Source organism: Diospyros lotus, chromosome 10 (assembly GCF_014633365.1).
Source record: "Diospyros lotus cultivar Yz01 chromosome 10, ASM1463336v1, whole genome shotgun sequence".
In the NCBI taxonomy this organism is placed as follows: Eukaryota; Viridiplantae; Streptophyta; class Magnoliopsida; order Ericales; family Ebenaceae; genus Diospyros; species Diospyros lotus.
The window spans coordinates 12,965,696-13,037,784 of NC_068347.1; the positions used below are offsets into that span (position 1 = coordinate 12,965,696).

The following is a 72,089-nucleotide window of genomic DNA, read 5'->3' on the forward strand; positions in this document are numbered from 1 at the left end:
TGTTATAGGTTATGCCTAGGCTAGACCTAAATTTTCATGAGGGTTAAAGTATCATGGTAGTGCATTTATTTGTCATGGCAATTAAAAGGGTTGTGAATCGATTGGGTGGCATCTGTTAAGTTCTAACCTAGTCAAGAGGGGGGGGTGAATTGACACCTTTTAAAACTCTAATGCGAAACTTATGCACGTATATATATGAGAAAAAAAAATTTAATACATACCAAAATTGTAGTTGAGAGTACGGGAGCACTTAAATACTAGATGGATAATATGATATCCGCCAGCTATGCTAGTATGTGCTTTGGTCCAATATACTCTTCAAATTACAACTTGGTGAAAACAAGTGATTTGAATGCACGCAATAACAAGTCTTTAAATAAAGCAAATGGAATATTGAATGAGTACAAAGAATGATCAATTAAAGCAAATCAGAGTATAATCAAAATAACCACCAAGAATGTAGGCCTTAGGATTTGGCCACTTTAGATAGCACAAGACCAAAAACAAACAAGTATAATCAAGCAAGAATAAATAAGGAGTGAAGAGAAGAATAACACAGCGATGTATAGTGGTTCGGCCCTTATGGCTTACATCCACTACCTAAGGATTTCCTTCCTTAGGATTTTCAACCAAATCCACTATATGAAACTTTTGTTACAACCACCGAAGCCTTCACTTAGCTTCACCACCACCAAACTACTTCTGGAATCTCATACTCACTAGTTTGGATTTTGTACGCTCTTTACAAGATACAAGAATAGTAGTGATTGAGAAATAGGGTTCCCTCAAATAATACAATGAAGCGTAGAGAACTCTCTTAGTTTTCTCTCAAGAAGATAGAGGAAGAGAAAGATTAAAGAGAATGAAAATCTTGGCCAATAATGTAGAAAATAATAGGGTTTTCAAAGGTTGTTCCAAAGCCTTCAAGAGACCCTTTTATATAGTGTTAGAGAAGACTTTCCTTGATCAATCTCAGCCCTCCATGTGTCAAGTCTTCAAGCCAATCTCAACCCTTCGTATTGAATTCTTGATTTACCTTCCATAATCAACTAACTTGATTGATCTTCAAGACCTTTGACTTTTGTTGATCTCCAATTAGCTTTGAATGAGAAAATCAATTCCAGTAATGCATGGCTAATTTTAAGGATTAAAATATCATCACAATCCTTCATAATTCTTGCAAAATCGTCCATAAATCAGAAATGATCAATTATGACTTCTAGATGATCTTCAAACACCTTTGATTGAGCAATTGACCCCTTAGCTTCCATAACAAGAATAGCTTATTTGAAATTTGAATTTAAATCTCCATGAGGTGAAAAATGCAGCCAATATTCTCAAATAATGAAGCAAATTTGTCCAACAATGAATATATCAATTATAACTTCAAAAGCCCTTAATTGATCAAGTTTTCATACTAAAAATGTTGACAAGTAAAGAATCAATTTGTGTAGATGAATATATGCAAGATATCCTTAGAATATTCTCCCATAATGAAGATATTAATTAGCCATAATGAGTAGGATACTTGATTCCATGATTTCAGTCTCCATATCCTTCTAATGAGAGAGAATCAGCAATAAAGGAAAGTAATATCTATCAAGGTTTAATTTTCAAACCTTAATTTCCTCCATTAATGTTGAACAATAATGCTGAATCTTTAACTTCTCCATTTGAATTCATTTCAAAAAAATCTTCCATATTTAACCTAGTAGAGGAGCTTTTACGAACCTTTAAATTTACTCCATGATTTTCTTACCATATTTAGACCAAGGAGATGATGTAGCCTAGTGAGTGTGCTCTATGTGGCTACCATGTCATCAAAATGCCACATTAACAATGCCATGTCTCCAAGTTAGATATATGGCAACTCCATATAATGGACTACTCCAATCTCCTCAAAAACTTCCATATAGATCTTTTGAACTTCCCATATATGAACAATGATTCCATATATATATATATATATATCTTCTAGACTTTCCATTCCAAGAAGAACTTTCCATACATAGCTCAAATACTCAAATTTCTAGAAAGCTCTCTAAAAACTTGTTTCCATATATAATGAAATCTCTATATCAATATAAGAAGTTTCCATATATAACCTGTGTCATGAAATCACTAGAGAACAGCTTTGTAAGACTTATGAAGGCTTCATGCTTTGTTAATACATAAAATATAAATATACATGAATTCACACATGCCAATCATCAATCATCAAAATCCACACTCAACAATCTCCCCCTTTTTGATGATTGCAAAAGCGTGAAAGAAGCTATACTTAAATGATTTAACAAAAATATGATTTCCCCTTCAGCTTGCTCTTGCTCCCCCTTAATTTAGTCTCCCCCTTAACTTGCTACCCTTAATTTAGTCTCCCTCTTATCCTTTTAAAACACTATTTAGCTACATATTTTCTCTCCCCTTTTTTTGTAATCTATCAAAAAATACATGAAAAAAAAAAAAACACAATTAGGGAATAGGAATCATCCCAAGTGAGTTTCAAAGAAAAAGAAAATTTTTCATTTGAACGAGGTTTAGTAAAAATATCAGCAAATTGATTCTTAGTATCCACATATTTAATCACAATATCACCTTGTAACACATGCTCTCTAATAAAATGATGTCTAACTTCTATGTGCTTAGCTTTGCTATGATACACCGGATTCTTAGATAAATTGATAGCACTTGTGTTATCATAATAAATGGAAATATTCTTGAACTCTAAACCAAAATCCTCTAATTGTTGTTTAATCCAAAGCAATTGTGAAGTGTAACTACTTATGGCCATATACTCAACTTCAGTAGTGGAGAGTGCTACACTTGATTGTTTCTTAGAAAACCATGAAATGAGCTTATTTCCTAGAAATTGACAAGTGCCCATAGTACTTTTTCTATCCAATCTACAACCAGCATAATCCAAGTCACTATAAGCATACAAATCAAATACAGAACTCTTATCATACCAAAGACCAAGAGTAGAGGTATCTTTTAAGTATCTTAAAATCCGTTTTACCACAATTAAGTGTGATTGTCTAGGATTAGATTGAAATCTAGCACACAAACACACAACATGCATAATATCGGGTCTAGATGTAGTAAGATTTAACAGTGAGCCAATCATAGATCTATATAGCTTTTGGTCTACTTCATTACCATTTATATCACTATCAAGCTTTGTATTTGCAGTCATGGGGGTAATACAACGTTTAGCTAAATCCATGCCAAATCTAAATAGCAAATCTTTAGTATATTTAGCTTGACTAATGTGAATGCCATTCTCACTTTGTTTTATTTGCAAACCTAAAAAGAACGTTAGTTCACCCATCATGCTCATTTGGAATTCACCACTCATACAATCAGCAAAATCTTTACACAAAGAATCATTAGTTGATAAAAAAAATAATATCATCCACATACACTTGTACAATAAGCAAATCATCATTTTTATGCTTCACAAACAAAGTACTATCAATTTTCCCACGATTAAAATCATTTTAAAGCAAGAACTTTGATAAACAATCATACCACGCTCTAGGAGCTTGTTTTAAGCTATAAAGAGATTTAAAATGCTTGTAAACATGAATTGGGAACTTTCGATTTTCAAAACCAGGGGGTTGCTTCACATAAACATCTTCTTGAATAAAACCATTTAAAAATGCACTGTTAACATCCATTTGATACAATTTAAAACCTTTAAAGCATGCAAATTCCATTAACAACCTAATAGCTTTTATTCTAGCTACCGGTGCAAACGACTCATCATAATCTACTCTTTCTTCTTGACTATACCCTCATGCCACTAATCTAGCCTTATTCCTAACCACTTTTCCATTTTCATCCATTTTGTTTTTAAAAACCCATTTTGTACCAATAATAGAATGATTTTTAGGTTTAGGAACTAAACTCCACACTTTGTTTCTTTCAAACTCATTTAACTCTTATTGCATTGCTATTTCCCAATCGGGTGCTTTTAGAGTATCATTAATACATTTGGGCTCAATTTCACAAATAAAGAAAGAGAACTAAAAGGATGCACACCATGAGATGATCTAATTCTAACTCCATGAGAAATGTCACCTATTATTAATTCTTTAGGATGCTGGTGCTTATTTTTAATTTGATACCAATTTTGCTCATGCGAAGAACGTATCAATTCATTATTTTCTTACGATTCTAAGTGAGTCTCATTTTCCAATTTATTTGCTTCTATATATGAATCCATGCTATTAGGTGTAGATTCCTTTAAACTAGACTCTACTTGTGGTTCAAAAACTACATCTTCATCTTCTTCAATATTAGAACTCTTAGCTAGTGATTCATCAAATTTTACATGAATGGACTCTTCTATCATTTTTGTCCTAGAGTTATAAACTCTATATGCTCTACTAGTAGAAGAAAAACCAACCAAAGAACCTACATCAGATTTAGCATCAAACTTATCCAAATTATATTTAGTGTTTAAAATGTAACATTTACACCCAAATGGTCTAAGATAATCTACTTTAGGTATCTTACCATGCCAAAGTTCATATGGTGTCTTATTTAGCCCTTTTCTAATAGACAACCTATTTAACACATAACTTGCATGATTAATTGCTTCAGCCCAAAATGACTTAGGTAAACCACTTTCAATTAACATAGTTCTACCAATTTCTTGCAATGACCTATTTTTTCTTTCAACTACTCCATTTTGTTGTGAAGACCTAGGTGTAGAAAAATTATGAGAAATACCATATTTATTACATAACTCACCGAAACCAAAGTTATCAAACTCACCACCACGATCACTCCTAATCTTAATTACGTATGCATTTTGTTGATTTTGTAGTTTTCTAATTAGACTATCAAAAACATGCAATGCCTCACTTTTATGAGAAATAAACAAGCACCAGGTAAAACGAGAACAGTCATCCATAATCACAAATGCATATGATTTACCACCTAAACTTTTAACCCTACAAGGACCAAACAAATCTAAATGAAGTGTAATACCCGGCAAATTATTAAGAGTATAAATGATATTTAATGAAGGGTATAATCGGAATTATTGAAAGAATAAGGCTATATGACACACTAACGCAGTTTTAGATGAGTAAATCGGTCGGAGGGAGTAACCCGTGTTGAGTGTAGATTTTGATGATTGATAATTGGCATGTGTGAATGTGAATTTATATTTTATGTTCTAACAAAGCATGAAGCCTTCATAAGGCTTACAAAGCTATTCTTTAGTGATTTCATGACACAGGTTATATATAGAAACTCCTTATACTTATATAGAGATTTCATTATATATGGAAACAAGTTTTTAGAGAGCTTTCTAGAAATTTGAGTATTTGAGCTATGAATGGAAAGTTCTTCTTAGAATGGAAAGTCTAGAAGATATATTGAATCCTTGTTCATATATGGGAAGTTCAAAAGATATATATGGAAGTTTTTGAGGAGATTGGAGTAGTCCACTATATGGAGTTGCCATATATGTAACTTGGCGACATGGCATTGTTAATGTGGCATTTTGATGACATGGCAGCCACATGGAGCACACTCATCAAGGTTACATCTTCTCGTTGGTCTAAATATGGTAAGAGAATCATGGAGTAAATTTAAAGGTTCTTAGAAGCTTCTTTTCTTAGTTAAATATGGAAGAATTTTTGAATTGCATTCAAATGGAGAAGTTAAAGATTCAGCATTATTGTTCATCATTAATAGAGGAAATTAAGGTTTGAAAGTTAAACCTTGATTGATATTACTTTCCTTTATTGTTGATTCTATCTCATTAAAAGGATCCTCTACTCAAATCATGGAATCAATTATCCTACTCATTATGACTAATTGATATCTTCATTATGGGAGAATATTCTAAGGATATCTTGCATATATTCAGCTACACAAATTGATTCTCTTCTTGTTGTCAACATTTTTAGTATGGAAACTTGATCAATTAAGGGCTTTTGAAGTTATGATTGATATCTTCATTGTTGGACAAATTTGCTTCATTATTTGAGAATATTTGGATGGATTTTCCACCATTTGGAGGTTTAAATTCAAATTTCAAATTAGCTATACTTGTTATGGAAGCTAAGGGGCCAATTGCACAATCAAAGGTGATTGAAGATTCAACTAGAAGTCAGAATTGATTAGTTCTTATTTATGGTCGATTTTGCAAGAATTATGAAGGATTTTGTTGATATTTTAATCCTTAAAGTCAACCATGCATTATTGGAATTGATTTGCTCATTCAAGGCTGATTGGAGATCAACAAAAGTCAAAGATCTTGATGATCAATCAAGTTAGCTGATTATAGAAGGAAAATCAAGAATTCAAATGAAGGGCTGAGATTGGCTTGAAGACTTGACACATGGAGGGCTGAGATTGATCAAGGAAAGCCTTCTCTAGCACTATATAAAAGGGTCTCTTGAAGGCTTTGGAACAACTTTTGGAAGCCCTATCATTTTCTACATCATTAGCCAAGATTCTCATTCTCTCCAAGTCTTTCTTTTCCTCTATCTTCTTGAGAGAAAACTAAGAGAGTTCTCTACACTTCATTGTATTATTTTTGAGAGAACCCTATTTTTCAATCTCTACTATCTTGTAAAGAGCGTACAAAATCCAAACTAGTGAGTGTGAGACTCCAGAAATAGTTTGGTGGTGGTGAAGCCAAGTGAAGGCTTTGGTGGTTGTAAGAAAATTTTCATATAGTGGATTTGATTGAAAATCCTAAGGAAGGGAATCCTTAGGTAGTGGATGTAAGCCATAAGGGCCGAACCACTATAAATCGCTGTGTCCTTCTTCTCTTCACTCTTTACTTATTCTTGCTTGATTATACTTATTTGTTTTTGTTTTTGTGTGGCCAAATCCTAAGGCCTACATTCTTGTTGGCTATTATATTTTGATTTGCTTTAATTGATCATTCTTTGTACTCATTTAATATTCCATTTGGTTTATTTAAAGTCTTGTTATTGTGTGCATTCAAATCACATGTTTTTCACCAAGTTGTAATTTGAAGAGTATATTGGATCTAAGCACATACTAGCACAGCTGGCGGATATCATATTATCCATCTAGTATTTAAGTGCTCCCGTACTCTCAACTACAATTTTGGTTTATATTAAATTTGTTTTCTCATATATATACGTGCATAAGTTTTGCATTAAAGTTTTTAAAAGGTGTCAATTCACCCCCCCTCTTGACTAAGTTAGAACTCAACAACCCGGACCTTAGATAGCTAAAGAAAATTGTACAGTATCGACAAGTGATTCGAATTATGTTTTTTAGTGATGAAAGAAGTGGGATCGGGAACAGTTTTCGGTACAGCTGTCGACCGGGCTAAGAAAATCGAATCGACGTAGGAAACGTTCAGAAGGTCAATAGAGCATGTCAAGGACTAGTATTTAATGTGTAGAACAACCCTTAAGGGATTTCGGGTTAAATCAAATGGATTTAAGGTCAATTTGACCAATCGGGCCTAAGTGCAGTTTTCTAATTTTGCCCGAGAGAGGTCAAAATGGTAATTTTTCAGGAGTTTCGAGGGTCAAATGAGATGTACTAAACTTATGGGACTTAGTGGTATGTTTGGATAGTTTAGGGGCACAAGAAAAAGGGCTGAAATGACAAATGAAGAAGCAAGGGGGTTAAACTGCAATTTATCAAAAGTGGCATAGTGTAAACACAATTGGATTTCGGCCGCCGCACTGCCACCGAACGTGGAGGCCGTTTCCGGTGATGGGACGGCTGAGGCTTGCTTGGGGAAGGTTGTATACAACCGTGGGATTCTTGGGGAGCAAGGGTGGTCGGTGATTGGCCGGATTTTGGTCGGTTTTTGGGTATAAAAAAGAGGCCGAGGGTTTCGACTTTTTAGAGCTCAAATCGATCGTGTTAGAGGATGAATCGATGAGAATGGATAAGGGGCTTTCGATCCTTATGAAACGGAGAAGATTTTGTGAGTAGTTTGAGGGATTTTGGTGTTCGTTTAAGGCCGTTTGGGGTTTGGCCGATCGAAGGTGGCGGACCGCCTTCCGCCACCTGCAACTGGCCGTTTGGGCCCTTTTTCGGTGTCCTTTCGGCCTGAAAATGGTGCCATTTGGATTGACTTATCGAAGGTTTGAAGATGGTGTGGTCAGATCGGTCATCGGAGGGGTCGTCGCCGGCCGGTCTTGAGGAAGAAGACGATGCGCGTGGCTGCACGCGCCAGCTTTCACGCGCAGCGACGCACTAGGCGCGTGAGAGCGCGTGCAAAGGGATATTTTGGTAATTTTAATTCCAATATTTATCTTTAATTATTCTAGGAATTATTGTGTTGAAATATTTTGGAAAATAGTTGAAGAAATAATTATTTTGGAATTATTGAGGTGAAAACTGGGAGAAAATAGAGGAAATTATGGAAAAATTGAGGAAAATAGATTTTAATGCTTCCTTAATTAAATATGATGTTTAGGAAGTACCTTGGCTTGAGGTTGGGCACAAGTTCAAGTATTTGGGGTTTGGCACGCAAATCGAGGCCGTGCACGAGGATCGAGGCAATCCAAATTCGTTCGAAGTGAGTGGTCTGATCCTATCTTTACCTTATCTTGAAAACATGTTGGAAGGTGTGTAGTGGGTTCAGGAGGGCAGTGTTACCCTCCAGAACTTAGGTTACACGCAAATGGGACAAGTTCTAGTGAGCGATTTTACCCTCCGGAACTTGGGTTGTACTGCGAAAGCATTTCATTTATGAATTTATGTCATCATTTGCATATTGTACATGTGATATATTACATCAAATGTTTTTACTTACAAAAGAGTCGGTGCATGGCGTGTGATTTTCATATCATCGGGGTATTGATATTCGTGTCAATGTTGTTTTCTGTGTTGGACGGGTTGGGGTCTACTTGAGAAAGGGACAATGTTAATCCAGGTGAACGGGTGTCACACTAGGGCACTCGAGGGAACAATGTTAAACCAGATGAACGGGTGTCACGACGGTGCACTCGAGGGATTAACATTAGACCAGGTGAACGGGTGTTATAGTGGGGCATTCGAGGGATTAAGTATGTCAGGGGAGTTTCTCAGGTTATACGTGTTTTGCATGTTGCCGCTTGTCTGAATATGCCATGCTCGTGTGTTTCTCATGCATTGTATAATCTGTCTCAATACCGTCACTTAGATGTTTTATCATCTAACCTGGGCTATGCCCCTGGAACGTTTAATGTTCCAGCCAGGTATTGCTGCGAGGGCAAGGATGTGGCCGGTTAAGGGCCAATGGTGCTTAGTTTTTTAATTCGTTGTAACACTTGGAGGCTTTAATATGCATTTTAGGTTGTAAATGAACAGTTGTATAATAGCAATTTTACCATTTGATCTGTATTACGTATTTTGCTATGGAAATACAAAGTAAGAACTATGGTGTTTTGGTATTAATGTATCCGCTGCATTGTATTAAGACTCGTTTAGTTTAAGATTATTGATCTTGATAGTTAAACGGACAAGGCTGGGGTTCGCGGGGTTTTGCATCTGCATGTGAAGATTGTTCTTGATATACTGCGCGTGTTGAACTGGAAGAAAAAAAAAAAGAAATCCCGAGAATACCCTTATAGTGACACGCCTGGCGAGACGGGGTGTTACATGAAGTAATTCTAATGGCCTAGTTGTGGTAATGTCTTGTTTTGATTTAAATGACTCTCTAACTTGTTTCCCTCTAATGCATGCATCACACATATGTAGGTTATTCAAATTCAATTTAGGCACTCCTCTAATCAGATTTTTCTTTATTAGTTTAGAAAGAGTAGATGTGCTAATGTGACCTAATCTTCTATGCCATAGATCCATAGAGTTATCATTCACCATAAGACAAGTAGCATCATTAACACATAAAGAATTCAGATTTAGCACATAAATGTTTCCTTCTCTAATGCCTTTTAAAACAATCTTATTTAAAGAATCTTTAATCAAGCACTCATTACCTTTAAATGCAACCATGTAGCCTTTGTCAATTATTTGACTTATGCTAAGCAAGTTATAGGATAAGCCACTCACAAATAAGACATCTTCAAACATGAGTTTAGAAGGATTACCCACGTTTCCAATGCCTACAATTTTCCCTTTTGAGCCATCGCCAAAAGTGACATTACCTCCATGCTTTTTAGCTTTAAGAGATGAAAATAAGGTGGCATCTCCAGTCATATGCCTTGAACATCCACTGTCCAAGAACCATTGGCTTGAAGTGCCTTTGGCCTTCAAGCACACCTATTAAGCAAATTAAGGAACCTTAGGTACCCAAACTTTGGGTCCTTGGGGGTTAGAGAACATGAAATCATAGCCATATGTATCAAAGATATGTTCCTTAGCTTTTTGACCATTTAAACCCTTAGGAATCCAAAAACTCCTAGTTCTAACAACTTTATTATTCCTAGTTCTAGCTAGTTTTGCATATTTAGCTCTAGGAAGATATTTTGTTCCTTTAATGATTCTAGCATGATGCACACGCCTAGAATGAGTAAGATGAGTGGAGGAACCAGATTTTTGGATTTTATCTTTTAGTTTACTAGGGTCAAAACCAAGACCAGCCTTTCCAAAGTATGGTTTTTGAGATGCAAGCAAAGAATCCAATTTACTGGAACTCAAAGAAAATTTTAAAAATGATTTTTCTAAGTGCTCATTATTTTCTTTTAAACATGTTATTTCATTTAGTAACTCAAAATGATCACATACAATGCATTCATGCTCCCTAAGACTATCAATAGTGTCATGCAATTCATTTATAGTATCTCTTAATGCACACACTTCATTTGGTTTATTTTCTTCCATTTTCCTAATTTTAGAATTTAACTCATCTATTTCTTCCATGTACTCTTCCTCTTTCTTTTCTAATCTACCATTTTCTCTCTTAAGCTCCTTGATTTCTCTAATAGTCATTTTATGTTTTTTAAATAGAAAATCAAACTCTTCTAATAATGCATCCATTTTAGAAGTGTTTACCTCCTCATCTGTGGAAGATGAGTTCTTTTCTCCTTTGGCCATCAAACAAAAGTTTTCCTTTTCTTCTTCTTCACCGCTTGAAGATGATTTAGATTCACTAGAATCATCCCAAGTTGCTTTGAATGCTTTTCTATCTTTCTTCTCTTCCTTTCTCCTTCCTTTGGATCTACCCTTCTTTGATTTGGGACATTCGGACTTGTAGTGTCCAATCTTGCCACACTTGTAGCAAGTAACCTCCACTTTCTTTTCATTTGAGGCTTCTATGAGCTTAGTCTTGCTAGAACTCCTTTTATTCTTTTTCATAAAGTTTCGAAGCCTCCTAGCCAACATGGCAATCTCCTCTTCCAAATCCTCCTCTCCATTGGATTCATGTGCAACAGGTAAAGCAATTGATTTAGATTTTAAAGAATCTTCTTTGTTTTTATGCCTGTTTTTTGAGAGTAAGCTCATGTGTCATTAGTGAACCCATTAGTTCATCTACTGACAACTTCTTGGTATCCTTGGCCTCTTGAATGGCTGTCACCTTTGGATCCCATGCCTCCGGTAGAGATCTTAGAACCTTTTGCACCTTTTCAAAATCTGAAAATGATTTACCAAGAGACTCAAGAGAGTTAAGAATATCAGTCAAGCGAGTATACATTTCAGAAATAGAATTCATTAGGTTTCATAGAAAATAATTCAAAATCATGTATGTACATGTTTTTTTTTTTGTTTCTCTAACTTAACTAGTACCTTCATATTTTAACTCTAACTTCTTCCAAATTTCATAAGCAGATTTACAACACTGTACATGATTAAATTCAGATCTACTCAAAGCACAATGAAATGCACTCTTAGCCTTAGCGTTTAAAGCAATTAATCTCCTATCTTCATCTGTGTACTTATCTCTACTCTTTTCTACTATCTCTTCTACTTCTCCTCTCTTTACCTTTTCCTTAGGGACATATGGACCATCTCTAACTATTTCCCACAAATCAAGACTATATGCTGTTAAAAAGTCTTCCATTATTGTTTTCCAATATGCATAATCGGTGCCATCAAAGAATGGTGCCCTAGACAAAGAACAACCCTCATTTTCATAAAAACATGAACTCGATGCCATGGATACACCTAGTGATGGTTAATCACTCTCTTAGGAACCTCGCTCTGATACCACTTGTTGAGTTCTAACCTTGTCAAGAGGGGGTGTGAATTGGCACCTTTTAAAACTCTAATGCAAAACTTATGCACCTATATATATGAGAAAACAAAATTAATACATACCAAAATTGTAGTTGAGAGTACGGGAGCACTTAAATACTATATGGATAATATGATATCCGCTAGCTCTGCTAGTATGTGCTTTTGTCCAATATACTCTTCAAATTATAGCTTAGTGAAAACATGTGATTTGAATGCACACAATAACAAGTCTTTAAATAAACCAAATGAAATATTGAATGAGTACAAAGAATGATCAATTAAAGCAAATCAGAGTATAATCAAAATAACCACCAAGAATGTAAGTCTTAGGATTTGACCACTTTAGATAGCACAAGACAAAAAACAAACAAGTATAATCAAGCAAGAATAAGTAAGGAGTGAAGTGAAGAAGAACACAACGATGTATAGTGGTTCGGCCCTTATGGCTTACATCCACTACCTAAGGATTTCCTTCCTTAGGATTTTCAACCAAATCCACTATATGAAACTTTTGTTACAACCACCGAAGCCTTCACTTGGCTTTACCACCACCAAACTACTTCTGGAGTCTCACACTCACTAGTTTGGATTTTGTACGCTCTTTACAAGATACGAGAATAGTAGTGATTGAGAAATAGGGTTCCCTCAAAATAATACAATGAAGCGTATAGTTTTCTCTCAAGAAGATAGAAGAAGAGAAAGTGTAACACCCCAATTCTCGGGAGCGTTAACGTAACGTAAGATTCCGGGGATAAATTTTTTTTCAAACAAAAATCCAACACAAAAACCATTCCCCGAAGATCCCGTTACACCTTCTCAGTATATCAACTATGAACCATTAATAAACCAAGACAGGTTCACCAACACAAATGCGGAAGCTAGATCGAAACCTCAACAGGTCATAACCAAAACCACTTTATTTATATATAAAGTTGCACTAACGTTTACATGACGTTTTCAAAAGTAAATAACATAACTGAAAAGACATAATGTAAACTATCCGCTAATCGCCGTCACTCCTCGACGATTCCTTTCCCTTTTGCACCGCTGCCTTCACCTGGAACGTTTGAATATTCCAGGGACAAAGTCCAAATTAGATGATGAATCATCTAAGTGAGAGTTCAAAACACATTTTTCATGAATAATGCAAGACATGAAATAAACCAATATACCCGGTAAGCCCTAGCTCAAGAGAATTCCCATGCGCTTAACCCTACCATGGGGAAAGAGCAATCTCTCTAAAAGCTATGCCACCACACCGACACGACGACGCGACGCGATTCTAGCTCAAATGGGGCTGCCAACGCATCTCACCAGAATACGTTCCCACCTTAAGCATCCAGGAACCACCATACAATCCCAACTCCAAAATTTCACATGGACCACCTAGTCGTCCTAGTGCAACTTCCCTGGCCAAACGGCCTGGCACGGAAATCAAGGAGGCTATCCTGACATGCACACCCAGCATCAGATACCCCTATTATTCCGTCACGCCCTTGGAGAATTATGGCTACACTATCCAGACAACATCCGAGGCTGACATTCCATACGTACACATAAAACTCAAGACAATGCCACAATTCACAATTCAATGCATCGTATAAACAACATTTATAAAATGCAATGCACAGTTCAAAACGTTTAGGGACAAACCTCCCTCATAAATCCAACCGTCACCGGTTACCATTTTAATGTACAAAACCATTTTGCATGAAATCACCATATGTTCAGATAGAATAAGCACAATAAATCAAGTTTTGGAGGAGAACCATTTACAAGAAAGCCAAATTTTAGTAGCGAACAACTCACCTTGAACGAAACTCAGAACACCTCGAATCTTGTGCCCAACCTCAATTTTCGTGCAACTCCTCAAGTCTTTTAACCAAACCACCTCCTTACAGGTCCTCACGCGCTGCCTAAGTGCTCTACGCGTGTGATGCCTCGCGTATGCTTTAAAAACCCTCTATCCACTACACCCGAAGCACTCTCGTCTAGCACAAATGTATCACAACTTCGAATGAGAGAATCCTTAGCCTTGAGCCCCTATTTATATGTTTAGGAAACTTAGCCACCAAGAAATATATATTCTGCAATCATTTCAAATCTTTCAAAATCTTTTCCAATCATTCCAAATCTTCTAATATTTTCTATAATCATTCCAAATCTTTTGATATCTTTTGCAATCATTCCAAAATCTTCTAAGATTCTCTGCAATCATTGTAAATCTTCTATAATCATTCCAAATCTTCTAATATCTTTTCTAATCATTCCAAAATCTTCTAAGATTCTCTGCAATCATTGTAAATCTTCTATAATCATTCCAAATCTTCTAATATCTTTTGTAATCATTCCAAAATTTTCTAAGATTCTCTGCAATCATTGTAAATCTTCTATAATCATTCCAAATCTTCTAATATCTTTTGTAATCATTGTTATCTAAATCAAATCTTTTCTTATCCAATCAAATCTTATACAAATCTTATCCTTAAAGTCATCATGAGCCTTCATCTTATCTCTAACGTCATCATGAGACTTCATCCTTATCTCTAAAGTCATTTATGAAACTTTTTCCTGAATCTCCCAAATGCCCTTAGTAAAAAGATTTCAAGAATTACACTTTAGCCCGAACTTTTGGATAATTACACTTAGACCCTTTTCAACATGGTCCCCGGGCTAATTTTTAATTGCATTTTAGTCCCTGAAAAATGGACTAATTGCGCTAATGCCCCTAATTTTTCGGTAAATTACACTTTTACCCCCAACCTCAAAAATTACGATTTTGCCCCCGGCTCAAAAACTGAACTTCTCTTTAAAGACCTTTATAACCCTTTGAAATATCCCAAAACACTCTCTTTAAAATTCCGAAAAAATATCGTTTCGATCTCCCTCCGTCAATTTCGAAAAAACTGCACTTAGGCCCGAATCTTCGTTTTAGCTACAAACCCTTTTGTTTCTTCCAAAAACTACTGAAGGGTTACTCTATATGCCAAATATGAACTTCCTTGGGGTTCCATTGACGTCCCGGATGCCCCGTACGATAATTCGGTATTTCAGCCTAAATCACAATTGCCTTTTTTTTAGCTGTACCGGGAACCGTTCCCGATCCAACTTCTTTTGATGCCTAAAATCATAACTCGTATTACTTGTCGTTACTATACCATTTTCCTTGGCTATCTAGGGTCCAGGGTACTCCCTCTGACTAATTCGATCGTCCAAAGTTGCGTTAGTGTACCCTATAGTCTTATTTTCCACAAAGTCCATTTATGTCCTTCATCAAATATTATTTATGACCTCAAATCATTCTCGGGTATTACAGAAAGATTAGAGATATAATACCCCATATTTTTGTGAAGATGCCACGTATTTTAAGTGAGTTTAAAATACCGAAAATATGTTTGAATTGGCAATGAGTGACCGAATCAGTCGTAGGGAGTACCCTAGAGCTTAGATACCTAAGGTTAAAGGTATATTTTTTATGAGCGTCTCGAGGCGAGATGTATGACGCTGAAAGAAATCAAATCAGAAATGGTTTTCGGTTAAGCTAAGTTATAACCTAAAAATACCGAATGATGGTAAGGGGCTTCCGAAAAATCGTATATATTGAGTAATTTTGAGTTAATAATCTTGGGATTTTAAGTATCTCGATAAATTTGATGTTTGAGGGTATAATTCTAATTAGAGAAATTATCCAAATGAAAGAATGATGAAATTAAGAGCTTAGGTGGTGAAATGTTAAAGTTGAAAACTTGAAATATGGGCCAAAGTGTTATTTGAAAGAAGTTTAGGGTTTTAGCTTGGATTTCAAAAGATGGATTAATTCTAGTTTTGGATTTCAAAAGCCACTCAATTATGGCTTTGAGTCTTTGGAGTCCATGGCTAAGATTGTGACAAGTGGCATAACACCATTGGTTGAAGGATTCTATAAATAGGCACCTTGAGTTGCTCTCAAATCATTTCAAACAAATTTGAGGAGTGAAGCACTCTAAGAGGAGGAGCTTTCTCTAGAGAGAGAGAAGGAGTTTCGGCAAGAAGGCGGGAAGAAAGCGGCGAAGAAGCGGCGGAGAACGAGCCTCGTCGGAGTTGCGGGTCTTCGCCGGAATTTGCCAAAATCAGTCAGTAAAAAGGCGAGTTAAGTCCCCTTTTTTTTAATAATCTTGTAGAGGGGGAAGAGAGGGTCGCGTAGGTTCAAACGGGGGTCAAATCGGAGTTAAAACGAGGGAGATATGGCCGAAATACCAAACCGACACGTTGCTGTTCGGAATCTGGTGCCTGCGCGTGAATTACACGCGCCGGATAATGGCTGCGCGTGGGGGCGCGTGTCCAGCCTTCTTGGGGAGCGTGAGAGCGCGTGAGGGGTCCTTTTTACATGAAAATTTCCAGTTACGCCCCTAATTTAATACCCTTCAACTCTATATAAAAATATTGGAGGTTAGATTTACCAAAACACATATTTTCTGCAGAAACCTAGGCCGTTTGCTGTAAAATTATATCGTCGAAGAGATAACTCAACAAGGTGAGACTCCGTGAGACTCCTATACTCCAAATCCTATTTTTATTCTCTTATGAGAGACTTCTATTGCATGAGACGTGTTTCTTGAAGTTATTATACGTGAACTCTTATTGTTCTCTTACGTGAAATTATGTTGCATATATAAACTGAATTTTCCTGAAAATATATGTTGTTGGCTTTTTAACTGTTGCATTTATAAAATTCGTGTGGCCATACTGTTGTACCTATTTATTGTTGGCCAAGGGCAAAAGTCGGAGATCCCCCGAGAGGCGCTGTGCGTGCGCCATCGAGAAAGCTCTCGTGGGGAAGACCGTGAGTCTAAGGCACAACAGATGTGGTGCTTGCATGAGTTCTATGAAGTTGGGCCGAAGTGACATGATTAGGAACCTCCCGAGAGGCGCTATGCGTGCGCCATTGAGAAAGCTCTCGTTGGAGGAGGCTGACGTGTTCACGAGGCACTTCAGAGTAGTTCTCGTTGTCTTCTCATACATTTTATACCTGATCATGCATCGATATAAACTGTTTTTGGAGTTTCTCACTAGAAGATTCATCTTCTAATTGAACTATGTCCCTGGAATATTCAAACGTTCCAGGTTCGACGAGCGGCTATAAGGGAAATGAGGTAGCTGAAGAATTAGCTTAAATTACTGCTTGTAGCATGTTTAGCATATTTTTATGCGTGAATCTATGTAATTTTGGATATGTTTAAGACGTTCAGTTATATCTTGCGAGAGATGATGTTCATGTAATTCATTTTGTAAACGTCTTGAACAATTTTATGATAAATAAAGTATTATGGTTGTGAACCATATCAGGTTCGATCTAGCTTCCGCATTCGAGATTTTAACGCCTGTCATAGCTATTTGATTATTGGGTTTGTTAAGCTGAGAAGGTTTAAATTTGGATTTTTGGGATATTGTGTGATGTATGATAGCTATTGTGATATGAAAAAAAAATTTTATATTCCTGAAATCCTAAATTATAACACGCTCAAGAAATTTGGGGTGTTACAAGAGAGAAAGAAAATCTTGGCCAATAATGTAGAAAATAATAGGACTTCCAAAAGTTGTTCCAAAGACTTCAAGAGACCCTTTTATATAGCATTAGAGAAGACTTTCCTTGATCAATCTCAGCCCTCCATGTGTCAAGTCTTTAAGCCAATCTCAGCCCTTCATATTGAATTCTTGATTTACCTTCCATAATCAGCTAACTTGATTGATCTTCAAGACCTTTGATTTTTGTTGATCTCCAATAAGCTTTGAATGAGCAAATCAATTCCAGTAATGCATGGCTAATTTTAAGGATTAAAATATCATCACAATCCTTCATAATTCTTGCAAAATCGTCCATAAATTAGAAATGATCAATTATGACTTCTAGATGATCTTCAAACATCTTTGATTGAGCAATTGACCCCTTATCTTCCATAACAAGAATAGCTTATTTGAAATTTGAATTTAAATCTCCATGAGGTGAAAAATGCAGCCAAATATTCTCAAATAATGAAACGAATTTGTCCAACAATGAATATATCAATTATAACTTCAAAAGCCCTTTATTGATCAACTTTCCATACTAAAAATGTTGACAAGTAGAGAATCAATTTGTGTAGCTGAATATATGCAAGATATCCTTAGAATATTCTCCCATAATGAAGATATCAATTAGCCATAATGAGTAGGATACTTGATTCCATGATTTGAGCCTCCATATCTTTTTAATGAGAGAGAATCAGCAATAAAGGAAAGTAATATCTATCAAGGTTTAATTTTTAAACTTTAATTTCCTCCATTAATGTTGAACAATAATGCTGAATCTTTAACTTCTCCATTTGAATTTAATTCAGAAAATTCTTCCATATTTAACTGAGTAGAGGAGCTTTTAGGAACCTTTAAATTTACTCCATGATTCTCTTACCATATTTAGACCAAGGAGATGATGTAGCCTAGTGAGTGTGCTCCACGTGGCTGCCATGTCATCAAAATGCCACATTAACAATGCCATGTCGCCAAGTTAGATATATGGCAACTCCATATAGTGGACTACTCTAATCTCCTTAAAAACTTCCATATAGATCTTTTGAACTTCCCATATATGAACAATGATTTCATATATATATATATATATATATCTTCTAGACTTTCCATTCCGAGAAGAACATTCCATACATAGCTCAAATACTCAAATTTCTAGAAAACTCCCTAAAAATTTGTTTCCATATATAATGAAATCTCTATGTCAATATAAGAAGTTTCCATATATAACCTGTGTCATGAAATCACTAGAGAACAACTTTGTAAGCCTTATGAAGGCTTCATGCTTTGTTAATACATAAAATATAAATATACATGAATGCACACATGCCAATCATCAATCATCAAAATATACACTCAATAGCATCTTGTGGTGTGATAACAAGATGTGTGGTGATGCTCCTTGCTAAAGGATGCTAACGCAATTGTGGTCAAATTTGATCGAAGTTAATCGGGTAAATTAAGATGATGGACCTAGTGTGACCTGGTGGTAATGTGGGAAGATGGGTTGATTGGTGGAGTCGATAATTGGCTCTAGAATGTTACATAAGTTCCGTGAATGACAAGACTTATGAGAGGGAAGCCAACCATGAGATGGGAATGCTAAAGCGTGCAAGTAAAGGGTTCTCAAATCCTGTGATGTGAGTTGTAGCAGGATGAACACGTGGCTAAGGCACGGTTCAAAATCCATGAAGGCTCGTAATTGCATAGTCTAGTGTTAGTTCTGATGGTGTCGATGTGAAAATGAGGAAGTATCCTCATGTAGCACTGGATGAGTTTCCAGTTGATGAAACAGGATCAGTTGCCAGGTGGTAGGACCTGATGGAAATGATGGGAGCGTGAGGCTCAAGGACTGTGATGTAAAGCCTTGTTGATTACTGTGTATGCCTTTAATTTAAAGGTTTAGCGGGTCCTGGTAGTTAGACCAGGAGGATTTTGAGAAAGAGATCCAAGGTTATAAAAGATGGTTGGTCGGGGCAAAAGTGTGCTGCTTGAAGGAGTGTTACTCCGTAACGAGGGTTATAGATGGTAGTGTTGAAATGTGGCCTAGGTAGAACTTGAGATGTTCTCCTAAGAAAGGTTAAGCATGGGGTAACAACACTAGATGGACTTCCTAACGTACTACAACTTTAATAGGATGGATCACCTGGGAAAAGCCAGTGTGATGGAAAGTGCCTGAGTAGGAAGGTGAATCCTACGGCATTGAGTGGAAGTGTAAGTTCCACAGGGGTGATTTCCTGTGGGTAGAGCTTAAATCGAAGTGATAATTGATGATGACAAGAGTAGTGCCTGGAGGAAGGTCGTGTTGGTGGTGAGCCGGGCGACCCGGCTAGAGCTAATTGGGTTGGTTAGATGAAAATTGAGGGTGAATTTAAGCTGTCTCCAATGGGTGACGAGAGCTCAAAGAAAGAGCTCATGGGACAAGAATGGTTCCCAAGAATAATGTTTAGGTGATGAAATCACTTAATAGCTGTGAGTGATACAGCTGGGGGATGCCTTGGTGTGTGAGCAATTGATGAGATTTAACCTTGTAGTAAGGGTTAATGGGTGTGAAAGAAAGCAACTAGCGGAGCCGATTGGTGACCGGCTGGGGGTAGCCGGTGGCAACCGAAGGCGCCGACTGGGGATAGCAACAGCAGCCAGTAGCAACTGCCTATGGTCGTGAGGCGTCATAAGAGTAATCGGTTAGTAGCGTAGGTGGCTCTGGAGTCGTGGTTGCGACTGGATGTGGTGCTAAGCAATGGCATGAAGTCGTCCTAGCCGATGATGGTGGCATTAAAGCCAATGTGGTCGCTCACCGAGTGATGTGAGTTGATTGAAGCAAAGGGTATAAAAAAGCCCAGGAGAAGCCAGAGTCCCTCAGGGAATAAGCTATTTGCGAAAATGCTAACCCAAGAGTGGGGTTGCGCTTGTTGTGATGACCAGTGAGATTCAAGGAGCAACGAGTTTTTGAGAGGACATGGTGGTGTCATCGTCGCTGTTAGGGAAATGATGTTGTCAAGAAGGTCAAAAGTAACCATTGTGTATGGTAGGACCTCGAAGCCAAGTGTTGTTGTGGGCAGAGAAGGAAGACGCGTATGACTGGCCATGAAGGCTGGTGCCTGTGAGAATTGAGATGTAATGACCGTGGAAGGAAATTCGTTGTTGTCATGGTATTGTCCTTATCAAGGAGGACAAGGGGAACCATTATGCATGGTTTATGTCAGGTGTCTATTGCGAATTGAGAATGAACCTGATTTAAGATGGCCAAAAAGTTTCGTGCCTCCAGAATATGAGGCTTTGTCGAGAAATGGTGGAATTTGAAAGGTCCCAATGAAATTGAAGCTGGGCGAGTGAATTTGGCTAGAAGACCGCTACAAGGGTGGGGGTGTAACCATGTTAGCTCGTTATGGTGGGGTACCAAAGGCACGAGTCATCCTACAGGTGCGGTGCAATAAGTGATTGTGCAGATGGTAATAAGTCGATCAGTTGTGCCACGCACCGTGGGTGATGATGAGAGTCGATTAATGGTTCCACTTCTTTAAGCCTAATGGTAGGATCCCTGACTCGGGGTAGAGTTTAATAGCCAAGGTAAGGCCTAGCATGGAGCATGATTGTGAAAGCTGAAATGGGTAAAGAATTGAAGGGGGGTTTCTTAGTGAAGAGTTTCGTGGTATGGGTAAAAGACCCCTACTAGCGAGTAGTATCGGCCAGTAAGAAAGGCCTAAGTATCTCTGTGTGCATATATGAAGAACTCCTGGTTGGGGAGAAGGTTGTGGCCCGAGCATGGTTAAGCTCGAGGTGAAAATGTGAGGGTACGTGCATCACCAGACTCGAGGTGGACTCGAGTACTGCAAGTATGGTTGAAATGTAAAATAGTCTGGCATGGTGTTGAGTATGTTGATTATGCTTAATCATAGCGGCAAATGAAGGTCGGCTGGTCCAGGTAGTAGACCATGTATGAAATGGTCGAATTTGGCTGGATGAGCCAAATGGTTGCTTCCCATTTAGTGCTAGCATGGTTAGTTGATCGGTAATGAGAAGTTGCCATGAGGATCGACTCAAGCTATTCATTCATGTGATTAATGGTGGCATGCCATGATGGAATGGGAGTTAGAGTGTCTTGTGGGCATTAGAAGTGACATTATGGCAGATGATCAATGCTAAGACGTTGCTGGTGGGACCAGCATAAAATCGTGGCCATGTGTGATTGGCAGTGGGGAAACGTTTCCATGTGTGATTAGTGATGCAGTGTTAGCGTGTGTTTATTTCGATAGATGGGAAAATGGGAAGTGAACTATAAAACGATGCTTCAAGGTAAAGGAAATCTATCAAGAGATGGACATCATTACAATAAGCATGACTAGTGACCAGTGGTGCAGTTTAGCTGGAGGCCAAAGTGGTATTCGGTTGATGAATGTCCTCGAGAGTCGGAGGACCAAAAGCCTAAGCGAAGCATTGAGATGGGTATAACCGAGGTAAAGGTGAGAAATTGTTAGGCTATGAGATTCTCGAGCATAGAAATTTGGCATGTAGCCCGAGAATGTGATTGTCTTGGGTAGGAGAGTACGGTAAAGTGAATTTTGAGGGCGAAATTCTTTTAAGGGGGTGGAATATAACACTCGATGTTACTGGTGTTAAGAGAATGAGAAAGGAAGTGAGAAACATTCAAAAATGCCTTTAAGAAGGTTATGGATTCTTGAGAATAAGGGTGCCCTAGGAAAGGGGTATTTTGGTAATTTGGATAGTGAAGTCCAATAAAAGGTATTTTGGGTAATTTTGGAGTGAAATTCCATAAAGGAATTTAATTATGGAAAATAGGAAAAATAATAAATATTCAATTATTTGAGAAAATAAATAATTTTCCCTAAATTGGTGAATTAATGTGGTAATGCCACATGGATTGTTGAGATGGAAGCTTGGAAGCCAAGTTGGTGTCTTAGAGTGACACATGGCATTATGTGGTCCAGGATAAATGGCGAGACTTAAATAAATGCAAAAGAAATGTTAATTAGTCTTTCAAGCATTTAATGAGAGGCATGATGGTATTGGATTAAAGAAAAATCCAAAAATAAATTAAATTAGTCATGCATTAATGCTGGAAAATAGTCTCATTAATTTAAATGGGAAAGAAATGGGAAATTCAAGAGATCTAATGGGTGAGATGTATTCTTGAAAAGAGAATGAATCTAAGGGTGGGGATTTAAAGAGAAGAAATGGCATGGATTGCCAAGTATTAAAGAAATGGAGGGTTGAGATTAAATCTTTTAAAAGCACATGGATTGTGCTTTCTTTGGAAGGTTGAGATCTTCTGTTGAAAAGTTAGTAAAAATCTAATGGATGAGATTAAAGCCTCCAAAGCATATGGATTGTGCTTGTTATAGAAGGCTAGGATGCATTCTTCCAACTTAAGTAAAATCCTAGCACTAGGATTTATTCTTGCCATGGAAATAAAATAAGTGGAAAAAAAGGGGAATTTTGGCTACATAAAGGGAGGTGGAGAAGAGGGCTAAGCTTTTTGGCCAAGTCCTTAGAGTGTAACGACCCATTAGGGGGTCTAGAAATTATTTAGAACTTATTTAATTCCCTATTTAATTAGTGTTTAAGAGATTTTACCAATTAATTATTTTAATGTGGTAATATAGAATTTTTTTTTAATTGAGGGAATAATATTTAATTCTTTTTAAATTGTGGAAATTAAATGCTGGGACATGAAGGTCATTTAGCAATTTGCGATTAGAATTTAATTATCTAATTAATGTTTTTCGTGATTGGGAGTCCATGCGGGAGATGAAGTTAAGAGTCTCCAAATCGTAGTAGGAGATTGAGAGATGATTTATAGGGCTTGTGATGCTTATATATATTCAGTCTATTAGTTATAATCTTCTCACGCCGTTAGAGGAGATTTCTAAGAAGAACAGAGAGCCAAGAACAACATCAGTGTTGGCATAGGCGAAGTTGTTTAGCGAATTGTTCAATCCGATCCATCATAAGGAAAGTTCTTCTCCTTGTAATCCTTTCTTCCTAGAGCATGTTAGCATTCGTTCTCAGTTATCCTAGATTTTTGTTATGGTATTCAAGTGTTATCAGTATCAGTTAGCAGATACGTTTGCATATTTATATATATATATACACATATTCAGTAAAGTCATGAGCAAGTAGCTTTCTTGTAATCCTTTAATTCAAGATCCATGTTTTTAGTGATCTCAGAATACCAAGGCTCTATGTTTTGGTTCCCAGTTTAATCAGACAGTAAGTTCATGCATATGTATATATATATATTCATGCGGTATATCAATATCCAGTGAATTATGATAAGCTATGCATAATTCTTACAGTGATTTCTTTCAGAAATGATTGATTAATCCATCTTGATGTTATTCTATATCGATTAGGATTGTTCTCCCAAGATTTATTTTGGAATGGTGTAGTAATGTTAAGTGTTGATGCAAGATATAGTCCCTGTTGTCATAAGCCTTATTTTGTATGTGATTTCAGACATTCGAATGAGTTGCATTCTGCCCTTTCAAATGTTGGAAATTGCCAAATTCATTCGAATGAATTTGTGAGTCATTTGAATGAGTCCTTGAAAGATCCGAATAGCTTTTGTTATATATCATCTATCATTCGAATGAGTTTCTTCTATTCGAATGACCAGCTTTTTTTATATATCATCTATCATTCGAATGAGTTTCTGTCATTCGAATGACCTTAGTGTAGTCCATTTAGTTCATTCGAATGGGTTGCTACTTCATTCAAATTGCTCCCTTATGCTTCAGCTGTGATCCAAATAGTATCATACGGCATCCGAATGACTCATATTCCATTTGAATACATATCCAGTGTTATGCCTTATATTCGAATGACCTTCCTTGCATTCGAATGACTCTCTTGAGACTTCCGAATGACTTCCAATAAATTATTAAAGCAAGTCTTAAATTTAATATAAATATTCAATTCTTCAAATATTGAATTTTTATGCCGAGATATGATAAAATCCAATGTACCATGCCCATACTCAGAAATTACAAAATCTTTGTATCTCAATATAGTTGATGAAGATCATATACCATGTTTAGCAATTATTATGACATGTTCAGCATTATTTTATGAGATTATGTGCATACATATTTGTATGAGCATTGAGCATGACTTTATATGGAGCACTACATATTTTGTGTTAGCATTTATATGAGCATTGCATTATGCGTGCCAGACGGCTTGTCCGCGGGGATCCCACTAGTATCAGTTTCAGTTATATCTCAGTTATGAGTTGCTCGCCTGATATCAACCAGGGGGCTAGGGCCTTTGCCCATAGTATGTGCTTACAGTTTTTATGTATGTAGGATTCAGACCAGGCAATAGATGTGAGGCCTAGCAATAGTGGTTAGTAGTGTGTGTACGTGGAGCTGCTCAAGACAAAAGATGTCTGGGAGATTGTCAGTTTATAATGTCTTGTCAGTTAGGGTCATTTTATATTTCAGTTGAGGGATTGCCCCTTAGACAGAGTTTATGATTTTTCAGTTTATATTGACTCAGAGTTTTATTTAGTTGATTGAGATATTCATTTATGGCATCAGATTTCAATTTATTAGTTAGTTTTATTTTGTTTCCCCGTAGCACCTCTTCTCGGGCAATTCTAGGAGAAAAAGGTGTTACAGTATTGGTATCAGAGTAGGGTTTTGAGGAGTCTCTAGTACGCACATATGATGTTGGGTAGAGTTAGGACTTGTGTCTGTCAGTTAGATAAATTGGCCCAATTAATAATATTCTAACTCTAAGTGGTGATGTAGGAAGATGAGTAATAGACGTGGACGACCCCATACTCGCAGTCAAGCTGCTTCTGTCCCAGTTGAAGTTCCAATATCCATGCCTGGCTCACCAGGGGAGTCTGGTAATGACTTACAGCAAGGGATGGCCAAGATGCGAGGTATGCTCGTAGGTTTGATGAGGGTGGTTGATACCCTAGTTACTAATCAGGTGAGGCATTCGTAAGTATCACAGGAAGCATGAGGTAGTGGAGGTGATACGCCAGCTGCCCCAACAACTCCAGCTGTGGAGATAGACACTGGGAGTCAGTTATTAAAGGATTTTATGGCCTTCCAACCACTAACATTCCATGGAGGCACAGATACAGCAACGGCAGAAAAGTGGATGCTATCAATAGAAAAGCATCTCCGATCTATTGGTTGTATAGACGATCGATGGGTGCGACTTAGCACATTTTTATTCAGAGGTGATGCCGAGAGATGGTGGGAGACTGCCCGCCAAAGGTTTGGGAATCGAGAACCCACGTGGATTGAGTTTCAGCAAGTGTTCAATGATGCTTATTATCCAACATGGGTCAAGGAGCAAAAGGTTTATGAGTTCATCAAGTTAGTGAAAGATACCAAGATAGTGGCCTAGTATGAGGCAGAGTTTACAGCCTTATCTCGATATGCCCCAGAGTTGTGTCCACTAAAGTAAAGAAGGCCACCAAATTTCAAAGAGGATTACGTGCTGATATTCATTATGCTTTTGGAGGAGCTCTGAGCGAGGATTATACTACGGTAGTCCAACGGGCATATACTATCGAGCGAGATCGCAATGAGTGGAGAGCGACCCAAGCAGCCAAAAAGGGAGCAAATACATTTCAGGGTTCATCCAACAATAAGAAGAGGAAGTGGACAAGCAGACCAGGAAATAATACAGAAAATAAACCATAGTGTAATCAGTGTGTAAAGAAGCACAAAGGACCATGTATGGCGGGATAAAATGTCTATTTCAAGTGTGGTTAAGAAGGGCATAAGAAGAATAATTGCCCAAGAAATCAAGCAGTGCTCCCAGCACCTAAGGTAACTTGTTTCAAATGCGATCAGAAGGGACATAAAGCTAACAGGTGTACACAACCACCTCAGAATAGAGGTCAGCAGGCAAATCAAAGGCCACTTGCAATTAGAGGGCTAAGAGGAGCACCCATACCAGCATAACAAGTGGCAGAGCATCCATCTCCCATGGAGAGACAGGTGCAGGGTAGGGTCTATGCTCTCACCACAGCGGATGCAGAGCAAAGCGATGATACTATCCATGGTATTCTATCTTTATATGGTCATGATCTGCGTGCATTATTTGATGCTGGTTCTACACATTCTTTTATTGCACTACACACAATATGTTATGTTCCCCATTCCCGGATTTATTTTCCATACCACTTGCTTGTTTCTACGGGTGGCAAGAGAAATGTTTGAGAATTGTGAGATCAAGGTACACGATAAGAAGCTATTTGGAGACTTGGTGATTCTCGATGTTAAGGATTTTGATCTGATCCTTGGCATGGATTAGTTATCATGTCATTATGCAAGAGTTGATTATCGAAGGAAGATTATCGACTTTGAACTACCTCAACAACCGGTTCTTATTTATAGAGGAGTCAAGCTTGTAATGACCCGTTAGAGGGCCCAGTATTTATTCAAGAATTATTTAATTAATTGTTGAACTATTTGATTAAGAGATTTTGTCAATTAATTATTTAATGTGGCAATTTAGAGATTTTGAAGGAAAAGAATAGCATTTATTTCTTTTTAATGTTGGAGTTAAAAGAATTTGCCAAGGTGGCAATTTAGATTTTTAATTGAGAGAATAGTATTTAAATAGCATTTAAATGGCATTTATTTTCCAAGAAGGTAATTTTGGAGTTTTATTATTATTTGAGAGTATTAATAATATTTTTTGTATTATTATTAATTAAGTGAGATTATGTATTTAAAGGAGAATGAGAATCCATGTATGAGATGGATTTGGATTGAGAGTCTCCTAGTTAGATTTGGAGAAGGAATCCAAGTTGTAGAAGAAGTGTGATCTAGGGCTTTATGTCTATATATATAGCCCATTAGCTTAGCTTTTCTTCACGCTGTGTGAAGAATAGAGAGGCCAAGAGATAGCAGAGGCTTGCGAGAATCTTCAGGATATCTCCAGGGTTCAATCAGAGAGTTCTATCAGGTAAGTATCCTTCCTGTAAATCCTTCCTTTACAGGTTTATATCAGTGTTTCCATATTAAACAAGTATTCTTGTTGAGTTTCAGTTTACAGATACATATATATATATCTATATGCGTTTATAGTAAGTTCCATGGTAGTTCAAGCATGATTTAATAGCGATTCAATCAAATATATTAGTGAATCATCCTTAATGTTGTTTCATATCAATTGGCATTTAATTTCCCAAGATTTCTTTCAGAATGGTGTAGTTTTAATGAGATTTGTTCAAGATCAAGGCCTCTGTATTCGTTCATGTTCGTCAAAAATAGTTGCAGACATCCGGATGTGTTCTTGATATCCGGATGGATTTTTTAGAGTTTGTGAGTGACATCTGGATGGGCTAGAGGCTATTCGGATGTGTCATAAAGTTTTCTATGAGTGACATCTGGATTACCCTTGGGCATATCCGGATGGCTTTAGCAATATATCTGGATGGTTTATATCACATCCGATTGAGTCCAATGCCTATTGTGAGTAATATCCAGATAGCTCTTGTTCATATCCGGATAGCCCAGTAATATCTGGATGCTTTGTTTTCTTATCCGGATGTGTCCAACAGTGATTATGAGTAGTATCTGGATGCCTTGAGTCGTATCCGGTTGTGTCTAGTTGTTGTGAGTGATGTCCGAATACTTCGTGTTGTATCCGGATGAGTTTAAGGCTTTTTGTGAATGATATCTAGATACCTTGTATCGTATCCAGATGTGTCAAAGGTTCTTCGAGTATGATATTCGGATGGTTTGTTCATACATCCGGATGCCTCCCTCAAAAGTTGAATTTCATATTCAAATAGTCTCCAGTAGCATTCGAATGCATCAGTGAGATATCTGGATGACTTGAATCATATCCGGATGTCCTACTTCATATCTGAATACATCCCAGTATATCCTAATAGTTTCTGATTGAACGCTAGTGTATCCGGATGAGCCTTCTTCATATCCAAATATCTTTCATCATATCCGGATATCCTTCCTGATATCCGGATGGCCTTTCCAGAAATCCAATTGAACTTCTAATACAGCTTAATTCAAGTTTTATTCAAATAAAAATATTCAATATCTCCAAATATTGAATTTGACTGCCAGAATATAACAAGTTAATCATGCCCATATCATAAATCATAATTCATAGAATCTTTGTATTCCAATATATAGATAAAGATCATATCATGTTCAGCATTATATTATTATAACATTATCAGCATTTTTTTGAGATTGTGTGCATACATTTTGGTATGAACATTGAGCATGACTTTATATGGAGGACTACATATCGTGTGCCAACATTTATGTGAGCATTGCATTGCATTATGCCCACCAGGCAACTTGTTTGTGGGGATCCCATCAGTTTCAGTTTCAGCTCAGTTTATGAGTTGCCCACCTGGGGGCTACTAGGGGCTAAGGGCATATTGCCCACAGTATATGCTTATAGTTTTTATGTATGTAGGATACAGATCAGACATGTATGTATTATCAGATTACGTGATTCTATGAGCCAAAGTTGCATACCTGCATTTAGTTTACAGTTTATGTGCATTACATTTCTTTTATGAATGCAAACAGACAATGATTATACTCAGTACAAGTTCAATAAGTATTTATTAGTATCGATAATCTTCGATTCAGCTTCAGTTATTCTTTCCAGCTTACTTGCTGAGCTTTGTAGCTCACCTCGTACTCTTCACCCCTCCAGGTCCTAGTAGGGGAGCACCAGAAGTGGGGCCTAGCAGTAGTGGTTTATAGTTTATGTACGTGGAGCCGCTCAAGATAAAAGATGTCTGGGAGTCTGTTGAGTTTTATAGTGTTTTCTCAGTTTAGATCTATTTTATATTTCAGTTGAGGGATTGTCCCTTAGATAGAGTTTATGATTCTTTTCAATTTATGTTGGCTCAGAGTTTTATTTTAGTGGATTGAGATGTTCAGTCATGGTATTAGGTTTCTGTTTATCAGTTAGTTTTATTTTTTATTTCCCGTAACACCTTTTCTCGGGCAGTTCTAGGAGAAGGGGGTGTTACAAAGCCTATGTCTACGATTCCTATGATCTCAGTGATGAAAGTCGAGAAGCTGATACGTAATGTGAAGCTTACCTAGCTTTTGTGACTATTGACGTGGGAAGCAAAAGGAAGTTACCTGAGGTGCCAGTCGTACGAGATTTCCCAGATGTGTTCCTTGATAAGTTACCAAGATTACCTCCCCGGAGAGGGGCGGAATTTACTATTGAGTTATTACCTAGTACACAACCTATTTCTAAGGCGCCAAATCATATGACACCCAATGAATTAAAACAGTTGAAGGCCCAGTTATAAGAATTAATAGAGAAGGGTTTTATTCAACCCAATTCATCCCCTTAGGGTGCACTAGTATTGTTCGTGAGGAAGAAAGATGGATCTTTGAGGCTATGTATTGATTATCGCTAATTGAACCAGGTGACAGTGAAGAATAAATATCCCTTACCGCGAGTGGATGACTTGTTAGATTAGTTGTGAGGAGCTAAGGTATTGTCAAAGATAGACTTAAGATCAGGTTACCATCCGGTATGAGTTAGAGATGATGATATATAGAAAACCGCTTTCAGGACTCACTATGGACACTACAAGTTCGTGGTGATGCTATTTGGGTTAACGAATACCCCAGCTGTTTTCATGGATTTAATGAATCGAGTTCTGCATGAGTACCTAGACCGATTTATTTTTGTCTTCATCGACGAGATTCTAGTTTACTCACCTAATGTGGAGGAGCATACAGAGCATCTTACTCTAGTATTACAGAGGCTTAGAGAAGAGCAACTATACGCCAAGTTCAGCAAGTGTGAGTTCTAGCTCACTCAGATTGGATTTCTAGGTCATGTGGTGTCTAGAGATGGTATTTCAGTAGATCCAAACAAGACTAAAGTCGTTATGGATTGGCCGAGACCTACAATAGTGATAGAGATACTTAGTTTTCTAGGTCTTGCAGGCTATTATAGGTAATTCATTAAGGGGTTTGATCGTTTATCTTCCCCTATGACCAAGCTGACAAGAAAAGGAGAGAAGTTTGTATGGATTGACACGTGTGAACGTGTTTTCAAAGAATTAAAGCTGAAGTTGACTACCGCACCAGTTTTAGCAATTCCAAGAAGTGGAGAGAAATATTCCATTTATAGTGATGCCTCCCATTTAGGATTAGGATGCGTATTAATGCAAGAGGGCCGAGTTAATGCTTATGCTTCAAGACAATTGAAGAAACACGAAGTGAACTACCCTACTCATGATTTGGAATTGGAAGCAATAGTATTTGCATTGAAGATATGGCGACACTATTTATATGGTGAGAAAGTTGAAATTTATACAGATCATAAGAGCCTACATTATCTTTTGTCTAGAAAGAATTGAACATGAGGCAAAGGAGTTGGGTCGAGCTATTTAAAGACTTTGACTATGAGATTCTATACCATTCAGGAAAGGCTAATATGGTAGCCGATGCTTTGAGTCGGCGAGGAGCTTCTATGGCTACGATGATGGTTCAAGAATAGAGGTTATTAGAGAAATTGAGTGCCTTATCTATTTTAGCCCCAGAAGATAGATCAGTGGTGAGCTGTGCCTACATAAGAATACAACTCGAGTTATTTGATTTACTCAAGACACAACAATCAAAAGATGAGAAGTGGGCGTAGATTTTGGTAGATATTGAGAAATTTTCTCCTTTGGGATATACTCTACGGAGTGATGGTATACTCTTATTTCAGGGACATATGTGTATACCCGATGATAGAAATCTCAAGTAGGAGATTTTGAATGAAGCACACAAGAGTCGTTACACTATTCATCCAGGTGTTGCGAAAATGTACCATGACCTAAAGCGACAGTATTGGTGGAGTGGTATGAAAAAAAATGTAGCGAAATATGTGGCACAGTGTTCAGTATGCCAGCAAGTTAAAGTGGAACATCAGAAACCTGCAGGTTTATTACTTCCATTACCTATTCTGGAGTGAAAATGGGATAATGTTGCCATGGATTTTGTGATGGGTTTACCCAGGACTACTAGAGGCTATGATGCTATATGGGTGATTGTTGACCATTTGACTAAATCAACCCATTTTCTACCTATTAAGAAGACTTATCCATTAAATAGATTTGCAAGAATTTATATAGAGGAGATCTTGAAATTACACGGTGTTCCATCCAGCATTGTATTAGATCGAGATTCTCATTTTACTTCTCACTTTTGGTGAGCTTTGCAATATGATGCATTAGGATCTCAATTGAAGTTCAGCACGGCATTTCATCCGCAGACAGATGGTCAGTCAGAAAGGACTATCAGGACTCTCAAGGACATGTTGAGAGCTTGTGTTCTAGATTTTCAAGGTAGTTGGGATGAGCATCTACCTTTCGTAGAATTTGCCTATAACAATAGTTTTCATTCAAGTATTGGAATGTCACCATATGAGGCTTTATATGGGTGACTGTGTCGATCACCGATATGTTGGGAAGAGATTGGAGATAAGGCTTTATTATGTCCTGAAATTGTTGATCAGACGACATAAAAGATTCGAGTTATCAAAGCAAGAATGAAGACAACCCAAGACAGACATAAAAGTTATGCAGACAAGCGACGACCAGACCTCGATTTTGAGGTAAGCGACCATGTTTGGTTGAGAGTCATACCTATTGAAGGTGTGCAAACATTTGGTGCAATAGGGAAGCTTAGTCCCCATTACATTGGTCCATTTGAGATTTTGGGAAGGATAGGGACTTTGGCATATGAGTTAGCTTTGCCACCTCAGTTGTCCCATGTTCATAACGTGTTTCATGTTTCGATGTTGAGAAAGTATATGCCAGATCCTCAGTATGTAATTAATTATCAGAATCTTGAAGTTAAAGAAGACGTGTCTTATGAAGAGATGCCTACCAATATTTTAGAGTGGAAGGAAAAGACTTTGAGAAACCGATCAATTCATCTTGTGAAAGTGTAATAGCAACGACACTCGTCAGAAGAGGCAACGTGGGAATTAAAAGAAGAAATGAGGCGTCTTTACCCCTCATTGTTCGAGTAACCAGGTACGAATTTGGAGGACCAAATTCTTTTAAGGAGGGGAGAAATTGTAAAGACCCATTAGGGGGTCTAGAAATTATTTAATTCCCTATTTAATTAGTGTTTAAGAGGTTTTGCCAATTAATTATTTTAATGTGGTAATTTAGAATATTTTTTTTAATTGAGGGAATAACATTTAAATAGCATTTAATTCTTTTTAATGAAGGTCATTTAGCAATTTGTGATTAGAATTTAATTATCTAATTAACATTTTTCGTGATTGGGAGTCCATGCGGGAGATGAAGTTAAAAGTCTCCAAATCGTAGTAGGAGATTGAGAGATGATTTCTAGGGCTTGTTATGCTTATATATATTCAATCTATTAGTTATAATCTTCTCATGCAACTAGAGGAGATTTCTAAGAAGAACAGAGAGCCAAGAACAGCATCAGTGTTGGCATAGGCAAAGTGGTTTAGCGAATCGTTTGATCCGATCCATCATAAGGCAAGTTCTTCTCTTTGTAATCCTTTCTTACAGGAGCATGTTAGCATTCGTTCTCAGTTATCCCAAATTTTCGTTCTGGTATTCAAGTGTTATCAGTATCAGTTACCAGATATGTTTTCATATTTATATATATATACACATATTCAATAAAGTCATGAGCAAGTAGCTTTCTTGTAATCCTTTAATTCAAGATCCATGTTTTCAGTGATCTCAGAATACCAAGACTCATTGTTTTAGTTCCCAGTTTAATCAAACAGTAAGTTCATGCATATGTATATATATATTCATGCGGTATATCAATATCCAATGAGTTATGATAAGCTATGCATAATTCTTACAACAATTTCTTTCAGAAACGATTGATTAATCCATCTTGATGTTATTCTATATAAATTGGGATTGTTCTCCCAAGATTTATTTCAGAATGGTGTAGTAATGTTAAGTTTTGATGCAAGATATAGTCTCTGTTGTCATAAGCCTTATTTCGTATGTGATTTCAGACATTCAAATGAGTCTTGTGTCATTCGAATGAGTTTTGAGGCATCCGAATGAGTCCTTAGTGTTATCGTATTATTCGTATGTGTTTTTAAAGTTTTGAGTATGACATTCGAATAAGTTTTCTTGTTATTCGAATGAGTCCTTGAAGATCTGAGTAAGCTGTTGTTTTGTATAGTTAAGCATTCGAATGAGTCTCTCTATCATTCGAATGACCCATGTGTATTCCATTCAATCATTCAAATGGGGTACTGTTGCATTCGAATGAGTTGCATTATGCCCGTTCAAATGTTGGAAATTGCCAAATTCATTTGAATGAATTTGTGAGTCATTCGAATGAGTCCTTGAAAGATCCAAATAGCCTTTGTTATATATCATCTATCATTCGAATGAGTTTCTTCCATTCGAATGACTAGCCTTTGTTATATATCATCTATCATTCGAATGGGTTGCTACTTCATTGAAATTTCTCCCTTATGCTTCAGCTGTCATCCGAATAGTATCATATGGCATCTGAATGACCCATATTCCATTCAAATACATCTCCAGTGTTGTGCCTTATAATCGAATGACCTTCCTTGCATTCAAATGACTCTCTTTAGACATCTGCATGACTTCCAGTACATTCTTAATGCAAGTCTTAAATTTAATATAAATATTCAATTCTTCAAATATTGAATTTTTATGCCAAGATATGATAAAATCCAATGTACCATGTCCATACTCAGAAATTACAGAATCTTTGTATCTCAATATAGTTGATAAAGATCATATACCATGTTTAGAAATTATTATGACATGTTCAGCATTGTTTTATGAGATTATGTGCATACATATCTGTATGAGCATTGAGCATGACTTTATATGGAACACTACATATCGTGTGCTAGCATTGCATTATGTGCGCCAGGCGGCTTGTCCGCGGGGATCCCACTAGTATCAATTTTAGTTATATCTCAGTTATGAGTTGCTCGCCTGATGTCGACCAGGGGGCTAAGGGCTTTGCCCACAGTAGGTGCTTACAGTTTTTATGTATGCAGGATTCAGACCAGGCAGGTATGTTTTACAGATTATATAAGCCTATGGCCAAAGTTGCATTACCTGGATTTTAGTTTACAGATTACGTGCATTGATATTTTATTCATGCATCGTTAAGTGGATATTATTTTCCTCAATATCAGTTCAGTTAATATTTCTTTTCAATATCGATATTTCTTGATTCAGCTTCAATTATTCTTTCCAGCTTATTACTTGTTGAGCTTTGTAGCTCACCTTGTACTCTTCACCATTCCAAGTCCTAGTGGAGGAGTACCAGATGTGGGGCCTAGCAACTGTGGTTAGTAGTGTATATACGTGGAGCTGCTCAAGACAAAAGAGGAGATTGTCAGTTCATAGTATCTTATCAGTTAGGGTCATTTTATATTTCAGTTGAGGGATTGCCCTTAGACAGAGTTTATGATTTTTCAATTTATGTTGACTCAGAGTTTTATTTAATTGATTGAGATATTCATTTACGGTATCAAATTTCAGTTTATCAGTTAGTTTTATTTGGTTTTCCCATAGCACCTCTTCTCGGGCAGTTCTAGGAGAAGGGGGTGTTACATAGAGGAAGAAAGGAAAGAATGGAGAAGAAAAGAAGAAGGAAATGAAAGAAGAAAATGTAATATTTATTTTGTATCTTAGCTATGAAGGCTAGATTTTTCTTTCTTTTTCTTCTCTTGAAATATGGGTTTATTTGTGTGCAAGGATCTCTTAGGTAGAAGGGATTGAATGAAGTTAAGAGGGTTTAAAAGCTTCAAAGAATGCTAAGGTAAGGGATAGCCCCTTGGGATGGTGGCTTGCAGGTGGTAAAGTATGTGCTTAAACTTTTAAATGTGTGCATTGGCATGTTTTGTTTATGTTTAAAGACCTATGGCCATGAGGTTGTGTGGGGGTAGGGTAGATTAAAGCCTCAAACCAAGGTGGTTGTAAGGATGTGGAAGCCCTAACCATGTTGCATACATGCATTGGCATCACATATTATGTTTTTGTTCATACTTATGTTCATTGCACCCCTTACTGAGCTTTATGGCTCATGAGGTTTTATCGTCCCCTTGTAAGGTTATTCTTATGGCAAGAGATTGGGATGGTTGCAAGCTTAAGGTTGGAAGCCTTGTGATGTTTTATTTTGTGTTGTTAGTTGTGGCTTGGTGAAGCCTAAGCTTGTATTGTAATGGTCATGTATGATTTTATTTTGAAAATGAGATATTGGCTTAGGGCATGTGGAAGCCAAAGCATTGGTGTAAATCTCATATTTGGTTTGGCTTTTGGAAGCCTATCATGTTTAGGTAATTTATGTTGTAATAAGCCCAAGAGTGGTGTAAGGAGTATTATTTTGTTGTGTAATCTTTTTATGTAAAAAAGTGGGTATTTTTGAGGTATGGGTGATGTGTGTGAAATCTAGAAATTTTGGGCTAAAAAGGCCAAGAAAAAGTTTTTAAGTGAAGTAGCAAGTCGCGGGCGGCGGGCGTGTAGCAAGCGTGCAGGGGAGCGATAAGCGTGCAGCAGGCAGGGTGCGCGAGCGGCCGGGTGCGAATAGGCATGGTCGAGCGGCTGGCGTACGGGCCCCGGGCACGCCAGTAGGCCGTCAGCCAATTTTTTTTTTTTAAAAAAAAATGGAAATTAAGGGGGTTTAGGGGCATTTCCTAATTGATTTTGGGCCCTGGAGAGATTTTCAAAATAAAGGGATTTTTTGGGCATTTCTTTTGAGATAAATGTCGAATTTTTGAAAAATGGAAAATTTGAGTTTTTCCTTGAAAATTGGTAAAAATCAATGGGTTGATTAAAATGGTGATTCTTATGGAGCCCGGTGGAATTCTTGGAAAGAATAAGAGAATTAAAATAAATAAAAATGGCGATTGGGACAATCTTAATGGAAATTAATCAAGCCAAGTGTGGTATGGTTAAAGCCCAAATCCACTAGTGGATCCTAGGGTTTATGGAAGGGAAGGACGAAGCCTAGTTCCCACCTAGAGTGTTTCGTGTTGAAACATAGTCCACCCTTCACGTATGGCCGGGCATGTGAGCAGTTTGGATGATTGTTCACGAGTGGCACCCATAAGTGGGAACAAGGCGTCACAGTAACTCTGCACGCATAGGTGTCAGGTAATGACTAGGGATGTCTAATTGTTGGGCGCTAGTCGTGGCTAAGTAGTATAGGGACCCTTGAGCTTGGAAGAGTTGATTCTTTTTCCTAATGGTTTGTTGGATGGCTTGATGTGAAAATTCAAGATTAGCATGAAACCTGGTGAGTCGAGCTGTAGAGTGCCAGATGTTGGCTTGGGAGCTCTAGATTTGTTGTGGCACTGCTAGGAGCATGACCTGCTCACTCGTATAAGAGGTGCCCAATACCAAGATGAAATGGTGATCAGTTATCTGTGCCGAGTTAACCAAGTATTCAGATCTACTGTGTATGAGCAATTATAGGGCCTCTCTCAAAAACAGGTCTCGTTCATCAAGAAATTTATGAATGACTTTTGGAGACATGTAGTAGAAAAGCTTTTGGAAGATTTGAATCTCCTATTCTAGTATGAAAAGTTCATTCGGGCTTTAAAGCGGCAAGCTAAGTTTTAGGAGCCTAACTAGAGGTTCCAGGAGGACCCGACCAGAATCGGGAGGTTCCCTAAGAACCTACCATCTGTATTGGCAGCATTGAAGTTTGAGGATTTGGGCGCGGAATCAACCTGCTCTAGTGTAGGGGACAACGAAGACCTTGTCGACCTTGAGAACGAAGCTACGTCCTGGGCCAAAGGGGATGAAAGGAGCACTACGTAGGAAGGCGGTGCCTTAGATAGTAGGGCAATATTGTAAAATAGGGACTAAGTAAAGGAAAGTATGTGTAATATATGTGGTTAGTGAATGGTAAACATATGTAAATTATGTATGAGGAATGAAATGTGAGTTTGTGTATGAATGATGGATGTTGCTAAGTCAGCTTTCAAATGATATGTGATGGGGTATTGGTGCAGCGTTATTTCAATGAATTAGAATTTAAGAGAGCTCCAAAACCCCCGTCAATGATCCTAGAGCGAAATTGAGGGTAGAAGGGAAAGCAAGGGTAAGAAAGCACAGTGGGTTGTTGAGTGACAGTAAGGAACAGTCTGCCAGTCGCGAACGGTCGCCTGTATCCTTTAGTCTATCGACTATCCTAACTGAGCCCGATTTCCAAAGTTCCTAGTTTTAGTAGGTGATGGAAATTTATGTGACGTTTGAGGGTTGTTGTGAGGAAGTTAAGTACCTATAAGAGGCAGATATTCCCAGTACTCAAGTGTTCTGATGTGAATTTCGAGGATGAAATTCTATTAAGGAGGGGAGAGCTGTAATATCCCAAAAATTTTGAAGACAAATAATAACTATTGAATATTTGAGAATTTATGAGGAAATAATAATTTATATGGTTTTAAGGAAATGGGCGATTAGGATAAATAATTATTTTATTTGGGAGTATCTACAGAAATAATCAAAGAATAAAATAAATTAAGTTGGGAAATTAATTTGGAAATTTGGGGTGTAAGCAAAATAAGTGGAAATGGAAGTTCGGGTGTAAGGGAAATTATTAAGGGGGCGTGTGTGTAATTAATGGAAATCGTGGGTGCTGAAATGCAAATTGCAAAAATGGTCGCAGCTTCACTTTAAAATTAATGGGGGTCGCATATATGTTAAAGGCGGTGTGTGACGCGAGCGAGGGGGACTAGGGGTTGGACGTGGGATCAAACCCGCGAGCGTGTGCGCGAGGCTTGGAGAGATTTGCTGATTTTTCAGCAAAATCCTCCCCGAAATGACGTCGTTTCAGGGAGGCGGTGGTGCTCCCCAGCGACCACCACGTGGCTCTCCCCCAGCCACCCTTTTTCACACCTCTTTTAAGCCCATTTCGAGCATTTTCGAAGTAGCAAAAGGAGACAGAATGGTGATAGAAGGAGGGGGCTCGGTAAGGGGAGAAAATTGAAGGAAAAGTTAGGAAAAATCTTGCTTAATCCTCGTTTTAAGTGGCCAGGTAAGTTAATAAATTATTAGGGTATTATATACATGGAGATATTAATTTTATACGGTTGAAATTAATTTATTGGGGCTCGATAACTCATTATTTACCTTACTATATTATTTCATAGTGGGAGTGCGAGAGAAGTTAGGATTAGCTATTTGTAGGCAAGCTCCTAACTCTCTCCACATGTTCTTAATTTCCTGCAAGAGTCTCCGTGGTTTCTCGTATTTTATTCCCTCCCTCACCATGACTCGGTTCCACGCATTAATAATGATAATCCGCGTGGTAACCACCCAATGACTTGTATTTTAATAATGGGTTTATATGTAATGGGATGAGTTAAGCAGTGATGACTTGATGTCTTCCATTGCATCTGTCACGGAGTTTCGAATTGCTTTGCTTCCCTTGGGAATGATGTCGAACCTGTTGGGTTAGGTTCTTAGAAGATTGGAGTATGGTTTAATTGGGTTATGTGAAGAGTCTTACTGGAAAAAGTGTAATGTGTGGTAACATGTATATTGAGATGGTTTCCTATGTACGGGATGAAGTGAGACCGAGAAGGGTATATTGATGTTTATGTTGCCAAGTGAATGAAGGGTCATGAAAAGAGGTTACAAATGATAAGTATAAAGTATAAAAGTTTAGTGTTGTTTGTATGTGTGTCTTAAGGGTATGGGGTACAAAGCCACTGACTGTCGATCGTGGGTCGTGGCAGTTGATACCTGGATATATGGGCGCCAATCATCTGTTGTTGCAATAAGCATTAAACTGGCCAGAAGAGCTGGTACTGCCAGATTTCCGTCTTGGGGCTCACATAAAATACACACTTGGGCCCAAGTCCAACATACCAACTTGTTAGCAGCCCAATATAGGCTACTTTATCATTAATCCACTGTGGGTCGTATCCCACTTCCATAACCGTTCACACTATGGGTCGTGTCCTACTTCCCATAATCACTCACCTAGGGTACCCAAGTTGGCTCTTTTACCAATCGGGTCATGCAAATGCTCACACAACCAATCGCACAGAAAGCATGTCCCGCCAATGAATGCAACCCGAAACCCCATGCTTCACACACATCATGATATGCACAAGCCAAGGTAGGAATTTGGAAGTACCAGCTCTTCTGGCCTGTCTAAGGCTTATCGCAACAGCCGATGACTAGTGCCCATACATCTAGCCATCAACTACCATGACCCACGGTCGACAGTCGGTGGCTTTATACCCCATACCCTTAAGACACATGGTTATCATTAAACTCAGCATTTGATAAACTCCCTCATGACTCATCATACACTTGCAACACAATCATCAGTACCCTATTCTTCTTCTCATCTCTTATCATGTTAATAAACCATTCACTTTTCTCATTATACCCTTTAACATAACCTAATAAACCATACCAACTCTTCTAAGAACCTAGCCCATCGAGTTCGGCATCATTCCCAAGGAAATTGGAGTGGTACGAAGCCCCGTGAAGGATGAAATGAACGACACCAAAACAACATTTACTTGACTTAGTTAATCACCAATAGACCTATTATTAACATATAAGTTATGGAATTGTTGCCACGTGAATTATCATTATTAATGTGTTGAATCGAGTCATGGTGAGGGAGGGAATAAAATACGAAAAACTACGGAAACTTTCACAGGAAACATAGAGCAGAAAGAGAGGGTTGGAAGCTTGCCTGCAAATAACCAATCCCAACTTTCTTTGCACTCCTATTGCGAAGTAATATAGTTAAAGTAAATAATGAGTTCTCGAACTCCAATTAATTAATTTCAACTGTATAAAATTAATATCTCTATGTATATAATGCTTTAATAATTTATTTAGCTTACCTGGCCACTTTAAATGCAGATTAAACCAGATTCCTCTCCACTTTCCTTGTATTTTTCTCCTTCGCGCGCTGCTGGCCGAGCCCCCTCTTCTCCCACTTTTCTTCATGTTCCTGCTGGCTAGGAGACACCCGAATTGGGCTTAAAAAAAGTGCAAAATGAGTGGCTGGGGGAGAGTCACATGGCGGCCACTAAGGCAGCCGCTGGGGAGCACCACCGCCTCCCAGAAAGGACGTCGTTTTGGGGAGGATTGTAACACCTCGCCTTACACGGGCACGTCATTATAAGGGAATTCTCGGGAATCTTTTTTTTTTTTTCCAAGTCTGCCACACCCGGCGCCATGGGTACAATCTTCAGATGCAGATGAAACATCCGTCACATACAATGGCCGGTGCTAGTGGTGATTTCAAGAACAATCTTCACATGTAGATAAAAATCCCGAGAACCCAGTCTTACTCGTTTAACTAACAAGATCAATAGACTAAAAACTAAACGAGACATAATATAACACAGCGAAATAATTAACATCAAAATGTCGTGGCCTACCACGAGTTTCATACAAGGTGTTTCCACACCGAAATACGTATTACAATGTTACAAAATGATAACAACAGTATCATACAACCGTTCATACATATACCAAAATAAATACTATCTTCTCCAAAATGATACAACTCTCAAACTAAACACCGTTGGCCTCACTGGCCATGCCCTCAACCTCGCAGCAGTCCCTAGCTGGAACGTTGAATGTTCCAAGGGCATAACCCAGGTTAGATGATAAAACATCTAAATGATGGCATGAAACAGTTCACATAATGCATGAAAGACATACGAGCATGGCATATACAGACAAAACGATAACATGCAAACACGTCTAACTTGAGAAATCTCCCTAACATACTCAACCTTCCATGGAAAATCCATTCCACACACCATTGGGGTTGACCTTGCCGTGACATACTTAATCCTCGAGTGCCCTACCATGTCACTCGTTCACCTGGATTAACCTCGTCCCATTCTTAAGAAGACCCCATCCCGTCCCATACGGACCCAAACAACGACACGAAATCGACACCCCGATGATATGAAAATCACACGCCATGCACCGACTCATTTGTAAGTTAAAACAGTTGATGCAACATACCACCTGATCAATATGCAAATAATTCCACAAGTATATAAGTTAAACGCTTTTACAAAACAACCCAAGTTCTGGAGGGTATAAACGCTCACTAGAACCGGTTCAATCACGAATATCCTAAGTTCGGGAGGGTAAAACTGCTCACCTGAACCCACTATACACACACCAAGACATTTTCAAGACAAGACAAAGCTAGAATCAAACCACTTACCAAAATTTAGAAAAGTCTAATTTTTTGCCTCAAAAAACGTGTCACACCTTAAAAATCATGCAATCCTTCCTTTCAACAGCCCAATCGTCTCCTATTTACCATTAAAGACCTTAGAAATCAATATTTCTATTTTTCTCTAATTTTCTCTACTTTTCCATATTTTTAAACCTTCCTCACTTTCGAAAATTCATAAAGAATACCTAATATCACATTTCACCAAATGTTTTTCCATGAAAATTCCTAAAATAATTCTAACAAAATTACAAAATTAATTTCAGAAGCAAAACCTACCTCACGCGCCCTCACGCGCCACCAAAGGCCTCAGCAAGTGAAGCCCACACGCAGCCGGTTCCGGTCGTCTTCTTCGGCTATGGCAGCTTTCCGATGACTTCCTTTGGCCAAAACAACCCTAGGGCCTTGAAGAGCTTGACGAGGTGACCACGATGGCACCCTTAAATGGCCGAAACAACCACCGGAAGACGCCTTAAACGGCGGTTACAGGTCGCGGTTCCAGCGAGCCTGACTTTCTCGCTAACTCCCTAAAACCCCACTTTACCTATACCAATCGACTCCAAACGCTCTAGAAATGATCCTCACAACCCAAGGAACAAAAACCCCTTTTCCCAAAAGCTCGATTTAGCCTAAAACAAGAGTAATTTTGGTCGTTCTTGTGTTTGAAACCCTTAGCCTCTACCCCTTTTATACTCGTTCTCGACCCGATTCCCCACCATATCTTGCTCGGTCATATCCCTTAAGCCCAAATCTAGCCTCCAAACCAATCGAACAGCCCCAAATCACGAGTTAAATCCCTCGAAAGATTTGGCTAAATCAGAAATCCCATCCACGATTATTTTCGATCACGTCAAGGCCATTTCCGGCCAATAGCAACCTCCAACGGCTTCATCATCGCTTGGAGACTACCCTAGAGTCTCCAAGCAACCTTCTTAATGCCTCTAGGGGCGGCTGCCCGTGGCCACAATGCGGCCGATCGGTTTCCCACTTGATTTTCCAGATTTTGCACTTTAGCCCCCCAAGAAACTTCCAATTGCATTTTCTCCCAATCCTTAATGCCCCTATACTTCTCGTTAATTCCTTAACTGCCCTCAAATTCTAAACTATTCATTTCCCTCGAGAATTTATTGAAAATTAATCATTTCGACCTCCAACAGGTAGTTTACAAAATTTGCACTTTTGCCCGGATGCCCCTAATCACGTGTTTTGACCTCAAACATTCGAAAATCTCTTGATTTTGTCGAAAATCGCTTATTTAGAAAATTTTACCTTCTTTGACTTTCTTTCACATAGTCCCTCACCTTTTGTTTATGTTTTGAATATTACATGTAGGCCCGAAACTTTGCTATATATAATTTTGACCCCGTAATTCTCAAAAATACTCTTAATATTAAATACTGGGTATTACAAGGATTTTGCTAAAAAATTAGTAAATCTCTCCTAGCCTCGCGTTCATGCCTGCTGGTTTGATCCCACATCCAGCCCCTGGTCCCCCTCGCACGCGACCACCGGCGCCACACGCCATCTTCAACATATATGCGACCCCTATTAATTTTAAATTGAACTCACGGCCATTTTCGCAATTTACATTTCAGCACCCACGATTTCCATTAATTACACACACGCCTCTTTATTAATTTCCCTCACACCCGAACTTCCATTTCCACTCATTCCACTTACACCCCAAATTTCCAAAAAAATTCCCCAACGTAATTTATTGTATTCTTTCAATATTCTTGTAGATACTCCCAAATAAAATAATTAATTATCGTAATCGCCCATTTCCTCAAAACCATAAAAATTATTATTTCCCCATAAATTCTCGTATATTCAATAATTATCTCCAATACTAGAATCAATAATTGTTATTTATCTTCAAAATTTTTTAGATGTTACACTGACAATGAGGGAAAAACCCAACACAACCCCGTTGTCCCGCTTATGGCCCAACAACAAGGGAAAAACAGATTCAAGCACATTTCCCCACTCACGGCCTAACAGTGAAGGAAAAACAGATTCAAGCTTGTTGCCCAGCTTACAGCGCCGCAACGAGGGAAAATCCAAATGCAACCCTGTTGTCCCTCTCATGACCCGACAACGGGGGAAAAAAATTCAAGCCTGTTGCCCCGCTCACGGCTCAACAACGAGGGAAAAAAAAATTCAAGCCCGTTGCCTAGCTCATGGCTTGGAAACAAGAAAAAAACAAATTCAAGCCAGTTGCCTCGCTCACAACTCGATAACGAGGAAAAAAGAATTCAAGCTAGTTGCCCCGCTTACAGCCCTGTAACGAAGGGAAAATCCAATGCAACCCCGTTGTCCTACTTATGACTAGACAACCGGGGGGAAAATAAATTCAAACCCGTTGCCCTAATCACAACTCTGCAATGAGGAAAAAATAAATTCAATCCCATTGCCCTACTCTCAGCTCGGCAACGAGGGAAAAACCCAATGCAAGCCCATTGTCTGGCTTATGGCTTGACAACGGGGGGAAACGAACTGAAGCTCATTATCCTGCTCACAAGCCAACAATAAGGGAAAAGAAAATGCAAGCATATTGTTGAACGCATAATGCAATAACTGAGAGAAAAAAGAAACTCATTTGTCCGGTGCATAGTTCGGCATCTATGGAAAGTGAACTTACTAGTATATCTACCTCATACCTCCACAAAGGAATTAAAAAGAATAAGAGCTGAGAAATTAAAAAGCACGGTGTGTGAAAAAACTCGAAAGGATAAGATATTCTTCCACCTAGAACTCCCGACCGAAAGAGTAGGGAGCAATTGATATGTCCTGCAAACTTGGAGAGTCATGGGACCTAAAAGAGTTGCAAGACATGGACATGAAGCCCAAAGGGAAAATGGGTTACAAGAGATCAAGGAAACAAGTCAAAGGAGCAAGAGGTCGAGTTGGGACTAAGTGGGGAGGACTTACTCGGTCATGACCGAGTGGGTGTGACACTACTTTGATTTTTTAGGATAACTCTCTCGTTTGAGCGCCAATTGAGGTGATTTAAAATCTCATAGAAAGAAAAGAGAATGTTCTACAACTTTCATGTTTTGAGTTTTGAGAGATAATGGACACATCATGGGTGAAATCAGCCGAGACCAACTAAGGAGGACCCACTCAGTCATAACCAACTGGGTGTGACACTACTTTGGTTTTTTGGGCAGAACTTTTTCATCCAATCTCTTATTGAGATGAATCAAAATCCTATGGATATCCAAGGGAATTATCTACAACTTTTGTGTTTTGAGTTTTGAGAGATACTGGCTGAATTGTGGTAGAAATTAGGCTTGAAGTTGAGGTATGCGAACCACTCAAGACTGAACCAAGAAAAAGAACCAAAGAAGATGCTCAAAGCCAAGAAAACCCACTCAGTCATGACCCAGTGGGTCACGAAAAGGGAATGGACCCCACCCAATCGATCATGACCTAGTGGGTCTTCCTCTCTCGCTGCCTCTCCATGTGATCGAAGGCATGAAGCACACACTCGGTCATGACCGACTGGGTATCCCGTTGTGCCCCTATGAATGGGCTCTGAGACTCTCGGATGGGCTGTGGAATCACTAGAATAGGCTGCGAGACTCTCACCGTGGTTGCCATGTGTCTTCCCCCTCCCTCCTCTATTAATAAGAGGCCATACCTCTGACATAAGGTATGCATTCTTAGGCACTCTCAATACATTCTCGCACTCTTTCTCTCGGGAACTGACTCAGGCATTAGAGGGTTTGCATTGGGACACCCACCCATGCCCCTAATGGTGCTCTCGTTTTGCAGGTCTCTCGGTCATCAGGGTCCACTCGATTATCAATGGCCACTTGGTCATCAAGGCTACTCATTCATCAAGGGTCACTCATTCATCAGACCCACTCAGTCATCAAGGGCCACTTATTCATCAGACTCACTCGAGCATCAAGGGCCACTCAATCATCAGACCCACTGAGTCATCAAGGGTCACTCGTTCATCAGACCCACTCGAGCATCAAGGGCCACTCATTCATCAGACCTACTCGGTCATCAGGGGTCACTTGGTAATCAAACCCATTCGTTCATCAGACCTACTCGGTCATCAGGGGCCACTTGGTAATCAGACCCATTCGTTCATCAGACCTACTCGGTCATCAAACTCTCCTATTCATCAGTCCCACTCGATCATCAAACTCTCAACATACGATGACGAGACTCTCAACACACGGTAACGAGGCCTGAACGGGACTCCTATGATCAACCACACACAAATTGTATTCTCCCACAAAAAAAAAAATAGATTGTTGTATTTTGGAAACAACAAAAATCAATACATAGAGAACACCAACATTATATAGTGGTTCGACTAATATGGCTTATGTCCACTCCTTTAGTCACCCACTAAGGTATTTGCATTCAATTCACTTCAAAACAAACCCCTACTTAGACAAGTAGGTCCTCTAGTCCTCGATTAGGAAAACAAATACAACCTCCTATCACTTGGATAGGCCCTCAAGCTTACAGATATTTTACTCTTGAAAATTAAAATAATTTTATAATGACTAATTGTTATGAAAATCAATTTATAAATCTATGAGAATGAGTTTGAAGCAAAGTTATGAAAATCAATATTAATAGGAGTAAGGTTGAGTGTTTAAATTCAAAATTAATATCTTTTTGATAATCTCAACTTGCTTTCAAAAGAAACAAAGTTAGAAAATGTTAAGTGTTTAGTTTTTCCAAATGGATAGTCCATTATGTGTATATGCTTTGTCGACTATGCCTGTAGATAATCGATTATGGGTTTATGATCTATCAACTATGCCCAAGCTTCTGTCGACCATGTTGTGTTATGTTGACTATTGTACAGGCTCTGTCGACTATGTATGTGTATGATGTTATAAATTGTCTTCATATTTTTGGATGTGTTAACTATGTGAAAGTGTTTGTCAACTATCAGTAGATTTGGTTGGACATCTGTCGACTATGCTTACTTGTCTATCGACTATGCCTTAGTTTTATTTGAAAATAAAGTCGACTAACCTTTTTTGTCTGTCGATAGTTTGTTTCGCAGAATTTTGTAATAGTTAGTTTTTGGCGTATTTAATACTAGCCCAACAACCACAATGGTCGAATTTTTGTATTTATCTACCATCAACTATAAATATGGGTTGAGAGAATCGATTAAAGGTTGTTGGAAAACATTTAATATCTTCAACTACTGAGCTTTCATTTTTACATCGAATGATTAATTTCTTCTCTCTCTGTATTTACATTTCTGAGGCTTTGTATACACTGTTACATTCATTGTAAGCCTGAAATTTTCAGATGAATAGAGCTTGTAACTAAGAGTTGTACTCTTAGACTCTTATTCTCACGATTAGTGTAATTGTCCTAGCGTAAGCTAGAGGGCCATTATATTGGGAGGTTTGTAAGTTTTCCTAGTCACATACTAGAGGACCTACTCGGGTTGAGTAGGCGGTTGATAGTGAACTTGCTTCAAAATCCTTAGTGGGTAGTTAAGGTAGTGGACTAGGTTTGGAAAGCCGAACCACTATAAATCATTGTCTCATGTGCTTTCAGTTTTGTTTGTTCTTGTTTGCATTTTTATCACTACTTAATTTGTTTTTCCATCCATAAGATTTCATATTCATTTTTCTCAATACGAGATTGTCTTTACACGGTTGATACCTCATCGTGTCATTTTAAGGTCTTGAGGTTTAACGAATCTGTGGTCTTCATAGACAACATCACTGTTTCAAAAAGGAATTATTTTTATTATACCAATTCACCCCCCTCTTGGTGCGTGCCATACCATTTAAATTCTATCACTTACAAGCTTGGAAGAGAAAATACAATGGTAAATGAAATTGAAACTCTCACAGCTTTTGCTCTTAGTTACACATTCTCTCAAAATAAAACTAAGAGGCTGAAAATGAGTTTAAACAAATAAGAACAAAGCCTTAGTATAACAAAAAATGTGTGAACAAAAATTTAACACACGATTGATCTTGAATGCACTGTAGGTAAGAATTGAATGTTCTTCAATAGCTTTAAATGTTCTTTCAATCACCTATTTATAGATGATGGTGCTTAAAGACAAAAATAGAGTCGTTGATGGTAGTTAAGCGAGCATTTAATGCGCCAAAAACTAGCCTTTATTTGTTTCAGAGTAATAAACTGTCAACAAAGAAAATAGGTTAGTTGGCAAACTTGTAATACAAAATAAGACTTAGTCGACAGATTGAAGCTTCCTATCGACTGCACTAAAAAACAAATGTTGTTTATCGATAGAAGCTGGTAGGTTAGTCGACAGATGTAACACCCAGTAATCCTGGTGTTAAGAGAATAAGAAAGGAAGTGTGAAACTTCCAAAAATGCCCTTGAGAATGTGAAAGATTTTGAGAATGATGGTGCCCTATGAGAGAGGGGCATTTTGGTAATTTGGATAGTGAAGTCCAATATAAAGGGTATTTTGGTAAATTGAAAATAATTCCTATGTGGAATTAGGTGAGTAAATGAATTAAATCCCAATTTTGTATTTATGTGGAGATATATGGGATTAATAATTCATAAAAAGGTATTTTGGTATTTTGGAATTAATTCCATAGAGGAATTTAATTATGGAAAATAAGGAAAATGGAGAATATGCAATTATTTGAGAAAATAATTAATTTTTCCTAAAATGGTGAATTAATGTGGTAATGCCACATGGAGGGATGAGATTAGAACTTGGGAGCCAAGGTTGGTGTCTTGGAGTGACACATGGCTTAATGTGGTCCAAGTTAAATGAGGGAATTAATTAAATGCAAAAAGAAATGCTAATCAGTCTTTCAAGCATTTAATAAAGAGAATGATTATGGTGAATTAAATAAATCCAAAGGGAAATGGGAAATTAGTCACCCATTAATGTTTGAAAATTATGGGATTTATTTAAATGGAAAATGAAGTATTTATGTCTCTCAAAGTAGTCTCTCATGTGATGGGGTGAAAATAGTCCCATTAATTTAAATGAGAAAGAAATGAAAAATTGGAGGGATGAGATTGATTCTTGAAATTGGAAAATGATCTAAGGGCCACCATGTAGTCTTGAAGGTTGGCAAGGATTGCCAACATATTAATGAGTTAATTTAAAGACTAATTCTGGATGGCTAAGATTAATTCTTGGAAAGGCACATGGATTGTGCTTCTATTAAAGGTAGAGATTAAGTCTTGTAAAGGCAAAGTAATCCAATGGTTGAGATTTAAAGAGAGGAAATGGCATGGATTGTGTTTCTTCCAAGAGAGATGTATTTAATCTAAAGATGTGGATGGTTGGGATTTTCTCTCAAAAAGCAAATGGAAATCAAAGGCTAAGATGAAGTCTTGAAATTGAGATTTCAAGACAAGAGAAGTATAAAAGGGGAAAGTAAGCCTTTGTCTCAATTTTTGCCATTTGAAAGAAAGAAGGAAAGTAAGAAAAGGGAGAAGCTTTCCAATGAGAGGAAAGAAGAAGAAAAGGGAAAGAAAAGAAAAGAAAAAAAGATGAAGGTAAGGGTTCTTCCTTAGGTTAGTGATCTTTTTATTTCTCTTGAATGGTAGCTTAGTTTCTTTATATTTTGTTTCAAGGAATCTCTTTAGGAGAAGTGTTGGAAATAAGCTAGTGAGAGTTTGAAGCTTCAAAGAATGCTAAGGTAAGGGATAGCCCCATGGGATGGTGGCTTTGCAAGTTGTAAGTATGTATTTAAACTTTGAGTGTGTGCATTGGCATGTTGTTTGTGCTTAAGGACCTATGGCCATGAGGTTGTGTGGGGTAGGGTAGTTTAAAGCCTCAAACCAAGGTGGTTGTGAGGATGTGGAAGCCCTAACGATGTTGCATACATGCATTTGGCATCACATATTATGTTTTTATTTATACTTATGTTCATTGCACCCTTATTGAGCTTTGTGGCTCATGAGATTTTATCCTCCCCATGTAGGTTGTTCTTATGTCAAAAGAGAAAAGGAAGAGTTACAAGCTTGTAGTTGGAAGCTCATGGTGTTTGTTTATTTATTGTAAATTCATGGCTTATGGAAGCCTAAGTTGTGGTGTTTATTTAAGAAATGTAAAATTATTTGATTGGTGATGGCTTGTTAAAGCCTAAGTTTATGAGTGTATTTTCTATTGAAGTGTTGATTTTAAATTGAAATGAGATAGTGGCTTTTGGCATGTTGAATCCTAGGTTGAATCTCACTTTGGTATGAGTTGTTGTGGAAGCATCAACAGTGTTGTTTAAGCCTTAATTATGGAGAAATAGAGGCAAAAATTGAATGAATGTGAAGTTCATTTAATTAATTTAATTTCTGGAAAAATTTGGGGTTTAAAGCCCAAGAAAAAAAAGAAGTAAAAAGAAGTGAAGAGGGCAGCAAGCAGTAGTAGGGGCGTAGCCAACAGCCGCACGCTCGGGCAGCAGCAGCCGCGCGGCATCCGCGGCCAGCCTGCACGGCCAGCGCCCAATGGGGCCCCGTCGGCTAATTTTTTTAAAAAATTTGGAATTTTGGGAAATTAAGGGGCAATTCTATATTGATTTTTGGGCCCCAGAGGAATTTTCAAAATAAAGGGATTTTCGGGCATTTTGGAGAATAATGCCGAAATTTTGGAAAGTTAAAAATGATGAGTTTTTCCTCCAAAATTGGAAATCAATCAATGGATTGATTTAAATGGTGATTTTTATGGAGCCCGGTAAAATTCTTGGATGGAAAAAGAATTAAATATAAATAAAAAAAAATGGTAGTTGGGCGTCTTCACGAGTTTTCCTTTCAACCAAATGCGCTGTGGTTGAAGCCCAATTCTGTTAGTGAATCCTCGGGTTGAGGGAAGGGAAGGACGAGCCTAGTTCCCACCTAGGGTGTTTCATCTTGAAACATGATCCACCTTTCACAAAAAATCAGGCAAGTGGACAATTCAGGTAATTGTTCACAAGTAACACCCGTAAGTGGGAGCGGCGCGTTACAACTGATTAAGCCCAATGAAGAATTATATAAATGCATACAAACTGTTAGTTAACAAAATTCATACCATAGTCGACAAAATGAGACTAACTAAAAATGTCAAGCAAGATGGCTCACTATTAGTCAAAAGAAGCAAAGTTTTTCTATTGACAAATGTAATTTCTCGAAAACTGATAGCCGACAGAAGCTTAGCACTTAGTCGACAGATCCTAAGTAAAAACACACTTTGTCGATAACTTTTAGAGAATGCTAGTTTTTTGAAGAAACCTCTTTTAACTTGGTTCTTTTGAATACTCATGTTTCTTTGATAACACTTGCAGCATCATTTCTCATGTTTGGAGAAAGATTTAAGTATTCATGTTTTGTTTTTTCAATATCCTAAAACATGATTTAATGTTTCTTTTGAAAATCATGATTGATGCTCTCTTTAGAACAATTCTTAGATAATTTAAAGACTTAATAATTGATTTTTTTTTCACTCAAAACACTTCCATATGAAATACTCTTTGAGCATGTAAACCATATGAAATCGTTGAAATTGATTTTTGAGACACTTACAAGCAAGTATTTTGAGTTTAAATTCTTTTGGCATATAACTTGTCATTATTAAAACACTTCTTACAAGAGTAAAATATTAGTGATCTATTTATTATTATTTTTTAATTTGAAAATAAAATAGAAATTGGAAAAGGTTAAAAAATCTATAATATCATACCAAAAACACAAATTCAAAATATTTATATGATGCTTGAAATATCATCTAAATTGGGAACTTTTTTTGGAAAATAAATTTTGATTATTTATAAAATAAAATTATTACAAACGATGAAATGTTTTATTTCAAATTGAATAAGGTGACGTGTTTTGAAGATATTTTTCTCTAAAATGAGTAACACGTATATACTTAGCTAGTTAATTGGTAAAATGTTTTATTTTTTACGTGACAAAATGATTTATTTCAAATTCAAAATATATTTTCTAATTAACAAAAAAACGAGGCATCTGTACTCATAATACTAGATGCAAATTAAATATACTAATAACTTTCTAATAATTTTACACAAATATAGTAATAATAATAATGGAAAATGAGTGCTCAAATTTCACACACTAGTTCTAAATTAAACAAAATAAGAATGACTCTTGTTTACATGGTTATAATAATAATAATAATAATAATAATAATAATAATAATAATAATAATAATAATAATATTTTTCCATTGTTCTATGGAGCAAAGAATAGATCAAATAACCGTTCCGTCCTTCATCCATGCAAAACAAGTGGAATAGATTAGAAGTTTACTGCTTAAAATATGTTTTTATTTGACAATTTATTAATTAATCCCAAAATAGCACGATTTATGTATGGTGTAGAAAACAAGGTTATGATAGGAAGTTCAACACATGTCATGACAACCACGAAAAGTGTAGTAAAAACTGATTTAGAGGTTTGATGACCTTAAATAATCCTTTCGATTCAATGTATATATATAAATCTTGAAGCAAGGCTTAATTATAGTATCAACTCATTTAAAAAGAGAGATTGAAATTAAGATGGAGAAGATGGTTGTAATCAAATTCAGTAACCTAGCAATTTCTTTCTTGCTATTGTTAGCTGAAGTTCTTCTACAAACTCATGCTGCGAGTTTTGATATTACAAAATATGGTGCGAAGGCTGATGATAAAACAGATATCAGCAAGGTAAGAAACACTGCAAATCTAAAATGCATGCTTAACACTGAAAAGTCCTCTGAATTTTGGAAACAACGTATGTATTGCTCATCATTAATTTGTTTTATTTTAAATTATAGGCTGTACTAGATGCGTGGACAGAGGCATGTGCAGCAACAAGTCCAAATACAATTACGATTCCAAAAGGCTCGTATTTGTTGACGCAAGTGGAACTTAAAGGGCCTTGCAAGGCTCCTGTGGAGATTAAAGTAGAGGGAACCGTGAACGCCCCAAAAGATCCCAATGCCTTGAAGTCTGGTAGTTGGATTAGTATTGACCACGTCGATCAACTCACCATATCAGGTGGTGGAACTTTCGATGGTCAGGGCGCCACTGCTTGGGCCAACAATGATTGCGACAAGAACACAGATTGTAAGAAGTCAATGGTAAGTAGAGTACGTCGATGTTTAATATATATATATATATATATATTTGTATATATGATGTCTTTAATTACATCTTCGTTATATATATATATGTTGTGTTGGTGTAAAAAATTTATTAACCTTTCTAGTAAATATTCCAAACCAGAACATGGGCTTGAACGCGGTCACCAATTCCGTAATCCGTGATGTAACTTCCAAGGACAGCAAGCACTTCCATGTTAATGTTATAGGATGTAAGAACTTAACTTTTGAGCACTTCTCTATCAGCGCACCTGACGAAAGCCTCAACACAGATGGCATCCACATTGGACGTTCAGACGGGGTGAATATAATAGATTCAAACATAAAGACTGGAGATGATTGTGTGTCGATTGGTGATGGTAGCCAAAATGTTAAGGTTGAGAAAGTGACTTGTGGACCAGGACATGGCATTAGCATTGGAAGTCTGGGTAGGTACCAAAAAGAAGACCCTGTTATTGGCATCACCATTAAGAATTGTACACTTACTGGCACCGACAATGGTGTAAGGGTAAAAACATGGCCGGCATCTCCTGGTCATAGCGTAGCCTCTGGTCTCCATTTCGAGGATATCATAATGGACAATGTAGGCAATCCAGTCTTGATTGATCAGGGATACTGCCCCTATAACCAATGCTCCTCCCAGGTACTTAATTTAAATCCATCTATGTATACACAAATTTGAAAGCAACATATATATTTTTACCAAGCTTTATTTATTCATTTATATTAACTAACAAGAATATTACTGGATTGGTCAATTTTCTTGTGTTTAGTCTCCTTCGCTTGTTAAGATCAGTGATGTGACCTTCAAGAACATTCGTGGAACGACTCCTACTAAAGTGGCTGTTAAGCTTGTTTGTAGCAGTGGCATACCATGCAGCAACGTACAAGTTGGCGATATTGACCTAAAATACAATGGTTCAGATGGCCCTGCCACCTCAGAATGTGCTAATATAAATCCAATCTTTTCTGGAAAGCAGAATCCTCCAGTGTGCGCAACCAAGGCTCCAACTTCTTGAACCTTTCTGGACCAAGAAAACTAAAACGTCGATTGCTTATGCTTATTTCTCTGTCTTCATGTATTCCTTGTCTCTACCATAAAACATATGTTTGGTTGCATGTAGAGTTCAACACCCCGTCCATTCTTAAAATGGATGTTATTCGGGTAGTGATTTTTGTTGAGTTGTTAACTAGTCATGCTATATTCGATCTAATAAATGAGTCCGTCCATGTATTAGTGGATCTTAAGAAATTATTTATCAAGTTGAAATCTTACACTAGCGAAAATTTACATTTCTTTTTTTTTTTGTTTGTGCTTCCATTTAATTATACGTTTACTCTATTTTATAATGATGAATTATCCCCTAACTCTATTTGTTTGTGCTTTAATTTTTAATTTAAAATCAAAGCCACTAAGTGTTGCTTCTAACCCCACATTTAAATAGAAAAACAATCACTCATTTATTCAAAATTTGTCGAAAGCATCTACTCTTCTTTACTTGAGCTGCAATTCTAAAATTCGTCCAGCCATACCTTCTAGGACCCCCTCGATCCTATCCATCCAACTTTCACCGAGGTCAACCCTTCCATCTTCTTGCCCTCCAACACCGCTTCTTAGGTGGGGGTTGGTGTTGTTTTCTTTGCCATTGCCTCTCTCGTGCCTGTTTCTTCTTGTATTCACCATCTGACAAGAAGACAGGGCGAATTAGCATCCATTAAATCACCAAGGCATGATATAATTCAAATTGAATAAGAAACTAGAGTATGCCACAAAATATCTCAAAAATACCGACCTAATTCCCAAAATTTACAGTGGCCTTACTCATTTAGCCACTTGCGAACTTTTCCTTAGGTTCGCTGTAATACCAACTGTAACACCCTTAATTTCCTGGGCATTAAATAATTTAGGATTTCAAGAATTTCTTTTTTTGGACGTAAGGACACTTGGCTAAACCACGTAAAAAACAGTTATGTGTTCACTACTTACTCTCTTATTTAGTTAGGCATATACTTGCATAACTCACTCACAGGAAAAAAAACTAAGTCAATGTAAGCCCGTTGTCCTGCTTACAGCTCAACAACGAGGGAAAAATAAATTCAAGCCCATTGTCGTGGATACAACCCAGCAACGAGGGAAATACAAATTCAAACTTGTTTCCCTGCTTACAGCTCGGCAAAGAGGGAAAAACCCAACGCAACCCTGTTGTCCCGTGTAACACCCGGTGTGACCAGTGTTAAGAGAATAAGAAAAAAAGTGTGAAATTTTCAAAAATATCGTTGAGAAGGTGATGGATCCTTGAGAATGATGGTGCCCTATGAGAGGGGTATTTTGGTAATTTGGATAGTGAAGTCCAATAAAGGGTATTTTGGTAAATTGAAAATAATTCCTATGTGGAATTAGGTGTGTAAGTGATTTAAATCCCAATTTTGTATTTATATGGAGATATATGGGATTAATAAATTCACAAAGAGTATTTTGGAAATTTTAGAATTAATTCCATAAAGGAATTTAATTATGAAAATTAGGGAAAATGGAGAATATGCAATTATTTGAGAAAATAATTAATTTTTCCTAAAATGGTAGATTAATGTGGTGATGCCACATGCATGGATGAGATTAAAACTTGGGAGCCAAGGTTGGTGTCTTGGAGTGACACATGGCTTAATGTGGTCCAAGTTAAATGAGAGAATTAAAAAAATGCAAAAAAAATGATTTTAGTCTTTCAAGCATTTAATGAGAAGCATGATGGTGTTGGATTAAAAGAAAATCCAAAAAGAAATTAAATTTGTCATGCATTACTACTTTGAAAAATATGGGATTTATTTAAAAGCATAAGAAAGGATTTATGTCTCTCATGTGATGAGTTGAAAATAGTCTAATTTAAGTAAATGAAAAATAAATGGATAAATTCAAGAATCCAATGGGTGAGATCTATTCTTGAAAAGAGAATGAATCCAAAGGTGGGGATTTAAAGAGAAGAAATGGCGTGGATTGCCAAATATTAAGAGATGAGTGGTTGAGATTAAAGCTTTCAAAAGCACTTGGATTGTGCTTTTAATTGAAGGTTGAGATCTTCTCTTGAAAAGTGAATAAAATCCAATGGATGAAATTAATCAAGGCAAAAGCACATGGATTGTGTTTTCTTGTGTGGTTGAGATTTTCTCTCAAAAAGCAAATGGAAATCAAGGGCTAAGATGAAGTCTTGAAATTGATATTTCAAGAAAAGTGTAGTATATAAAGGGAAAGAGAGCATTTGTCTCAATTTTTGCCATTTGAAAGAAAGAAGGAAAGTAAGAGAAAGGGAGAAGCTTTCCAATGAGAGGAAAGAAGATGAAAGAAATGGAGAAGAAAAGAAGAAGTCAAGGTAAGTATTCTTTCTTTTGGGTAGTGTAAGATCTTGTTACTTGTCTTGATGGGGGACTTAGTTTCTTTATATTTTGTTTCAAGGAATCTCTTTAGGAGAAGTGTTGGAAGGAAGCTAGTGAGAGTTTGAAGCTTCAAAGAAAAGAATGAGGTAAGGGATGGCCTTATGGGAGGGTGGCCTTGCAATGTGTTGTAAGTATGGTTCATAAATATGTATGTTGCATTTGGCATGTTCTATTGTGTTCATGAGACTTATGGCTATAGGGTAGTTTGGGAATATGGTTGGAATGGTGGATTGATGCCTCTAACCTTGGTGGGTTGTGAGGGCAAAGAGACTTAGCTACACTTGTATGCATTTGACATTATATAATCTTGTTATATTCATATTTACTTTGCATTGCACCCTTATTGAGCTTAATAGCTCATGAGGTTTTATCCTCACTTATAGGTTGTTAAAGCATGGGAAAAATCAAGGCAAAGATGAAATGACATGTGGATGCATGGGATAGAAGACTCAAGACCATTGTGTGGCTCATGGGAAGCTTATTCATGTGTTGTATTTTTATTTGAATGTGTTTGTGAGCAACAATAGGGTTGTGTAAGGCTCATTTGTGAAATGGAAGGAAATTTTGGGATGTATGTTGAGATTTATTTTGGTATTGTAAAAGAATGGGTTTTGGTTGGAAATGTGAATTTAGTGAGATTTTTTATTAAATTATGTTTCTGGAAAATATGGGTTTAAAAGCCCAAAGGTAAAAAAAAAAAAAAGGTGAAGATGGTAGCAGGCGCTGGGGCGCGCTAGGCCGCGCGGGCGAGCGCATAGGCATGCGAGCGGCTGGCCGGCTATCGAACCACTCCAGAATTAGAGATCTATGTTTGCATCTCTTCTCTAGTTTGCAGCAAAGTGCACCCTAGGTCATCTCTCACAAGGAGCCTCACTTTCTTCTACCAACAAAGGAGAACCAACATAACCAACGGTTTGTTTAGGGGGGGTTTTTGACAGAAAACTAATTGGCAAAACAGAAAGATAAAGATGGATGAAAAATCAGTAAAATATATGCAACCGGCTGTGTATTTGTCTCCTATGTGAAATCTTCCTCGTCCAACCTATATACCTTGGCTTGCTAGATGTTTTGATGTCCGGATAACAAACTCAAAGCATCCCCAACAACCGTCCAAGGATTAGACTGATTGGAACAACAAAATGAATACAGAAATCTCTTGTAAACAAAATGCAGCCATTCACTCTCTATTCAACCTATCCGGACCTATGCAAGAACAACCGTTCAAGCACATAATATTCATTTCCTAGATGTTATACCAACCGGCTATAACATTCTGCTCTCTAAAGCATTTAACAGAAAATGAAACCATGCAAATTCACACAAACCTGCCATGAACTCCATGCATTCACAAATCTGTTCAAACTAAACCAAATAGAAATGAATAAGAAACAAACAACAAACCAGATTCTTGTAGCTCATCCGGGACTCAAATTCCACATGGATTCAAGACACACAACCGGTTACAAATGCTCTAGCCTATCATTACAGCTAGGAAAACAAAATGGAACAAAAGATGTAGAAAACAGAAAAATGCTACAACAACAAAAACGGGTAGAATCCTCTCTATTTTCTCCTCTCTTTCTATCTCATGATCTCTGAAAATTAATGCTAAGAGGCCTTAAATACATGGCCAAGAAAGGAAAGGCTAGGGAGGCTAGGGTTGGGCCTAGCCCAACAGAAAACAAGTGAGCCCAAAACAGCACAATGAGTAGCCCAAGTCTGCTCCTTGAAAGTAGGCCCAAGCTCCTTTAGTTGAGCCACTTCTCTAGCCCATCCAATATTCCCTAAAGCCTGGATCCATAGAGTAGAGGTAAGATAGAAAATAGTGCAAGGACAATTTGAAGCATAATAAAATAGAAACAATGAAATATCAGCAAAAATTGCTTCAAATGGCCTAATAAGAATGAGGTGAAATGCCAAAATATGGTATAAATATGCATGCTATCAGCGGCCGCGCGCGCCATGGCGCACGTGGGCGAGGGCGAGCGCTCGGCCAGCGGCCTGGTACGTGCAGCCCGTGGCCAGTGCGCGTTGCCAGGGAGCAAATGGGCCCCGCACAGGCCCCGCCAGCCAATTTTTTTTTTTAAATTCTAAAAAATTAGGATTTTTGGCGCAATTCTTAATTGATTTTGGGCCCCGGAGGAATTTTCAAAATAAAGGGATTTTTCGAGCATTTTGGAGAATAATGCCGAAATTTTGAAAAATGGAATTTTTGAGTTTTTCCTCAAATTTTGGTAAAATCAATGTATTGATTGAGCTTGTGAATTTTATTGAGCCCGGTGAACTTCTTGGAAAGAAGAAAAATTAAAACAAATAAGAAAATGACAATTGGGCATCTTAATGAGATTTCTTTTAAACCAAGTGCGGAGTGGTTGAGCCCAATTCTGCTAGTGAATCCTAGGGTTGAGAGAAGGGAATGATGAGCATAGTTCCCACCTAGGGCGTTTCGTCTTGAAATAGGGTCCGCCCTTCACCAATGGCCGGGCAGGTAGACGATTCGGGTAATTGTTCACGAGTGGCACCCGTAAGTGGGAATAGGGCGTCACATCCCGCTTTAGGCCGAACAACAAAGGAAAAACAAATTCAAGGCCGTTGCCCTGCTTACAGCTTGACAATGAGGGAAAAACCCAACGTAACCCCATTGTCCCGTTTTTGGCCCGACAACTAAGGGAAAAAAAATTCAAGCTTGTTGCCCTGCTCACGGCCAAATAACGAGGGAAAAACAAATTCAAGCTCGTTGCCCCCCTCACGACCCAAAAATGAGGGAAAAACAAATTCAAACCCATCGCCCTACTCACAGCCTGGCAATGAGGGAAAAACAGATTCAAGCTTGTTGCCCTGCTTATAACCCGGCAATGTGGGGAAAACCCAATGCAACCCCATTGTCACTCTCATGGCCTGACAACGAGGTAAAAAAAAAAAAAATTCAAGCCTGTTGCCCTGCTTACAACCCGACTGTAATGGCCCACCTCCTGGAGCCCCCTTGCATAAAGAGGACCCATGCATAACTCACTGGCAAAAAAGAAAACTAAGTTAACGCATGCCCGTTGTCCTGCTTATAACCCGACAATGAGGGAAAAATATATTCAAGCCCGTTATCCTTCATACAACCCGATAACGAGGGAAAAATAAATTCAAACATGTTGCCCCGCTTACAGCCCAACAACGAGGGAAAAACCCAATAACCCCGTTGTCCCGCTTATGTCCTGATAACGGGGGGAAAAACAAATTCAAGCTCGTTGCCCAGCTCACAGCCCGACAACGAGGGGAAAATAAATTCAAACCCATTGCCCTACTCACAACCCGGCAACAAGGGAAAAACATATTTTAACCCATTGCCCCGCTCATAGCCCGGCAATGAGGGAAAAACTAATTCATGTCTATTGCCTCGCTTACAGCCTGGCAACGAGGGACAAAATTGAACGCAACCCTGTTGTCCGTCTCATGACCCGATAATGGGGGGAAAAACAAATTTAAGCCAATTGCCCCACTCATGGTCCAACAACAAGGGAAAAACAAATTCATACCTGTTCCCCCCCTCACGGCTCAGCAACTAGGAAAAAAACATATTCAAGGCTGTTGCCCTGCTTATAGCTCGACAACGAGGGAAAAACAAACTTAAGCCCGTTGTGCTGCTTACAACACGATAATGAGGGAAAAAGAATTCAAGCCAGTTCCCCCATTCACGGCCCGACAACGAGGAAAAAAGTATTTAATCATGTTGCCCTACTTACAGCTCGGCAACGAGGGAAAAACCCAATGTAACCCCGTTGTCTTACTTATGACCCTACAACGGGGAGAAAAACAAATTCAAACCCGTTGCCCCGCTGACGGCCCTACAACGAGGAAAAAACAAATTCAAGCCCGTCACCCCACTTACAGCTCGACAACGAGGGAAAAACCCAATGCAAGCCCGTTATCCCACTTATGGCCCGATAATGGGGAAAAGCAAATGCAAGCATATTGTCCAACGCATAACGCAATAATTGAGAGCAGAGTGAAACTAATTTGTCTGGTGCATAGTTCGACATCTATGGAAAGTGAACTTACCAGTATATCTACATCATACTTCTGCAAAGGAATTCAAAAGCACAAAAGCCTTGAAATTCAAAGGGACGGTGTGCGAACAAACTCGAAAGGATGTGTAGAAGATGAAGCGGCTAAAAGAGAGGTAATGTTTAAAGTTTACAGGATAAGATACTCTTCCACCTAGAACTCCCAACTGAAAGAGTAGGGAGCAATTGATATGCCCTGCAAACTTGGAGAGTCACGAGACCTAAAAGAGTCATGAGATATGAACATGATGCCCAAAGGGAAAATGGGTTGCAAGAGATCAAGGAAACAAGCTGAGGGAGTAAAAGGTCAAGCTGGGACCAAGTGGGGAGGACTCACTCGGTCATGACCGAGTGGCTGTGACACTGCTTTGGTTTTTCAGGCATAACCATCTCGTTTGAGCTCTAATCGAGGTAATTTAAAATCCTATAGAAATCCAAGAGAATTATCTATAACTTTTGTGTTTTGAGTTTTGAGAGTTGTGGGTTGAATTAAGGTCGGAATGGCTTGAATTTGAGGTATGGGAACCACTCAAGACAGAACCAAGAAAAACAACAAAAGAAGACACACTCAGTCATGATCGAGTGGGTCATGAAAAGGGGTTGGACCCCACCCACTCTGTCATGACCGACTAAGTCTTCCCCTCTAATTGCCCCGTGAGGTGATCCAAGAAATGAAACACCCACTCGGTAGTGATCAAGCGGGTATCCCTTGAGACCCTACGGATGGGCTCTGAGACACTCAAATGCGCCCTCACACGCTTTAGGAAGGCTGCTGATGTGCTAATATTTTCTATACCGTTCTTACTTGATTTTATGCTTAATTCTTTTGATTATATATGTTTTCTATATTAATTTTAGGTAATATATCATGTTGACAGGATTTGAAGGAAAAGTGAGAAAGAAGAGCAAAAGTTATGGATTTTCGCAACTCAAGGGTCTAATTAAAAATAAAATTTGTACCAATTGGAATGTTAAAAACTTTTGAAAACAATATATGTGAGATCTCTATATGTCTACTTTTCTACACTACAAATGGTATGTAAATCTGAATTTTCAATAGAAAGTTATGGCTGTTAGAGTGTCAGAAGGTCAAAGCCATCAAAAATTCACCGTTACCTACAAATTTTTCATTCCATTTTCTCCAAGTTGGGCTGATTTGTAAATGGATTAAGAGGCCTTTTAAGGGTTATTTAGGCTTCCTATTTCATAAAGAATTAGGTTCAATTGGGCCTAAGATGGCCCAAAAGTCTAATCAAATTAAGCCTATATCTTACAAAAATCCCAAAATTGTAATTCTTGATATTTTGAGGGATTATTTTGTATCGAATATGAGACCTAAATTTTTGAGTGGACATGGGTGGCATGTGTTATTGCCAAAATACAACAATTTATTTATAATCATGGGCGAATATCATATGAATAATTGATTATAGGAGTCTTGATGATCACATGGGTCTAGATGATCATGTGGCCTTTGGTGATCTAGTGGCCCTTGGTGATCTGGTGGCCCTTCCTGACCGAGTAACCTTGATGAACGGGTAGCCTTAATGACTGAGTGGCCTTGGTGAATGGGTGACCTTGATGACCGAGTGGCCCTTCATGACCGAGTAGCCTGCAAGATGAGAACACCATTAGGGGCGCGGGTGGGGATCCCCGCGCAAAGCCACCGATGCCTAAGTTAGTATCTAAGAGCAAAAAGTGTGAAATCCTACTGAGAGGACCCAAGAGTGTGTACCTCGTGTCGGGGACGTGGCCTCCTATTTATAGCAGAGGGAGAGAAGGGACGAGTGGTAACTAGGGCGAGAGTTTTGAGGCCCATTTTAGAGATTTTACGGCCTGTCCAAGAGTCTCGGAGCCCTTCCGCCTAGGCGCACACTGATGTTTCATGCTGACGAGAGGGGACCCACTCAGTCATGATTGAGTGGGGTCATGAAAAGGGAGAGGTAACCCCTGCCCACTCGGTCATGATAGAGTGGGCCTCATTTCTTTTGCTTCGATGCCTTTTGCATTTTCTCTTGTTTTGGCTTTGTTTCTGTTCCCATGCTAGGGCCCACTCTTCACCAGATACTGATTAGATTTTTAGGACATATCAATTTCTCCCTACTCTTTCGGCCGGGGAAGCCGGGTGAGAGAGTATACGATCTTGAAAAATCTTATGTAGTTTCTGCCCTGTTACGTTTATCTTTGGAAGACCATTTTCATGCAACTGTTCTTTATTTTTTGTATTTGTCTACATGCCCCGGTGTCTTTATGCTCTTTGAGCCCCTATAAATACAGCCTAAGTCCTTCATTTGCTTCATGTGTAACCTCAGTTGTTGGTGGCTTTCAAACTCAAATTCTCTCAGGTCTCAGCGCGTTTCAAACCCATTGCTTGAGGTAACTACCCACTCGGTCATGACCGAGTGGCCATGCTTGTGCGGTTGAGGGTCCACTCGGTCGTAACCGAGTAGGCATGCTATTGTGGCCGAGACCCCCACTCGGTCATGACCGAGTGGGTGTCTTTGCCTACTCCCTGCCGTCTATTGCTTGCTCTTTTCTAGGATTTTATCTCTTCTTCATTTTATGCTGATGCTTTTTGTATTTTTTTTTTAGGTGTTGTTTTCTACGCATTTCTTCACTTCCTCAGTATTTAAGTAAGGTAATTTTTCCAAAGTTTCTTCATTATATAAAGGAGAAGACCGGCATCACCCCTAAGCCCGACGCACATTCCCGAGGATTCGAGCTCTCAGCTTCGTTTCGAGGATTTCAAAAAGGTTTATGATGCTACCCCCTCAGGATATATGGTATGATACCCTCGTCTTGATGAGCCTAACCCTTCGCAAGTGGATGAAGGCTCTCTGGGAATTCATTATGCTTCATTCGAGGTGGGACTTCATTTTCCTCTTCTTCCTTTTACTAGAGAGTGGTTGCGCCACTATGGGATAGTTCCAGCCCAACTCCATCCTAACAGTTGGGCTCAATTAGTAGGCTTTTCCATCCTTTGTCATCAGTGGGATGTGGTCCCATCTTTAATGCTTTTTAGCTGTTTCTTCTGGCTACGGAGGGCTAACCAAGACCGTCATCTCTACACGTTCCAGAAGACATTTGGCTTCGAGTTGTTTCTCTGTAACATCCCAAAATTTGGAGATTTTAGAAAAAAAATTATTTATTTATGTTGTTTTGAGGAAATGGGTAATTATGGTAATTAATTACTTTGTTTGGGGTATTTATGAAACTAATGGAAGAATAAAATCAATTAAATTAGTGGATTTTTGGAAATTTTAGGGTGTAAGTGAAATAAGGGAAAAATGAGTGGTAGGGCTGTTTGTGATTTTTTTGAAGTTTTGGGGCGCTTTTGTAATTTCTAGGAAGTGGGCTACAAGCATGTTAAATATAATTGGGTGTATATATATGTTGAAAGGAGTAGCTAGCGCGAGCAGTCGAGCATGTGCATGTGTAAGGTGAGGTCGGGGGTTCTATTTTGGGGGGTTACGCGTGCGAGAGGAAAAAAGCTAATTAATTTGGCCGAGAGGGAGGGCCGAAACAATGTCGTTTCGGCTCCAAAGGCGGTGGCCACGTGCGCAACCCAGCGGTTGTTGCGTGGCCACGCCTCAGCCCTTTGTTTTGGCCAATTTAGAGGTTGATTTCGGCCTTCTTTGAGCCAGCGAGCAAAGGAGAAAATGAGAAGGAAGAAGGAAGGCTAAAGTAGTGAGAGAAGAGGAAGGAAAAGAGAAGATTGGGGGGGGGGGAAATTACAGAGTTTTGGTATTATTTCGCGATTAAAATGACCAGGTAGGTGAGTAAAATTAGTATAAATATTATATATTTAAATTACAGATTTTATATGATTAGATTTTATAGTTTTTGCTGTTAGATTTAATTAATATAAGTCACAATTTCATTAATTACTAGGAAACGCTTTACTTTGCATTGGGAGCACAAAAGAGGCAGGAATTAGTCGATTGCAGGCAAGCTCCTAACCCTATTCTCATGTTCTTTAATTCCCGTGAAAGTCCCTGTGCTTTCTCGTATTTTATTCCCCCCCCCCCCCCACCATGACTCAGTTCCATGCATTAATAATGATAATCCGCGTGGCAACCATTTCACAACTTATATGTTAATAATGGATCTATTGGTGATTGAATAAGTTAAGAAAATGATGTTTCGGTGTCATTCACTTCCTCTATCACGGGGATTCGTACTGCTTCGCGTTCCTTAGGAATGATGCTGAACCTGATAGGCTAGGTTTTTAGAAGAGTCGGTATGGATTATGGGGTTATGTTAAAGGGTTTAATGAGAAAGGTGAATGGTTCATTAACATGATAAGAGATGAGAATGAGAACAGTATTATTATGTTTATGTGGTTGTGTACGTGAAGAGTTATAGAGAAATGTTATGTAAAGTTAAGTCTAAAAGTTATGAATTAAATGTTGATCGTGTGTTTCTTAAGGGTATGGGGTACAAAGCTATTGACTGTTGATCGTGGGTCGTGGCAGTTGATAGCTGGATGTATGGGCACCAGTCATCAACTGTTACGATAAGCGCTAGACGGACCAGAAGAGCTAGTACTGCCAGATTCCTGCCTTGATTCTATGCATATCATGATGTGTGTGTTGCATAAGGATTGGGTTGCATTCACTTGGGGGACATTCTTTGTGTGTGATCGGATGTGTGAGAATTTGCATAACCCGATTGGTTTCAGAGCTAACTTGGGTTCTTTAGGTGAACTGGTGCATTTAGAGCATATCGTATGTGTGAATTCCTATGTGGGCATGGCATGGCCTGATGTTTGGTTTATGGGAGCCTTGTCATCACATTTATGCTACAAAATCCATTGCATTTCCTATTTGTTACATTGCATGGTGAGAATATGTGATTTTAAATGTTAAATATTGGTGATGGGTGGCGCCAACCACGGATCGTATGCAATGGCAGTGGACCATAGGTTGGTGTGGCCCACCACGAAATGTATGCCATGAAGTGGCCCACAACAGTAGCAAGTTATGATGTTATGTTATGATGAGTGACAGGAAAAGGCATTATATGGCAGGAGAAGCCAATGGAAGAATGAAAGGGAAATAGCAGATTATGATTGATGTTATGGTAGCCTATAGTGGGCTACTGACAGGTTTGTATGTTGGACTTGGGCGCCAGTGTGTGTTTTATATGGGCCCCAAGGACCATTTATGTGAAATTTACTATATGTTTATGCATATAGACATAAGGAAGGCATTGGACATGGCATAATATGACGTTGCAATGACATGATTTGCATGTGGTGTTATGGGAAGAGTTTTGTCTTTAACCAACAGCCTTCCTTTCTAGAGTTTGCTGAGTCTTGTGACTCACGTTTGCTTTCCATCATTCCAGGTTAGGGATTTGTTTGAGTTGCCAGATTCGTTCAGCGGGGTTTGGGTCCAGAGGATAGCAAGTGCAGAGTTCTCTCAAAACTAGATCCTAAGTGTCATGGTGCTTGTGTTAAGATTAATGTTTATGTTTTTGAGAGGGATGTATGTTATGTAAGCCCAAGTGGGCTCATGCTGTAAACAGTTATGTAAGGATGGTTATTATGAGTTATATGATGTAAAAGAAAAGGTATGGTTTTAATAAGGGTTGTGAGTGTGTTTTGGCTTGTGTTATTGTTCAATATCATTTAAGTAATGACCCTCTTTGTGCACGGGGAGGCTCCGGGAGGCGGGCCGTTACATTCTTGCTTTTCCTAATAAGATCAATTGGTTCGAAGGTCGATGGTTGGTGATAGAGCCCCCACCCAATTGGGATGCTCCCCTATCTTGGAACCATAGTGATGTTAGCCAAGTGTTCCCACCCTCCAAAGATGTTCAGGGTGTATATCACCATCTTTTGGAGCTGCTAACAGCACATGGTTCTGTTGAATTATCAAGTCTCTTAAGCTTAAAGAATCTCAGAATCACTAGTTGGGGGGTTGTAACACCAACTGCTCTTCCTCCATCTTCTATGTTGTCTAACCGAGGAATGACAGGAGTCGATGAGGAGGAGATGGAAATGCCTGGGTAATCTTTGTATCCTCCTTTCGATCCTCAGGAGGAAATTACTCCTGATGGTAGATTTCCTTTTGTTATCGTCTTAGTTGCATTTTGTCGTATTATTTCTTCTATCTAACGCTTTATGCCAATTTTGGTAGAGATGGCGGGAATAGGCAAATTGGTAGAATTGCGCAGGCGCCATCGTGATGAGGAGGTAAGCATTGTGGCCATGGCCGAAACTTTCACTCGTACTACCGAGAGATCTACTAATTCTCGGCCTCCCTGGTCGCGCCAGCCTGCAAGAGTTTCTCCAACTGGGGTTGAGAGGCATCGCTGCCCAAAGGGTGATCCCTTGAATGTAAAAGTTCCTTCTCCTATGGAAAGCCCATCCTCAACTCCTCTTTCGCGAGAAGGAGTCACTGATGTCCCTTCTCCTTTTTCAAGCTCTCGAGGGGGACGAAGTTCATCTTCCCGATTTGCCAGCAACATGGCGCGAGTTAAAGAAGAATGTCGTCGCCCCATGATCCCCGATAGGAAGGATCATCGTTGTCTTGATAGTGGGAAGTCGATGGGGTCATCTCCTATCCTTCCTGTTCCAGGTGAGATGAAGCATACAGTGATTCTTGGGGATGGAACAAAGGTTTGTGCACAGGATTTTCATGTTTCCCCTGGGGTGCTGGAAACGGGCTCTTTCTCTAAACCTGGCATTAGTGCCCGTCTCATCTACTCCACCATTCTCCCTCAAGACGAGCGACGAGTCATCTGTAGTAACAACGCCTAGGTTAGGGATAAAGCTGAATAATACCTAGTGCGAGGGATTCAGGGGATCAGTACGTCTAATGCCAGGGATAGGGCATATCGTGAGCAAGTTGATGCCCAGATGTCAGAGTGGAGGAACCACCAATCCACTTAGAATGAAGAACGTCTGGAGCTAAAATGTCATGCTCTTCGGGTGGAGTTTGGGAAGCGAAACATAGAGGCGGAGCTGGAGGGGATGCGTGCCCATCTACCTGAGGCTGTCGTTGGCACCTCGAGTCTTCAAGGAGAAATTCAGGATTTGCGCTCTAAGCTGGAGGCCGCAGAGCAGAAGAATGTCGGGTTAATGACGATGCACGAGCAACTTCTACAAGAACACTCCTCGAGCTTGGCGGAGCTGAAGATAATTCGTAAGGATGCCGGTGCCATTCATTCCGAAGCGGTGAAGGAATATCAACTCTCCACCGACTGCCAAGATAGGAAGGGGAGGTACACCTCCAGCTTTTTGAAGTATGGGTTTTATTTGGCTCGCACCTATCTGGAATCCCAGCGACCTGCTGAGACTTTTCCGAAACTTCTACTTATTCCTGAGGTTGAGGAGTCTACCCAAGTGGATTGGTGTCAGTTTGAACCGAATGCTCTCATGAGTCCTTCTTCTTATTTGGATTCTTTTACGGTGGACCACTTGGAAAATCTATCTGGCCCATGGGATCCGTATCCTTTCGGCCATGGGGGGGAAGAGGTGGTGGACAACCTTGAAGCAATCGCAGGTGATCCTAGTGCGGCTGTTAAAGGTGTGTCGGATACTGTTAAGGCTGAGGAAGGAGAACTTCCAACTGCGCCTACTGAGATTCCTACCACGTCCTTTGGGTCCACTAAGCATTCATCTCGAAAGTCCTACTCCTGCGAGTAGTTCTTATGTTTCCTCTTTTCTTGTTGTTGCTTTTTTTTTTTATCTTGTATTATCTATTATCTTTTTAGCAGTAAAGACTATCATTTCATTCCCAATATTTATTTTCCTCGATTCGCTTAGCATGATTCATGCCTTAGGTTTATTATCAATACTTGATATGTGCAAGACAAAGGGTCTAGATGTATTTTTGCCTCGTTTTTGGGCCTTGAGCGAGGCAACGGGCTTGAATGCATTTTTTCCTCGTTATCGGGCGTTGAGCAGGGCAACAGGCTTGAATGTATTTTTCTCTCGTTGCCGGGCCATGAGCGGAACAATGGACTTGAATGTATTTTTCGCTCGTTGTCGGGCTGTGAGCGGAGCAACGGGCTTGAATGTATTTTTCCCTCGTTGTGGAGCCTTGAGCGGGGTCATGAGCTTGAATGTATTTTTCCCTCATTGCCGGGCCGTTAGCGGGCCAATGGGCTTGAATGTATTATTTGAGCTTCCTTTCTGCAGGTGAATCACGCAGGTATATGACAAACAAAATGAGTATAATAAACAGACAAGCATTTTTACATTGTTCGGCTAGGCCAAATGTGCCTACGTCTATGGCCCTAATTAAGGCTTACATTATTGCTGATACTTCGTCAGGTACAACGTTCATATACAACTTGAGATAATTCAAATTCCACATCTTCCCAAGGGTTTCCCCTGAAAGGGTTTGTAAAATACATGTGTTGAGACCAATCAATTTCTATATGCGATGTGGTCCCTCCCAATTAGCTCGTAACTTTCCATCATGCGCATTGGTCACGGTGAACCTTCTGAGGACTAGATCACCCTCCTCCATGGGTCTATTCCTTACCCGAGAGTTATAGTAACTAATGATTCTTCTTTGATAAGTAGCCATCCTCATGGCAGCATAATCCAGCTCTTCCTCAATCAAATCCAGGTTCTCACGCAATGCCTCAGAGTTCCCCGCGCCATTATCTTCACCAAATGCCATCAGCCTAGGAGATTTAGCTGAAATCTCAATGGGAATCAAGGCTTCTGTTCCATACACAAAATTGAATGGGGTTTCATTGGTAGTGACTCGACTAGTTGTTCGGTATGCCCATAAAATTGACGGTAGCTCATCAGCCCATGTTCCCCTAGCCCCTTCAAGACGGGTTTTTAAGCCATGTAATATGGTACGGTTGCTGACCTCCGCATGTCCATTGGCATGTGGATACACCATCGAAGTGAATTGTAGTCGAATCCCTAAGTTGTCACAGAATTTTCTGAACGAGTCACAATCAAACTATTTTCCATGATCAGTGATGATAACTCTCAAGACTCCAAATTGAAAAACTATTTTGCATGTCTTTCCATACCATTACCTCCACTTTTCTAGCTATAATGGCGGCCAATGCCTCAGCCTCAATCCATTTTGGTGAAATAGTCAGTGGCTACCAGTAAGAATTTTCTTTGTCCCGGTGCTTGCGGGAATGGACCTAGAATGTCTAAACCCCACTGAGTGAATGGTATAAGCTGAAATACAACTTGTAGTTGAGATATGGGGGAGACTGGATTGGAGCATGTCGTTGACATTTGTCGCACGATTTGACTTTCTTTAATGCGTCTTATCATAACGTGGGCCAAAAGAAATCTGCTCGCAAAACTTTAGCTGTCATAGCTCTTGCTCCCAAATGCTCACTACATACCCCACTATGGATTTCCGTCAAAGTATATTCGGCTTCTAGAGGGCCCAAACACTTGAGAACTGGCATTGTGAAACCCGTTTGTACAATACCCCATCTATAATGGTAAACCTAGTAGCCCGCATTCTAAGTCTTTTTGCTTATTGTGGATGATTGGGTAGTTCAATGTTGTTTAGATATCAATAGAGGGGTGTTCGCCAATCCGTTCCTGTTTTAACATACGTTACTTCCTCCTCTTTAATGCTCGGTTGATGAATCACCTCAACAAACATTGTCCGCCCGATAGTTTCTTTAGTCAACGCCAATTTTGACAAGGCATCAGTGTGCCTATTAAGCGATCGATTTAATTGTACTAACTGGAACTTCTGAAATGTCTGTGCCATGTCTTTTACCTTGTGCAAGAACTATGCCATCACCTATTCTCTGGTCTCATACTGCCCATGGAATTGTTGGATGATCAACTGGGAGTGAGTATGGGCAATCAATTGTGTTATTTCCAATTTCGTGCTAACCTCATCCTAGCAATCAGTGCCTCATATTCTGTAACATCATTGGAGCGTGGGAAAGCAAATCACAGAGATTATTCTAACGTTTCCCCCTGGAGGGGTATGAGTACTATTCTAGCTCCGCTTCCCTACAAGTTAGATGCTCCATCCACAAATAGTAGCCATTATGTCTACTTATCTCCCTCAATCTCACTGGAGTGTGTACATTCTACAGTAAAGTCTACTAGTGTTTGTCCCTTTATGGCCTGTCGGGGCTGGAACTGTATATCATACTAGCTAAATTCAATGGATCACTTGGTGAGGCGACTGGAACATTCAAGCTTTTGCAAGATACTCCGTAGTGGTTGGTCCGTCAATGAGATGATAGAATGAGCTTGGAGGTATGGCCTCAATTTCCTGGAGACGTTCAACAGAGCTAATGCCACCTTCTCAATGAAGGGATAACGTGTCTCTAGACCCTGTAAAACTTTGCTGACATAATATACTAGCTGATCCACATGTCCCTATTTTCTAATCAATACCACACTTACTGCTTTGTTGCTCACGCCCAAGTACAAATACAATGTCTCCCTAGTTTTTGGATGCATCAATAGAGGGAGTTCTTTCAATTACTCTTTTAATGCTTCAAACGACTTCTGACATTGTTTTGTTCATTCAAACTTTTTCCCAGCCCTCAGTGTCTGAAGAAACGGGAGTTCCCTCTCAGCTGACTTGGAAAGGAAATGCCCTAGAGCTATCATCCGCCCTATCAGCCCCTACACGTCCTTAATTGATGTCGGGGGTTCCATATCCAGTATCACTTGAATTTTTTCAGGGTTCGTCTAGATGCCCCTTTGTGTGATTATATACCCCAAGAATTTTCTGGACTGTACTCCCAATGCACACTTTGTTGGGTTTAGTCGCATTTTGTATTGTATGAAAACTTTAAGCACTTGTGCTAGCTTTTTTACATACGATTCATTTTCCTAACTTTTCACAATCATGTCATCAACATATGCTTCCATTGTATCACCCAACAACTCCTTAAAGACTTTATTCACCATGCGTTGGTAAGTGGCCCCAGCGTTCTTGAGCCCAAAGGCATGACCTGGTAACAATATGTCCTATTTTCTGTAATAAATTATGTTTTTTCCTAATCTGGAGGGTATATATATCATTATTTGATGATACCCGAAGAAGGAGTCCAAAAAGCTCAACAGTTGATACCCAGATGTTTCATCCACAAGACGGTCAATCCAAGGTAATGGGTAAGAATCCTTGGGACACACCTTATTGAGGTTGGTGAAGTCTACACACACATGCCACTTTCCATTAGGCTTTTTGACCATAACAACATTGGCTAGCCACTCTAGATACATCACTTCCCGAATGAAACCCGTTTTTAGTAATTTATCAATTTCTTCATTTAACGCTGGCAATCTATCTGGGGCAATATTCTGCTTCTTCTGTCGAACAGGCTTGACCTGAGGATCTATATTCAGATGGTGACATATCACGTCTGGATTGATCCCGGGCATATACTTTAGTGTCCAAGAAAAGACATCCAAATTTTCTCTAAGACATTTCACAAGCTACTCTTTTACTGGTTCTGGAAGCTATGTGCCAACATGCGCCAATTTCTCGGGATCAGTGTGGCTTAAGTATACTGCTTCTAACTCTTCAATAAGCTGAGGTTTACAGGCGATCTCTTATGCCAAGGATTTATGTATGGCCTTTTCTGCAATAGATAAAGTCTCCTCCGTCCTTTTACCCTTCATAGATGACACATAACAGGTCCTTGC

General features: G+C 38.6%; 1 protein-coding gene across 1 annotated transcript; it reads left to right on the top strand.

Annotated features, from left to right (window-relative positions):
• The first annotated feature begins 25,455 nt into the window (after positions 1–25,455).
• Positions 25,456–54,100, top strand: LOC127811113 (exopolygalacturonase-like). Its single transcript, XM_052350824.1, has 5 exons — positions 25,456–25,588; positions 52,464–52,549; positions 52,660–52,965; positions 53,111–53,629; positions 53,760–54,100. Exons 1-5 carry the CDS (start codon positions 25,456–25,458, stop codon positions 54,003–54,005), a joined length of 1,290 nt encoding a protein of 429 aa, XP_052206784.1. The 3' UTR covers positions 54,006–54,100.
• Positions 54,101–72,089: the final 17,989 nt, after the last annotated feature.

Bases quoted from the DNA above. Each gene is read 5' to 3' on its own strand.
- LOC127811113 (XM_052350824.1), top strand. From the start codon at position 25,456: ATGAGTAATAGACGTGGACGACCCCATACTCGCAGTCAAGCTGCTTCT. The intron at 25,589-52,463 runs GTATGCTCGTAG...TGCTATTGTTAG, and splicing joins AGGGATGGCCAAGATGCGAG to CTGAAGTTCTTCTACAAACT. The intron at 52,550-52,659 runs GTAAGAAACACT...TTTAAATTATAG, and splicing joins ATAAAACAGATATCAGCAAG to GCTGTACTAGATGCGTGGAC.